Below are 72089 nucleotides of genomic sequence, written 5' to 3'. Positions count from 1 at the left end.
ACATTTCAAGGAGGTCATCCTACGTTCGAGAAATACACTACTAACGACCCTCGAAGTACGGAGAAAATCTAGGAGAGAAGAATCAAGGGAATAAACAGATATGTACCCGCAAATATTCATCAATAAAATCGTTGTTTCTTCATACTTTGTTTGTGGTTGCAGTTTATTTCCGTGTTCAAAATTTGTTGCAAACAACATCTTTCAATATTTAGTAATAATTCAACTCTAAATTTACCTTTTTATCTTTAATGAAATAATTTTTAGCCATACAAATTTCTATAGTTTGTTTAGACCACGAATTTCAAAAAATTTCTTTATTTCTTAAACTTCGTACCCAATCAAATACCCCCGTATAACATGGGACGGAAGGAGCAACTCGACAAAAGAAAAAGTGAGTAGACCTGACTTGTTTATCTAAAAAGAAGAAAATCTGAGTCTTTATCTAAAGAAATGCAAATAATGAATAGTCATTCGCTATAAAAATATTTATTTGAACATCTTATTTCCTATCAGACTAAATATAGAAATTCAACTACTGGGATTATTAACTAATAAGGATTGTGAGTATGAAGGCGTTTCTTTATATGTTATTTTCATAAATAATACTCCTTTCGTCCTAATTTATGTAGCACCTTTTGTTAGGCGTGTACAAAGAAAATCAACAAATCGCATGAAACCGATAATCCGAAACAAATCGAGAAAAAAATTCGACTAGTGGTTTGGTTTGGTTTGGTTTTAACTAAAAAAGGTCAAACCGAACCAAACCAACCCGACATTACATGTGCACAAATTTTTAATATATTTTTATACATAAAAGATTTACTTATATTGTAATTTATACATCTTTCTTAAGTTTTTCATAGTTTTTGACTTTTAACATATTATTTCAAACTTGGAACTAGAATTTTGAATGTTCCAATAAGTTTTAGAGCTCATAGATGTTAGTAACTCAAATAAAGTCGAAATCAAAACCAGATCAATACTAATGCTTACAACAAAAGTAATTCAATCTTAACACTAGGAATGACAATAATGTTGGACATCTATTCTTTAGTTTTGCATTGTTAATTTAGACAATAAAAATATATAACTTAATTTTTTGTTTTTTTCTATGTAATTAATACTTACTAGTCGTACTTATTTTAGCATGACTTAGTATTTATAGATGATGATCATTTGTGCTATGCTTTATTAATTAGCAATATTTATTTTATGCTATTTTATTATTTTTTTGTTGAAACTTTTATTACAATGTAATCAGTCATTTTCATGTTTTTGTTATTTTCTTAAGAAACGCCCTAATTGTATAGATGTATCATACTAGGACTACATAATTATTTGAAGTAAAAGTTATATTTTGTATGAAGATTTTTCCGGGAAAAGAAACCCGAAAACCCGTGAAAACACAAAAACCCCAAAAACCCGAAGTAAAAAATCCTGACTTTTGTTGGTTTGGTTTGGTTTATCGATTTAAAAGCCCGACATTTATTGATTTGATTTGGTATTTGAAAAACCCGAACCAACCAGATTCATGCACACCCCTACCTTTGATATTTAGAGATTCAAAACAATTTTATTTTTACTGTAATTTTTTCATATATGATTTAATTATTTTGAATTATCAATTATTGTGACTTATAATAATTTTTATGTAGTTTCCAAATATATAAATTTTATTCAAAAAAAAAATGTAAAGGTTCCATGCCCCAGTTCACATTTAAAATTAAATAATTTAACTCTCGAAATGCGAGTTATGCCACATAAATTGAGACAGAGGAAGTAAATAAAACTAATTTATAAAAGATTACACAATTACTTGACCCTCAAGTATCCAAGTGCTTTGTTTTATAGAGCTAGGAGTTAAATAAGTACAATTTTTACCCTATAAGTTATAAATGATTAAACAAATACATGTAATCAAATGGTTGTAATCTTAAAAATAAATGAAAGTACTACATGGACGCGTTCACTTATTCAATTAATTCATAATCCATTTGATATGCATAGCATTGTCTTCTTAAAACTTCTCTATGAAGAAGATCATGGGGAAAAACAATCCTAATGAAGTAAATATGCAATGGACCTTGATAAAAAGTAAAAACCTTATTAGGAAAAACTCGTAAAAGTCTAAAATAGATTGACAAAGGAAAAAAATACATTACATATATCCTTTTTTACGACAGTATGGTGTTCTGTCCTAGTTACACGTCTAAGCATCTTCTTGATGCTTTTCTTAAAGGGAAAATAACCCTCTATAAACCTATAGTAATTTAACTAAAGCCTATAGTAATTTAACTAAAGCCTGATAAAAATATAAACCTATAGTAATTTAACTACTTTTCAAATACCAAAACAACTGTTAAAAATATATGATAAGGAAGAATAAACTAATTTCAGAGTGTATGAATGTACGTTTGTACGCACTAATATTCAACTTCTCTCAAATAGATTTAATTTGCATCAATTTGCTGTATTTTTCTCGGCAGGCTTTCCGGCTAACTGAGCTACAGTCCCATTGCATGCACTGCGTTGACACAAACATTAATTCACTTGATAGATAAATAACTAAATAAATAAAGGCAAATAAATAGCATACAAATCCAAAGTCGCTAAAAATAAGTGAATTTTTTTTATGTTTATTAAACAATTAACAGAAAATTGTGTCCCAAGAGCATTCATATATAATGTGCATGGTGAGGGCGAGTTGGGGGTTGGGTGGTGAGCGGTCGGGTTGGATGGGGTGGTGATAGGGAGGGGTCGAGGTGGAGGTGTGAGGCATAGGGAATTCGGCAGTGTGGAAGGTGGAGTTTAGGGAAGGGAAGGAGACATCAGTGTGGAATATTCCTCAATAAAGGAATGCACACATTAATAAAGGAAAAGGTTACGAAACACACTCCAACTTCGTCGTAAAATTACTATAACACACTTGTCTTCATGTTTCCGGGGTCTATGACCCCCCAGTATCATTTTTTTTGTGTATTATTGAGGGTATTACGGGTGATATGGACAAAAAAGTGAGCACATAAAGAAGGATTATTTGGAATTCAACATGGCAAATAGAGACGGGTCTGTTCAGTTTTAAGTCCACCCTTCCGCGCTCAACTAACATGTGCTCACTTGCTTGTCCACGTCACCCGATAATACCCTCAATAATACACAAAAAAATAGTCCTGGGGGGTTATAGGACCCCCGCAAAGTTGGAGTGTGTTATATCAATTTCGACCAAAGTTAGAGTGTGTTTTGAACCCTTTTCCCCATTAATAATCTATGATGATCTCCGTAAGAAATGGTAGCATATCGACCATGTCATTATTGTTTGGCCGATCATCAAGTGGTGAGGCTTTCCTAGGAGATGTCTTATTCTACTTACATTCCCGTTTTCCAGAATGTGAGGCTAAACGATAGGAACAGATATGTGCACGAAGAGGTGGAACTTTGTATAAGGTTCAGAGAGGTACGTAGGAATTTCGTAATAGAATCGAAATGAATTGTTTCTCATTAATGTTGTAAGATTATATTTTGTTTATTTGTCACCTGTAGAACTTGTTTTTTCTACTCCATTTGGGAAGTCATTTTTCTAATTTTTAAGAACCTTATTTTCCTAAAAAAGAATATTTTTCAAAACATTTTTATCAATCAAACATGAAAAAATAAAAATTATTTTCCTCAAACAGATAATAGTTGAAAAACTTACGCCATAGAAGGAATCAAGCAAAAGACGTGAGCCAATATCTGCTGTGGAAACGGCAGCACCTGCATCAATTATGCGGTATTCGAAGTTTACTGACGAAAAATTTCTTCATTCCCATTATTCAAATACAAATCGCTAATTAAGAGCGGAGGAATCTCGTTCATTACCATACTTTCTAGGCCCATGGGAAGCAATTGTAAAACAAAGTGTTTTAATTTAACTAATGCACCAATTGTGTTGGGTAACATAAAGTGACATGCTGTGCTATTAAGGTCAGAATCTTGACTCTTATCTATCCCTTTTTAAATTTTGCAGTTTTTGTATTATTAACCATGTGTAGTTTGTAAATTCAATGTTAGCCCTAAATGATACTCTTTTTACTTTTTTCTTTTGTATGTGGTATTCTAAGTTACACGGACTCGGGTGCGGGTATCCGATACGGGTACGGATTCGAGTGTCGGATTCGGCAAAATCTAAATTTAAGATTCGGGGGTGCGTATCCGGTTATGGATATGGGTGCGGGGATTTGGCTAAGATAATTTAAAATTATATAAAAAATAGAGCTATAAAGATATTACAAATTTTGAGAGATATTCTTATGAAAAACTTACATGTATATGAAATAAAAGTACTTCTTGGTTTATCTGTAACATGCAGCAACATATATGAAATAAAAGTACTATATTATTGAAGGTATGTCATTTTCCTTATCTTAAATCTGTTTTATTTTTAATTTTGAGAAATCAAAATCTCAAATTTTTCCCCCAAATTTGTCGACGGACTCCGATCAAAGTATCCGTATGTGATTGACCATATCCGAAACGTTTGCCGTTATTGACCATATCCGGAACGTTTGCCGTTTCGGCACCCACACCCGTCCGTATCCGGGACGGGACGACACCCAAAATGGTGAGTCCGTGTAACTTAGGTGGTATTCGATACTCGCATTGAGACCCGATTATATTAGAAAAGTCTCACATTAAAAGTAAAGAAGTTAACAATCAAAGTATTTACAATTGCAAATATTTATACATTAGATGTGTGATTTCTACTTCTATGCTTACCCAGTGTATATCAATTACTTGTACAGATATCGATAAAATTATCGAATTGAACGCAAGCTAATTTAGCTACCATTGTTATTGGTAAGAAAACATAGACAGAGAAAAATCATACTTGACAATATAACAGAGCTTACATGACTTTTTCCCACGAAAGAGTTCAAAATAATAATTAAAATAAAACCATAAATAGGGGCATGAAATGAAAAATACCTGATCCAGAGCAAAATTGCTTATATATCTTAGAATAGGAGTCACATTGATTGCTGTGGTGTCCTTTGCACTGCAAATATGATTAGTGAGAAATTAAGAATAGGGTGATTCAAGGAAAAATATTTGATACATTAATCAATGAGCATAAAAGAGTTTCATTAATCCTTTGTTTTTGTTTTCATTTGTTGTTTTTTTTTTTTTTTTTTTTTTTTTTTTTTTTGTAGTTTTAGCTTCTACGAACTATCAAAGTACCAAAAAATGAACACACTGGAACATATATTCACTAAATTAAAACAAAACGATTTCTCTTATTTATTGAATCATATTATTCAGTATATTTTTTACACGAAATATACATGAGTATGTGAGAAAAACCATTAAAATGTCAACAAATAATATTAATTACTAAATCCGTAATTTTGAAAGTATATAATGAGTTCAAATGTTCAATACTAAAAACTTTAAAGATTGTTGAAGCTCAATCTCTACCCCGGATGAACTATATAGCCAAGAGAAACCACGAACAAGAATATAATAGAAGAGCTTGCCCTACCCTCACTATTAGATAGTGTCCATAAATCTCATAGTAAGTAGGTACCAAACGATTGCCGCTTTTATTATTTAATAAATATCTCTTTCCGAACAGATTTTCCATCAATAAAAAAGGGGATATAAAATCAATCTATCTCCGCAATCATATCCAAAATTAGCCTGGCCATTCATCTTATAGTTAGGAGTTCCGTACTCTGTATCAAATTCACTAGCATCAAAATTGTAACTATCATCAATATTGTCACTATTATCAATATAGATCTCATCATAAAAGCTATAATTGTCAACCACGACTGAATCTGTGGAAGCATTGGTTTATACGTTCCTCTTAGGCTCTTTAAAGTTCCAAATAAAAGGTGAAAATCGAAATCTAAAAATTTTAAATCCTGAATTCGGCACGTTCTAACCAAGAATTCCGAAGAACACTATAATACAATCAATTTCACAAACAAACAAAAAAAAAAAAAAAAGAAGGAAAATACTCACATCATTTAATAAACCGCCTATCAATTGCTCACATGACACAGGATGACCTACAGCCTTAGGCTTGGGTTGAGAAGTAATTTGATTTGCCGAGGCATTGTGATGGAGTGTCACTTGATCGGTTAAATTGAGCGGCGTATTAATAGTGACAGAAGGATTTGCAGACACATTATGCTGGAGTTTCACTTGATTGCTTAAATTTTGAGGTATATTAATAGTAATAGCAGGTATAATAACTTGAGTAACTTTCTCTGTATTATCTTCAGTAGTTCGTTGAGGAAATAAAGCACTAATGGTTTTCAAAGCTATTGCTGAAGCTGCTCCAAAAGACAAACCTAATTTAAGAAAAAAAATATATATGTACCATTAGCAAGAAACCATGAATAACTACCAAACATATTGGAATTTCCGACATACGTCCGATCGAAAATCTGCCAAAATTTATTTTTCGTCTTAACGTTTCAACGGTTTTTGATCGACTATGTCGGAAACGTTTTGTGGCTGACAATTTATTAAGAGAAGCACTATGAACAAATTGAACAACGATAAGTGAAGTGGACTTTCAATAAACTCAACATACCCCATAAAATACCATTACGTTGATCTCCAGAATGCTGATTATCATCTGCATATAAATAAATAAATAAATCAATAATTAGATTATTGTCAGCATAAAATTAATTAGTGAATAATGTTAGATCAAACAATATTAAACGTATGTAAAGGAGCCATTGCCCGATCATGTTGCATGCGTCCAATCCAGATGCACAGTTTATTTTTTATTTTTTTCTGGATTCCCCATTGAGTTTAATTTGTAAGTTACACTTCTATTAATTACTCAGCTCTTTAATACTAGATTTGTAAAAAAAAAAAAAAAAAAATCCTATATATTTGTTGATTGGGTCTTTTAATAGCTAAATTTTAATCATGAAGCATGATCACATAATAAATATTTAACAATAAAAAGAAAATTTAACGAGAAGATATCAGTAGAATATAAAGAGGGCAAAATCCAATAGCAGAAATAAGTATAGTTTAAAAAATGCTAACCAGACATTTACATGGAAGAAGATAAAAGAATAAAGAAGAAAATTTGAGTAGTAACGAGAAAAGATAAATAAATACTAACCAGCCATGATTTTTCGTTAGAACTTAGAAGTTGTATCAATGTGTCATCAAAAGATATTTGAACCTCCTTTCATAGGTATGTGTTGGAGTATACTCCAAGAAATTCTCTCAAGAGTTTTGGTTTAAAAAAACATCTTGATGCAAAATAATAAATAAAAAATGATAAAAATTAAAGAATGAAAAATGCAAAAGAAGAAAACGTCCACCATCTGAAAGGCAAGTAGAAAACAAAAAAGGTACAGTGTTTATTTTAGGTACAATTCTTGTTTAATAAGACAATGAACAAAAGATTCAGAAAAATATAAATTGAAATAAACAAAATAAGTATCATAGAAGGAGGGAAATTTTTCCGTATGTCGTCCTCTTTTGGAACAGTTATTTAGTAAATAATCTTCTTTTTATTTTTCTTACTATTTATGGACCTTTCAAATTACGTCTAAATCCGAGAAGCAAATCCAAAATTTAAATGTTGAATGAAATTTTATGAATTCAACATTTAAATTTTTTAGCATTGAATTCATTATATCGTTAAAAACGTCGGTTTATATCTAAAAATTTATTGCAAATTAGTAGAGCAAAACATTTTTATGGCCAATTGATCGAAAACTACTTGCCTAGGTTGGGAGGATTCTTCCGTTCTTGAATACAATTAGTTTCACAAAGGGTAGAAGATATTGCTCTATCAATAATAGCATCATAGTATATATCATACAACATAATATAAGCGTTGAATGACCCAAACAACCATTTAACTTACATAGAGTGTGGGTTTCCCATAATGATTTATTTTGTAGGTTTTGCCTAGCATATTTGGGTGCTTTTGGTACGAAAGAATATATTTCCTCAAAAAGAAATGATCTCTTATATATTCCGGTGTTTAGAAGTAGTTAAGCATAAGATATTGGTCCAAAAACACTAATGTATAATTTAGATAAACACAATGGGATTAGGGTGATTGGGGGTGGTTGTTGGTGGAGGTGGTTTGGATAAATCTATAACGGTGGTGGGTGGTGGTTTTGGGGGCATGTGATGGGGGTTGGGGTACGTGGGGAAGAAACAATCACTACCAAAAAAGACAGAAATTTTGATGGAATTAGTTGAAAATTCATCAGACACGTTAGCGACGAGCTAAATTCTGACGGATTTAATTTCTGATCGAATGTCTGTTGAAAATTTCCATTTTTTTTATTAGTTAATCAACATAAAATATCACTTATAAAATTTGTGTTCCCTACTTTTAATAAGAAAATTATTTTCTTGATTTTTAAACAACTTGTTCGCCATATACAGCACACCCTTAAGGTAGATCTTTTCACAAATTTTTCCCTTTTTGAGTTGAATTCTACCACTACATCCAACTAAAAAAAAGTCCTCTCTTTTACATTTTCGCTTCTCTCTTTGTCACGAACCAAATTTGAACACTGTGCCGTGACAGAACACCTGACGAGCTTCTACCCATAAGGCGAACCCTCTGAGCTAATTATGCAAAAATTAACAAATAAAATGAATAATACTACTTGTCTCACAATATAAAGAAAAGTGCGGAAGCGAAATACAAATACTGAGTCTGCCCATAAACCCCATAAAATGGCTAAGTCATGAAACTACTAGTCTGAATACAAAAGTATGAGACGTAGCTCGGAATACTACTAAGTCAACTAAAGAAGAAGAGACAGTCATGATCTAATGGTGGCTCACCTCGACTGAACTGGACTGACGTAAGCTGGAATGATCAAGTATCTGCTACCTGGTCGCCATTAACCACACCTACACACATACAAATATCAACTAGCATGAGTCTAAAAAACCCAGCAAGATCATCGACACACTCTCAGCTTACCCCTGGGGCAAGTCTTAGAAATCCCTAATAGTGCATAATAGCAATTAAACAGTACAAGTATATTTTTTATATACAAACACTGAAGCTGAAGCTGAAATTATGAAGCATAAACAAGCAAGACATGAAATACACTGAATCTGAATCTATGCTCACGGGACACGGTACGTATTTGTCCATGTCTTACCCTGTCTTTCGGAGTGGACATTATTTACCCACATCTTACCCGGGTCACTTATAATTCTGGCATCTACCTCGAAATACATTGAATCTAAATCTATCCTCACGGGACATGGTTTGTACTTGTCCATGTCTTACCCCGTCTTCCGAAGTGGGCATTATTTACCCACATCTTACCCGGGTCACTTATAATTTTGGCATCTACCTCCAACAGAACCCAATAGGGCCTGTCGGAGTATGCCCCTATGAAGATATGATAAGGTGGAACAAACATCCAATCAATATCAATTCTAAACTTTACATCTATAGCAAGCATCTACTTAAGCGAAATTACGCTAAAGGACTCATACGGTCATTATTTTAGACACTTAAAAATTTCTCAATTTAGATCATGATTGCCCACCCATACGAACTAAATGGTTTAAATGCATACATGCAACACAAACCATATGCTTTTTATGAAAACAAGTAAACTAGGAGTTTAAGTCTCACTTGCCTTATAACCGGAACACAACCTCTCTTGAAGTGCCAAATTCTCTTCCAACAATCTCCAAGAGCCTCAATCTATTCAATGACATAAATAAATGATCCAAATTAGCCTAGGGAAACTAATCCTATAATTTTAGGTTTAGAACTAAATCTCAACATTCTATACCCAAATACTGAATTTATAAATTTGATACAAAATACCAATGTCACAATCTAACTTAATATCGATAGAATATAATTCATATGTACTACTACTATTTTATCTCTATAAAGGTGACAGTAAAGGAACTAATATACATAAAGTCTCAGTACCTTAAACGGGCCTGTTTGGAAAGCCACCTAGTAATTGGAGTTGGTGTAATTACTAGGATAGTAATTATACAGCCTAGTAATTACACAGTAGTGTAATTACAACGACCTGTTTCATAACGTAATTATAAGCGTATCATTTAGTTGCACAAGTGTAATTATAAAGTTAGTTTAATTTTAAAATAAAATTTAATTATAAAAAAATTAAAATTAATATTTAAAAAATACTTGCCTTTATAAATGATATTAAATTAGTTATTTAATAACACATTGTTTCTTGAAAATATATTAATTAATAATCATATATTTGTAACTAATATTGTAAAAAATAATTGATATATATTTTTCAAATTAATTATATTTAATTTTAATTAATTATAAAACTTAAAAGAGGACTTTTTTTTTGAGGACATCATGGATTGGGTGTTTGTCAAAAAAATAATATTTATAAATATAATGCCATAACATTATTCAAATGTTTGACATAAAAAATCATCAAATGTAAGTGAAAAAATAAACAACATGCAATGTGAAAGCAAATAACTTAAAATTGAAAATATAACCTAAATTCAAAAGAAAAAGAAAAAGTTTAACATAATAATGTCATGTCAAATTCCAACATTTTCCAACGTAACTTAAGTAAATAATTCAAAAGAAACGGAAAATATAAGTTTATAACCTCATTCACAATGAACTTCTATTTTAATAACGTCACTCGTTTTATGCCAAATTTGTTAATGACTCATTCTTTCCAATATTAAGAGGTGTAGTTTCTTAAATTAGAATAATAACACGGTTATGCTAAATGAATAAAATAAAAAAAATACGAGCAATTACATGGAACCACAATGTTACACCCCGTATCTTAGAACTAAGGTTAGACTCATGTCATTAGAGTTTTAGTGGAAAAAAACTGAAGGCTTGAACGTTTTGCGAAAATGGTTGATAGGCCTATTTCGGGCAGCCATAACTCCTTGATTAATTGGGAATTTGGGAAGTACCCTTAATGAAAGTTGTAGCACGTAGAAATACCTTTCTAACAATATAAGGACCAGACCAATCACAGATCGGAGCAAGGAGATATGATCGTCTCAATATGGCTAATAGTAAGGCACTTAAAATTCTATAGAATCGGCTAAGTTTTCGATACGTCTGCCTTCCAGTCAAATTTCGTGAAAATCCGTTGGGAATTTGAGGAAACTTAAAACATGAAAGTTGTAGCCCTTTGAAATAGATTTCCAACGGTATATTGTGGAGCCCAAACAGAGCTCTGTACAAGAAGTTATGTCCATTTTACCAAATACTGTGCAGAACCGACACAGGTCCCTTGTGAGGGAGCGTGCGGGCGCGTGTACGGGCTCCGCGTCGCGCACCAATCGCACAAAAAATCCCTCTTTGAATATTGACCTGCAGGGGGTCATATGCTGCATGTGCGTCGCGGTCCCATCGCATAACAGGTCAGGTTTCGGGTCAAAAGTCGGGATTTCGCGTTTTAAGTTATATTTAAGCTTGAGGTTTATTTTCGTAACACCCTTAGTCACGAAATATCACTCTAAAGTCAGAGGGAACAAGTCCCAAGCCTCAAGAACCCTCCAAGGTAAGTTTTATCATGATTCTAGGTTGAATTCAAGTCCCTAATCTCTTTCTAACGTGAGTATACCCTTCTAATCAATAGAGTTGTGAGTGGAACATTATTGTTGGGCGTGGAAACCCTAGAACTCGAATTCAAGAGGATTGAACGTCAAAAAGGTAATGCTTCTACACTCTAATCATTCATAATAGTGAATTGATGAGTTCTTGGGAGAATAGTAAATGGGTTTCGTAAAGAGAATTACACGAACTATAGTAGGGTTTTGGATTATTGACTTGAGATTGTTATAATCATATGGGTGATGGAGAATGATGTTAATTACACCTAATTGAGATTGTAGAATCACTTAGAAGTAATAGAATGGAAATTGGGTGAAGAAACACCATTAATGGAGACTGTGGAGCATTATGCCCACTAAGTGTTTGATAAAATGCTTAGATGACCAAAAGCATGGATATTATTGCTAATATAGAATCCCTTTGACTTGTATTGATATAGATCAAAGTTGAAAGGGTTGACGAACATTGTATTATGCTCAAAGGCTGGAATTAAGGTATGTGAGGCTAACTATCTACGTTAGGGAATGTTTATGATTCTCCCTATGCCTCATTCTTCATACTTGTCAGTAATTTGACTCAGAATACAGTTTAGCCCTAGTTTCATGATATGTTGTAGAACTGTTATCTTCTAGGGTTGCAGTTACAAAATTCGTTCATGGTTGTCACTTTGAATATCATGAACTCAGTACGTAATCTTTAGACTTATGTATTGTTACCACATGAGTCTCAGTCTAGAAATTCAGTATGCTCAGAGACAGTCAATGTTTTCGATTCACCAAAGATGTCTATTTCATTCGGTATTGTTCATTGTTGTTATGGTCTCGTCTTTATTAATTAACCATAATTAAACATATGTGATTTTGCCCAAGGGCACAAGATCTTGTGTATACGTATACATGGTCGAGGCCATTGACTGACGCACTACTAGGCCGAGGCCGTAGAGTGCAATTATTATTGGGCCGAGGCCCCACATATATAAACACAAATAATACAGATGATTCAGATACAAAGCAGGGAGTATTCATATCTCTACTTTCTTGCTATTACAATTACAGTTATCAATTTCAGTTTCAGTACTTTATTGCTTCAGTTGCTTTACATACAAGTACAATTCAAATGTGTTGATGTCCCTTTTTGTTTCTTGGGGGCCTGCATCTCGCGATGCAGGCAACGACATATAGGTTGACGATCCAGCTACTTAGGAGTGTTCGTATCAGCTACTTTGGTGAGCCCCAACTTCCTTCGGGGCGATATCAGTCATGCAGTTCTTACAGCTTTCTAGACGATTACCTTTTTGTATTCATTGAGGCCTACAGACACGATCCGGACGATCAGATATTTGTTATGTTAGCCTCGTAGACAGTTATACTCAGTCGTTCAGTTGTTTTGGTTTAGCCATGTTGGCTACTTTCAGATTTGTTCAGATTGTCTAAGTATTTCCGCATTATGATATTTCAGTCAGACTTTTAGTTAATCAGCATGTGTTAGTTTTATTTTATAAATCAGTTATGTTTTGGTATCATATGTTGATTCAACCGACGCTTGGTTCGCTCGGTCACACGTACGCAATCGGGACGGGGTGCCGTGTTACGACTGTGCCTGTGTTCGGGCGTGACACACAAGAAGAAAAGGTTGAGAATGAGAAGAAGGGAAATGAAAAATAAACAATATAAAAAGAAAAATACATTTTAAAAAATAAAAATAATTTAAAAGTAAAAATAAAAAAGAAATTAAAATAATAGAAATAAAAATAAAATAAAAAATAAAATAATAGAACTAAAAAATAAATTAAAAAAAAAACAAAAAAGAAACAAACTAAAGAGTAAACCTACAATTACAGGTTGTAATTACACTCAATTCTCAATCCCCCCCCCCACCCCTTGAGAATTAGAGAGTGTAATTACACCCTCTCAATTACACCAAATTCTCACTTAACTGTGTAATTACACTCAATTCTAATTACCTGGGTGGCTTTCCAAACAGGCCCTAAACTTTGAGTGCGTTTGACACCGATAAGCCAACGCTTCAATCAAGTTCTTCTTCCCCATTCTTGTAAGTAGGATTTCACATTTTAGAATCCCTATTCTTAATTATGTCACTAAACTAGTAAGTAATTGCCAATGAGGGAAACTGAAATAGTTTTTCCCTTTGAAAACTGCTGCTGCCGGTTATATGCCTTCCCAAAGCCCCACTTTGACCTTCTTTTGCCCTCTTTCCGTGTAAATCAAAAACCTTGCACTTAATTCCTCTTTTTAAGTCACTTACACCTGGCAACATAATAAAAAGTGGCTTGCCCACTTCATTTATTTCTAATTGACTACATCTGATTGTCCAATCTCTCTTTGGGTCAAATGTTGGATTGGCCCACTTTCTTTACATTTCAAATGTCTTCCTAAGACATTAATTACCCTTTCACCAAAAGTAATGGAGTATATAATTAGTCCTCTAATTACTTCACTCTATTCATCATCTCATATAAATTATGCAAATATATTGTAAAAGTTTACCCGCTTCACCATGTAAACTATAAAAATTTAGACAAACTATAAATAAGGAAGTAATTATAAATACTTGAAAAATATCGGGTTGTTACATTCTCCCTCCCTTAAAATAATGTTCGTCCTCGAACGTACGACAAGCTTTGCCTGTGGTCAGAGAGGGACGCATTGGCCAATCTTAACCGGCTTAACAAGTCTCTTAGGCTTATCGAAATTTCGGTAGAATTTCCCTCATAATTAGGACTAATGTCATTTATATACCTGTCTTAAAACAACAAACAACAACACCCAACAATCATAATTTATAAACCAACATTTAATAGGGAGTTCCGGGCGACTCCATACCATCAATCACATGCAAATGGGGTACTGGGCGACCCCGTACCAACATGCAAAAATTACAAATAAAGAGAATAAAAATGCAACTCGAACGAGTCAACATACAAATATGAATACGTAAATCTATGATCTACTAGTTCAAAATCCTTGTGAGATCGCAATAAGAGTATACCTGTAACTAATGCACATATGGATATAAGCTTTTTGCACCAAGGTCATTAAACTATTTTGGCAACAAACAAGTCTCTCAACTTTATATAAGTATCATGTATATCATATCACATATGCAATATACATTACAATACCTCATTATAGCAGTCATGAAATTTTCGGACAAATGCTGCCATTATATAGAGGTTTGACTGTATATCTTTTGACAAGTGAGGGTTGCTCAATTGGTAAAGCACTTCCACCCACGACAGGTAAGTTCAGGATTCGAGTCATGCTGGACGGGAAGTGTGCAAACACTATGGATATCTTCAAAATGGGGGTAAAGATAATAATAAGGATCTAAATAAATGTTATTGGCAAATAAGGTACGTAGTACATATGCGATGCCAAATGGAATATTTTTTTGTCCTCTCATCAAAGAGATGTAAGGATATTATTAAGGATATAATAAATTTTATTGAAAGACAAGGCAGTACATATGCGATGCCGTAGAAAGACCTGCAACATTTTTATTTAGTGTAAGATACTACTTAAAGCTTATATTGGAACAACCAGAGAACAAACACCAACGAAGTTCTGGTCCCAAGACCCAACATAAAGTCTGCCTTTATATTCTTGAACTTCAGTTATCCTATTAGGACTCTTATATAGATCTGTGTAATCACTCATTTCCACGACTTCTCTGAACTTGTGTATCCTTCATCCTATCGACAATATGGTCGAAATCAGCTTTTTTTTTTTTTTTTTTAATAGCCACCCAAAAGTCTCATGATGCATACCTCTTTATGTTATCTAGATTTCCATCAAAGATTATGAAAACATCATATGAATTTGCTTCTGCACCTTTGAGCCAAAACCTTCAAATTTTTGGACCAATAGCTTATGTGCTAATATACCTTGGGTTTTATATGTATACTAGTGGTGATTTGTATGTAAAAGACCTAAATTATCTTCAAAAAAATCTAATGAAAATATTTTAGTGTTCAAATAGTCTAGCCGGTTGGTTACTTGAAATTTTACCTTGTTGGTGAGAGTTTGATTTCTTTGAATTGACTTCAAGAAAAATACGCGAGTACCTGTCCCGAATGTCCTACTCTGCCTCCTAAGTAACCTCCTACTTGGATGTTTCCTCCAAGACACTTTGATTTCTTTGACTTGACTTCAAGAAAAATACGCGAGTATCTGTCCCGAATGTCCTACTCTGCCTCCTAAGTAACCTCCTACTTGGATGGTTCCTCCAAGAAACTTTTACAAAAGGAATACTGTCGGATCTCAGCTGGCGAATATGCCTGTCGAAAATAGCTATCGGAACCTCCTCATAGGCCAATTTCTATCGAACTGAACCGTCTCGTGGTCAATAACTTGATCAATATGGCTCAGGTTTCGGGAGTATTTCTGAAGCATGGAAACATGAAAAACCAAATGAACACTTGATCAAGCTCGTGGTAAAACCAATATGTAAGCTACCCTTCCGATTTGTTTCTCAAAGGTAACTCGTGAGATTGTAAAACCTTTTTGGCATTGCATCTGTGAAACTACATGTGCTGCACTAGAAATCTAATCCATTATAAAGTACAAGGATTCAATGAGCCTATCAAAAGTCACTCAACTGACCTAATTTCTTCTAAGTTACATGGTAATCAAACCATAAAGTCAAAACTGAAGATCCATAGAGCTTGAAACAAAAGAAATCATTCCACTATCTTACTTAACATCCTCAACTTCTAGAGACCAAATAGGACCTTATGAAGTACCTCTCTCTCTTAAGATATTACACAAATTCCCGATTATCCTTGGTACACAATTTTTGGAGACACCATCTCATCTATATGAAGGTGTATCATCCTGCATTTTACATGAATTAATTGTCTCGTTTGATGTCCTGACTATTACTGGCTGTAAGTAAACCTCTGTTATTACTGAAAAACTGCTAATTCTGAAACTGTTACTCCTATCACCAATCATAAGTTTCTTACGGGACATGAAATATCTGATTCACATGTCTTACCCCATTTTCATAGCGTTATCTCATGGCTACCCACCTGTCGTGGTCCATAGACTGTTCGACTTACCTAATAGTACTGCAAAATATAATCTTACGGGACATGGGATATCTGATCCACATGTCTTACTCGGGATATCTGATCCACATGTCTTACCCCATCTGTGGTGAATTGACCCTTGCATGACCCGTCTTGTGCGGTGCATCAGAAACATGTCTTACCCAAATAATAACAAAATGCTTCCAATGAGCATACTAAGTCATCGACTGCTGAATATAAATCTCATGTATCGCACTTTTGCTGAAAATATCGTAAGGATAGTGGTAAGAACATTGTATATCAACTCGAATCTTTGTTGTTATATCTGAGATGGCCCTGTTATCTTGAGGACCTGCTGAAAACTTTAGGAATCAATGTAGAACCCGCATGACTTCTTGGTACAAATAGGTATTTCATGACTTTAGATACCAAATTGTCGTGGTTAATTCCCAAGTCTAGGTGCATTAGTTCTCCTCATCTATTTAGAAGTTTATACCACATTTTACTTTTATGTACCCGAAGGCAAGTCATATATAAGACTATTTTCATTAGTCTTAAACATCTAAAGTCCAACTCTCACTCATCTCATCATAAAAAATGAACTGTCTTCTGAGTCAATTAAGTCAGTAGTGTTGTGATAGTCAATTATGCTACATGAAAACCGTTATATTCTTGCTACATACATAAAATGATATACTTTCACTGCTTGACTTTTCTCAATCTCTTCAGAATTCTTCTAGATCTCATATTTAGCTCGACTCACACCCACCTGATATGGTATCCTGATAGATTTTTGTTCTCTCAGTAATCGACACATATAGTACCCTCGGTATCTACAGAAACCGTTATCATATTCTCCCCGCTAAAGTAGTAACACCAATACTGATTTGAACCCTCGATTCCTTAAGCCCATATGATACAAGTCATCTACATCAAAGATTTTCCCAAAACACTCGTAGTCGACCTCATTATGTCTTTAAAAAAAAAAATGCTTCGGTATATCAAGTTATAATTCTGCTACCTTCTTAGGTAAAATCTCATACATCTCAAAGATTCTTTTGAAACTTGCAAATCGCAGGATTGTCTCAAGAGTACATTTAATTGTCCAATCTCTCTTTGGGTTACGTGAAATGACCAAATGGCGGGCTGACCCACGTTCTTTACATTTCTAATGTCTTCTTCAGACATTAATTAATTACCCTTTCACCAAAAGTAATATATAATTAGTCCTCTAATTACTTCACTCTATTCATCATCTCTTATATATTATGCAAATATATTCTAAAAGTTTACCCGCGTCACCATGTAAATTATAAAAATTTAGACAAACTATAAATAACGAAGTAATTATAAACACTTGAAAAATATCGGATTGTTACACTCTTTGCTGTTTTTCATTTTTCAAGTATCATTATAAATATATATTTTTTTAAAAACAAAAAGATTTTCTGCAAGAAATTAGACAAAAATCATCACACCCCAAAAAACGAAGTTTAAGATCATTGTGAAATCATATCTGATGTGTTTAGGAAAAGTAGTGTATGAACATTTTTCCATAAAATATTTCAACGCCCTTAAAGGTATTTATAAAAATTATAAATATGAAATTAAAAAAGATTCAAGATATAAAATAGTGAAAACCCAAATCAAATAAGAAACGCTTATAAGTTGAAAATAGGGGTGACCAAATCTGAATTTAACCGATAAATCGAAATGAAAAAGTGTTGATTTATTGGTATCGAGTTATCAGTTTAACAGTTTAAAAATAATTTTGTATTTTATGCTATTGATTTATCGATCGCTTTCTGAATTTCCTTAACGGTTTAACCGATAACCTAAATAAAGTTTGTTAAATTTATCCTTTTTCCCAAAAAGTAGCTAATTCTTTATCACCTTCTTCACACTAGCAGTTTCAAGATGTTTTGCGAGTTTCGAATAGACTATCTAATAATGTGTTAGGTTCTTCTTTTGGTTCCAGTTTTCCACTATTATCCACAACTAGTACATTCTTTCTTCCCTATGTTGTCAATTACTTCAGACCTGGAGGACTCAAACTTTACACCTACATTCTATTGTACGCGTTTGAAAAATATAAGGTGTCAGCCATACTGATTAAACCGATAAATGAATTTTTGACGACCCTAACTGATATCTTAATGGTGCTTCAATTATCGATTTATCATATTTACAGACCGAAAATCGATAACATTCAAAAGCAAACTTCACAAACCGATAAGCAGTCTTAGCTGAAAAGACATAAGTTGGGTGGTGTATTTTGACTTATTAGCACTTTTAATGAATATCAAACACGTATAGAAGCCCAAAAAAGACGCTTACAAATTAGTTTGACTAGCTAACAAGCTTATCCAAACACCCTCAGAACGAAATATATCATAGACTAAATCCATATAAAACCAAGAAAATGAAATATTATTTGTGTCTTTCGTTCCAAACGAAATCTGAAAATAGGCAGTCGATCGTGAACAAGATTATTACAATACCCAAAACTTATAATTATGTTAAAGTAACATATATAAATCTATTCTACTTTAAAAAAATAGCCCTGTCTTCTGTTGTCGTACACCCATTAATTTGTTGTATTTTCTCTTGCAAGCTTCGCCCCCAAAATCTGAATACCTGTTGTTAAGCATTGTGCACTGCGTTGGGAGAAACATTTTCTTGGTAAGAAAGAAATGTAAGGCAAATAATTAAATAACTGTTGAAATATCATCCTGCATATTATATACTAGTAAACAAATATAAATAGATCACATGAAAGTTTCAGGAAAAAAAAAAATTGAATCCAATATAATTTTGTTTCTTTGATTTTTTAACTTCTACTAATAGTGAAAATCATTAAGTTTAAATCATCAAAATTAGCTAAAGTTGCCTACAACACGTAACTGTATTTATGTAATAAAACTAATTTTGATCATCTAGAGAATAAATGGGCAGAGATATCATTAACATGTCAAAGTGCACATATATTTAATTCCGTTATCATCATTTAAGTCAATTCATTGTACACGTCTATTCACTTCAAAACAACTTCAGTGATACGGTATGTAAAGTTAGGTTTGACAAAGCTTAACTTCAGACAAAATGTTTGAAGAAGAAGTTCAGGCACACATGACAAAAATTTAGTCATTTCTAGAGAAACTAGTAAAGAATAGCACAGGTCCAATTCCAATAGTGTATGTTAAATTTGTATATTTATTTATTCACAATGAAAACTTTTCCATTCCTTCAATAATGTATTTTATACTCTTTAATATTTACAATTATCTTAGATATTCTAATGTCTAAAAAATGAGGTATTTGCAAGAAAATCATGACATGTCATGTCAGTTTTTCATTGCAAAAAAAAAAAATGTTAATTTATGCACACCTAATTCAATATCTTTTTATCAAATTTAAAAATAGATAAAATACCCACATAATGTGTTTTTCCTATTCTAAAATTTCAAATTAAGCAAGTGTGCTATGACCAAAAAAGAAGTGTAAAAAGCTAATTAATTCCCGATGATACATAGAAAGACCACACACACGTCTACTCAATTTAGACCTGTAGTAAACAGAGGCAGTAGATATGATAGAAACTAAGCCTCACTTATTCCAAAGAGCCAACAATCTTAGAGCTTTAAAGGGCAAAATCGGCTACACAGTAAAACAAAATCAAAGCAGCTACAATAACATTTTATATGGGCCAATGAGAATAACAAATTCAGCTGGAATTACCAAAATCTCCTTATTAGCAAACATCAAAATTGCTTTTGAATAAGCACACAGCACAAGCAGGCATGTTGACGCCCAGCTGTGTGCTTATTCCCATTTCTTAGATAGTAATGTTTGAACTTCATCCATACCTAATGTCAGACATTTTTGTAACGTCCGAGCCTAACTTCAAATAGCGCATGTTTGAAGTAGTTCTGAATAGGTAGATGTGCAAATTTTTTTTAAAAAAATTGGTGCAAATTAAATAGTGGTGTCCAATAGGGTACACCGTGAAACTTTTACTCATACCACACCCAAATATGGGCGGGGTCATATATACAATTCGGAACACTAAGGTCAAACTATCTAATTTTTGGTGTGCATTCGGACATAGAATCTTTAATTTCTTGAAAATAAAATTTACATATTTGAAAATTACATAAAAAGTATTATAAGTCACAATAATTAAAATTAACATATTTAAAAGCATTTGAAAAAAACACGGTCAAAGAAAAACTCATTTGACGGAACAAAAGCAATAGTATTATCTACTAAATTAAGAGAAGAACTCACTCCTTGGTAAGACTTGAGCAGAAGCGTTGAGTCAGCATAAGCTGTGGCTGCAGTCACTAAAAGATAAAAAGTTCCAATTAAAATATAATTGCTTTTAATTTATATCTTGAGAGGTCAAAATTTGGAATATAACACGAGTACAAGTACAAATAGGAAGAACATTAAAATATTAATACCTGATCCCGAGCAAAATTGGTCCACAATCTTAGAATAGGAGTCACATTTATTACCAGGGTCGTAGTTGATCATGCACTGCATACATGCACGAGAACGTTAGAGTTAGCTTAAGAGAAACATTTATCCACTAATTAGTACGAGTAAAAAAAATAACATTTAACTTGTATATACGGACAATATAAAGAATCTTTACTTTTGACAACTCATTTTGTGTGCTACATTATATGTTGATAATGAGATCAAAAGTATAAAACACTTTTCTGAAACAAGAATTTATGAAATCATTTAATTTGCTTATAATGTTGCTGCTTATAATGTTGCTGCACTCGTGTCGAATTCTCTAAATATGTATTGAATGAGCCATCACGCACCGGACGACATTATTGAAAAATTCGAGTAACATAGCTTATACTGTAAAGGGAAAAAAAATGGAACGTAATATACTTACATCTTTATATAAGTCTAGCACTTCACCACATGGCACAGCGTGACCTGGGACCTTCGGCTTAGGTTGAGAAGGTATATTTTGAGAATTTTGTGAAATATTCTCAACTTCGTTGGGAGGCATATTAATATTAATTGCAGGTATAATAACTTGAGATGGATAAATTTTTTCTTTCTCATTTCCATTGGAAGATTTTTCTGCAGCACTTCTTTGAGGAAATATAGCTCCAACGGCTTTGAATGCTATTGCTGAGGCTACTCCAAATGATAAACCTGATAAAATTAAATTTATATCAGAGGAGATATAAAATTTCATATCGTTCATATGAGTACGAAAATTGAGTTAAATCTCTAAATAGCTGAGAAAATATACTGTGAATCGAGAAATATACCAAAGGAGATACAAAATTTTATACGTTATATGAGTACGAAAATGGAGTCAAAGCTCTAAATATCTGATAAATATATACTGTGAATCAAGAAATATACCAAAGGAAATACAAAAGTTAATATGTTCATATGAGTACGAAAATCGAGTCTCACAAATTATCGCTCAAAATTAAGCTCTTCAAATCTAAAAAGCTACTCCAACTACTGAACAATTTAATTTTGAATTTTCTAATTGGTGATTAACATATAGATAGGGTCACGGGCGAAGCTACAAGCCTGCATACGGGTTCGGGTTAACTTTGATCCGAGCTTTGTATTTGTGTTTAAGAATTCACTCGGCATGTAAATAATTTATTTTCTTTCATGTTTTATACTCCCTCACTTCAAGAGTAAGAGGAATTTTCCAACTTTGGGGAAAGTAATTTAATTTAAAGGAATTTGGGATACAAATTGTGGGATTTTTACCATTGAGGAACCAAAAACACAAAATACTTCAATTCTACAATGTTATAGCACACAAAACAATATTAGCAATATCAAAAAAAGCATAGGGTAAACTGAAAAACAATAATACTGTGACGTACCCCATAAAATAGTGTTACGTCCTGAAGAATAGTTTGATGAATTTGAATCATCTTCTGCATAAATTGGTGAATATTAATGTTAATAATAGTAGATTTCAGGTCTTGCTTCAGGATTTATGAACTTTAACAACTATAATTTATCGTAAAAAGATGAAAGAATAAAGAATATAATTTGAGTAATAGAAAGAAAGAAATTTATTGAATACTAACCAGCCATGTCTTCCGTATGTCTATTATTAGGTTGGAAGTTGTATCAATGTGTCATCAAAATATATCTGAACCTCCTTTTATAGGCATCACATTTGCGTGTGTGGGTTGGACTATACTCCAAGAAATCCTCTCTTGTGTTTTAGTTGAAACAAAAATCTTGAGGAATAATATAAAAAAGAGATAAGGTCAAAAATACACTCTAACTATCACTGTTTTTTTAATTTCATATCTAAACTATCAGAAGGTTGAAAAAACTATCTAAAATATCACTATCTAATTTGTAAAACACACTTCAAATTATTCTTGAATAGCATGTGAGCTACACTATCCATTTTATATAAAGATGTTGCCAAGTGTTGTCCACGTGGATAAATAATGTCACCATGGCACCTGCATGGAAATTTGAAAAAAAAAAACTATTTGTTTTAAAAAACAAACTGAAAAATAATAATTTTTGTAAAAAAATATCAAAAATTATAGAAAATAAAAAAATAGTTTAAAAAATGGAAAAGTTATTTTTTTTTTTAAAATAAATAAGAAAACTGATTATTTAGTTTTCACATTTTAAAAAAAATAATCAAATTTTCCATTTTTTTTTTCTGATTTTCTAATTCTTTGATATTCTTTTACAATTTTTTTTTTTCAGATTTTTTTTAAATCCAGATTTGTTTTTTTTTTTTAAAATGCTGATTTTTAAAAAAAAAATAATGCAGTTTTTTTTTTTTTTAAATATACATTATTTTATTAAAAAAATATTACTTTTTAATTTTCATATAGGTGCCACCATAGATTACTTATGCCATGTGGACATATTTTTTTGAGAAAATTTCAGCTTCACACATTTAGTTCAGGTGTGTTTTGCAAACTAGATAGTGATCGTTTAGGTAGTTTTCTCAACCTTATGATAGTTTAGGTATGAAACTAAAAAAAAAATGATAGTTAGAGTTTGTTTTTGACTCTTATCTCTATAAAAAATATAAAAATCTTTTTAAAAAAAAAAAAAAAAAGACAATCAAACAAATTAAATTTCTCTGTTTTTGGTCCTAACAAAATATAATATTAGTCACATAGGCACACGCCTAAAGCTTATTAGCTACGGGTTCAATGAAACCGGTACTTTAGGCATGAAACATGAATATGTATAAGGATGACAAAATTAACCCATAAAAATATGATCCACCCAAATTTGGGTTGGTCGTCGACCCACACATTTATTAACTCAACCTATTTCGATTCATAAAAAAATTGAGATGATATGTAGCTCAAATTGACCCATAGAAATCTTTTAAAAAAAAATAAAAAATTGATATGTTACATATAGCTATAACAAAGAAACAAACATAATTTTATTAGGTACCAAAAATTTTAAAAGAGCAAATAAAGAAATTAAAACTCAGTTAGAATTGCTTGCGTTGAGTTGTGACCCGCTTTTTAGAAATTTCAGCCAATTAACTTTTAAACGGGTAAATAACCCCTCCACTTATTAACTCAGTCCATTTTGAACTCTCTAAATCCTGACCTACCTGCCCATTTGAAACACCAAAAATTTAACAATTATTATATTCCGAATCCATAATCTCAACGGTACAATAGGTTAGTGCTAAAAACTATAAAGGTTGAAAACACAAATTCTTATTTGATAACGAATCTGCAAAGTCTCGAGAGAGCCTAGATATTCTCCTTTGCCTTTGATCATTAGCAGGATGGCCAGTCGATATCTTCATGTTATAATAATGGTTTCTTAGAGCATCTAAGTAGGGCCAACCACCAGAGACTAGCGGGAGTTGAAAGGAAGCTCCTCGACTTGCTCTAAGCGCCTTATCATTGAATGGATCGCAACAGCCAGGAGCAGAAAGGCGCCACCCTGCCAAAAGATTGAACCTCTACTAGTTTCTCAGCTTCTCAATCCAGATAAATAAAGAGAAACTCACATAAATGACCGCTCACCAAACTACTAGCCAGCAAATGTATAGTTTTTGTATATTAATATATAATATACATTTTTAATATAATAATGTATATTTGGCTAGTGAATGTAATTACATTTGGCCGGTCACAAACAATAAATTGAACCAGTATAGAGCAGTAACCACAATGAGAATGTGAATGCACCAAAGATATTCAGCATAAGATGCAGTACTAGAAAGTACAAAAGGGAATTGACTATAGAGGAAATAGCTGAGAAATAAAGGATAATATCCCCGAATATTGAAGTAATGTGCCAAGATTACCGTTGTCCTGCATTAACCAGTAGTCATGTGTTCAATAATTCTGGTATTTAACAATGGCTGCTAAAAGACAGTATCAGTAGTTATAGTAATATCAAGTACTGTAATATATCGTTCCTCAAGTGTATCTAACAGCTACAGAGAACTCTTCTTTCACACAATAGGGAAACTAAGACAGCCTTAAATATCTTTAGCACAATTTGTCAATTTCCATTTTTTATTATACTCTTGAATTTGCATTAGGTGAGACAAGGAGAGAATTTTATTTGAGTGAATAGGTTAAAGCCACCCTACACTATTACCACTTTGTGAGTTTCATACCTATACTATGGGGTGTTTCTGTTAACCCTAAACTATAACTTCCTTTAGATTAAAACCCCCCATTGAATATGTGCAAAATGTTTGGGCTAACGTGCGGAGAAGCGTGTGGGAGATTAAAATAGTCTTAAAAATGAGTCCACCTAGCACAATAAGCTCATGGTAGTTCAGGGGGTTCTGTGAACACCCAATAGTTAGATATGGAACTCGCAAAACGGTGATAGTTTGGGCGCGGGGGAGGGGGGGGGTGGTGGAGAAGATTTTAACCTATTCACTTAAAAATAATTCCACGGGTGCTGCCACTTGGAACTCTTTGGAAGAGCTTTTGGAGTGTGATATCACGTAGCATGTCATATTCCTCAATGGGTCTTTTAATATGAGTTCTTGGTAGTTCGTTCGAGGGGGGCTCTGTGAACACTCAATAGTCACATTAGTAACAGAACAAAAGTTTAAAAAGGCTTCAACTAGCATTCATTCTTGAAATTAGCAATCCTAGTTACCGTTGATTCTTCTAAGCGGGAAGAAAAAACAAAAGATTTTAAAGCTAAAAAAGATGAGGGTCTAAGTAAATTACCTGGATTCCATCAAGAACTAGAATTCGATGAGCATCCGCAAACCATGTACTGCAGTCTTTTTCTGGAAATCCATCATCAACACTGTGAAATGTTGAGGGAATTTTCATTAACGCAATCATTTCAATAGAATCAATCATCACCGTTGAGCTGATTCATACAAGGTGAACTGATTGAAGATTTAGGTCTTCAGGCATACAAGCTTCATCAAGCACGAGTAAGCAGTCTAATGTAATAGGTCTCTCTTGTACTCTTTCTTGAAAACTACATATTTCCCTGAGATAGATCAGTTAAATCAGTACCAACACAACATTGTCTAAATCTGAACTAATTCTTGCCTCTCTATGGAACTAAAGTACGATTCGCACTGTGCTCCACCAAATTGCAAGAATATTTTGTTTCTGAATATTCGAACTGGGAATGGAATACTCTTCTAAGTTCTACTCGATATTAAGGCAAATGGCTTAAAATCCAACTATAAGGCATTAAAAAGTCAGGGTCGAGCTGAAGGATTTACTGAACGACAATCAACTAGGACTACCACCATCAACTTAAGGACATGAGATGGCTAAAGTTAACATCAGCAGCACCACTCCACCCCCACCCTTACTCCCACCACAACTGCCAGTTGATAAAGATACAATGCAAAATGAGGGATAGGGTGATCATCCAATGGATATGAATATTCCTCCAAATGATGACGAAGAGCATTCTGCTGTTGTTGGGCAAGATACTGGATCACAAGTCAGCCACAACTATCTTGATAGAACTGGTTTTTTCATTGACAAACATTCAGCAACAAGCAAGATTTAATGGTTGCATTGAAGCTAGCTCCGGTTAGGAAGCCTTTCAGTTTTAAAATGAGTAAGAGTTGTACAAAATTTTATAGGGTAGATTACTTATCTCATAATTGTGACTGGATGTTGCTGGTGAGCACACTTGCGGGGTTGAACATTTCAGGAGCAGTCATCGACATGCGTCGGGGCTATCATTGCCTCATTCGTGATGAATAAGTTTGTTGAAGGCAAAGGGTCATCGATGAAAGAAATTAAGAGGACGGTTACGAAAATTTGCATTGTAATGCAAGCAATTTGAAGAGTTGGAAGAGTGGGGTAATCGCTAAGAACTTGGTTAGGGGACACCAAAGCACGGGTATGCTGCTTAGCAGCTTATGCGTACATGCTTTAGATTATAAATTCAGGTAGCAAGACTACCATTAAGTTATTGGAAAAGGGCCAAATATATCCCAAACTATTGGAAAACGGCCAAATATACCCCTCGTTATAAATTGGGTCCAAATATACTCCTATCATTATACTATTAGTTCAAATATACCTATCCTCCGTTAAAGTCGTCCAAGGTAGACATCCTATCCTATGTGGCACTAACATTTGATGAGGTGGATGCCACGTGGCATTGCCACCTCATCACTCCTAACCCATTTTACTCCTCCCCTCTTCCACTGCAAAAATTTCCTACCCTCCACCTCCATTGTCACTATTACCGCTATATTCTTTGTACTTTCCATACCGACACACACAAACTCGCAGCAAGTCATAGCCTTGCACACACTCACAGCCACACTTGATCATCTTCTCCGGTGTATTCCAGTCATAAGTCTTTGCCGATATTTTCTTTGTTTCTATGAGAGTTTAGCTTTGCTGATTGCAAATTTTTCTTCACTTTTGTAGGTCTATTTATGAAAAGAGGCATCACGGTATGAGTTAGCAAAGCAAAACAATAACAATCGATGAAGAATACAGGTATATTAATCCCAAAATTTGAGTTTCATTTTAAGTCCATTATTGCTCTCTCTCAGCGTTAGTCACCATTGAAGGATAATAGGTGTCAATGGTAGTAGAGGGGAAGGAAATTTTAGTGGTGGAAGAGGAGAGGAGTAAAATGGGTTAGGGGTGATGAGGTGACAATGTCATGCGGCATCCACCTCATCAAATGTCAGTGCCACGTAGGATAGGCTGTCCGGCTTGGACAACTTTAAAGGAAGAGGGTATATTTGAACCAATAGCATAACAACAAGAATATATTTGGACCCAAAGTACATCGAAGGGTATATTTGGCCCCTTTCCAATAGTAGAGAGGTATACTTGGCCCTTTTCCGTTAAGTTATATGAGGAGGGGAGGTTCTATTTTAAGTATATTTTAATAAACTTAAGTACTTTATTGGGGGTGGGGGGTGAATTTCATAGAAGTGGAAACCTGGAATAAAGCGGTCATATGCAAACAGCTATGGAACTTGTGTAAGAAAAAGGACAAACTCTCGGTTCTTTGGGTGCACACATATTATTGGAAAGGAGATCCTATTTGGGGAGCAAATTTTAATCAAGTTTCATGGTGTGCGAAGAAGATAGCAAAGGCAGGAAAATATCTTATTGAAGCTGGAATATCCATGGATGACTTCCTTCAATCAGACAAGTTCTCAATCAAGAAGATCTATTTAAAGCTTAGAGGAGACTTTGCCAAAGTGGCTTGGAAGAAGCTGGTGTGCAACAATTATGGGGCTCCCAAATGGATTTTTATCCTCAGGTTGGCATTACATGGAAGACTATATACAAGGGATAGGCTTGCAAAATGGGAGATAACTGCAAGTCAGACTTGCCCTCTTTGTGAGCAAGAGGATAAGAGCCTGCTGCATCTGTTCTTCCAATGCGAGGCATCGCGTGGCATTTGGTGCAGTATACTAAAATGGATGGGAATACAGAGACAATGTTTGCCTCGGAATGAAGAAGTTACCTGGGTAGTGACTCATTTCAATGGGAAGAATGGTCAGGCATAAGTGTTTCGAATGGCTATAGCAGCGTCCGTTTACCATGTGTGGCAAGAACGGAATTATAGGGTATTCAGGAAAGAGAAGCAAAGGAACAGCATTATCATCAGACAGGTGATTTAAGAAGTCCATCTCAGAGGAACCAAGCATCCACATCTAGCTAGTGTCTTAAAGTCTTTAAATTTCTACCCTGTATGTTAGGTGTGAAGTTGACAAATTTGAACTGGTGCAAACTGGGACATTCTGTCCAGTCGCACCTAGAGCAACTGTGTACATATTTCCTATTTTGGTAAATAAAATCTTTTAATTACCAAAAAAAAAATTAAAAAAATTAAGTACTCCTTTAATAAACTTGAAATCTAACCCTAAACTTCTAAAAATTGGGAAATGGATCTCAAGTAGCATTTTAATAGGCTGTTAGCATTTATTGAGCTGAAAATAAATAAAAAAGAAAGGACGGTGTAGTTTCTCATTTGAAGACTTAAAGCGTCTTTTCCGTCAATTCTTCTCTACATTATTTTCAGCTTGTTTGAGACTAGAAAGGTTTTATTTTAGTCTTCATGCAATCATTTTTATTGCTTCCATTTTCTGTTGTAGTTCTTTTAAAAAAAAAGAGGAAACTAATTTGGTCGATTCTAGCTAACAATGAAGTTAATTTCTTCACTTCTTGGCTAGCTTGAATTCCCAAATCTTCCTCTCTTTTATTCTTCTAATGACTGTCCAGTTTCTTCTTCTTCTTTTTTGTTTTTTTGTTTTTGTTTTTCAGCTTGTGTTCTTTACTAGCTAGTTAGTTTGTTTCTCTACTTTCCTTAAAAAGTTGTTTAACTTGTGTCTTTGGTGGAGGGAGATGGGATTAGTTTGAGCATCCTCTGTCTACATTAAGTTCTATATATGTTTGTCAAGGTGTTGCGATTTCCCTTCTGTCTTTCCTTTACTCAAATAATTATCTTATTTTATGTGTTAAGGGATTGCTTGATTATTGGACTTATATTGAGAAGAGTTAGTGTTTGACACTTTAAACCTCTCATTCCTTATCCTTTGATCCATGGCATTGATTCTGTTTCTTTTGAGCTTAAACCTCTATCCCCTTTTGTCCTAAGTTGAAAGTTGTTAAAATATGGTATAGAGTTTGAATGAGCTTCGAGTGATGTAACCTCAGCTTGTGCCCCTGATTTTAAGTCCTCGTATTATCCTTTGAATCATTTAGAGGCATGTAATAACTCGTCTATTTTTATTTTTTTTGAAGTGTGGAATTCATCTATTGATTATGATTTTCTAAGAGAAGTTGAAGAGATGTGTTTCTTTTCCAAAACTGTTTTGAGGACGTAAAATCTGTCTCGGGGTTTAACTAAAAAAGAAAAAGAGAAAACTGTTTAATGTGCACTGTGTTCCAATATTTTTGTATTCATCAATTTCCAGTTTTTGGTTTGTGACTTTACCTCTCTGTTTTTTCTTTTTTTAACCTCCGAAGCTCTTTGCCTCAGTTTAGTTTGATTTATTTGAGGCATTGTTTTTTTTTTATCATTAGCTTACGGTGGGATTTGAGGAATTATTTCATCTGGAAGTCAATGAACGTCCTAACTCTCTGCCCCTTGGTACGGTGGCGAAGTCAGAATTTTTTTTTAGGGGGTTCAAAAATATGAAGAAGTAAATACACGAAAAAGCCAAGCGGGTTCAACATCTACTATATATACATGAGAAAATAATTTTAATCTTATATATATAGTGTAATTTTTCACCGAGAGGGTTCGGATGAGCCTGTGGAGCCTACCTAGCTCCACGCCTGCCTTAGTAAGAATCAAAATTGAAGCATTATGTGAGAGTTTTATAAACTCAACATCATACTCAATCATGATATTGTCTCCTTATCGGAGCTGCTCAAATTGCCTACGCATAGCATTACTTTGGCTAGAAGAGAGAAACCTATCCATGAATAAAGTCACGCACTAAGCCTAAGTAGGCGTTTGGCCATAGAAATTAAAAAAAAAAAAAATTCACTTATTTTGAAATTTTGGAGTTGGAGTTGTGTTTAGCTATAGTTTTTGCACATAGTATTTTGTTGTTGAAATGTACTTTTTCAACAAGATTTTGGTTATGAAAAAAAGTTTTTATGGCCAAACACTAAATTTTGAAAAAAGTGAAAAAAAATCTAGAAAAAAGTGAAAATTTTTATGGCCAAACGGGTCCTTAAGTAAGTGGAAGCGATTTTTCCTGTCAGCCAACTTATGGTTATATCTAGGGGTGTCAACTGTCAAAGATGACCCAAAAGTTGATGGCCCGCTCAAAATTTTACGGGTTGGGCTCAAAATACTTTCATGGAAAATTTACAGCTCATAACTACCTCTAAGACTTATTTATTAGTAATAGCTACCTTTTTTTTAAAATTATTTTTGGTAGCTTAATTATTTATCAAATTACCATCTATAACTTGTTTTATAAGCTGCAGTGTATTTCCCTAAAAAAAGGTATCTCTCTCCACTTACCCACAATCTCTTCTTTTTTTTTTCAAATATTTTTCTCTCACATCTTCAATTCACAACCATATTTCACTCTCATTATTCTTCACTATAATTAGCATGATTTCTTCTTCTTCCTTATTAGTTACCCAATCTCTACAGGTAACTAATTTTCATTATGTTATTTATTGTATTTCTCTTCATTGTTCATAAATTTCATCGTCTTTACCTTCACTTTTCATTCTTTTTTTTTTTATTTTTTATTTTCAGCCATTGTTTGAGTATCTTCAACAAGCTCTAACTCTCTATTTTAATGGCGAATATTGATACTCCAAGCAAAAATACACCAGTGGCAACAAGAAAAGCAGTGGAGGATCTCCAGCCAATGGCCGAAGCTCAGCCATAACAATTCGTTTGCTAAATCTACATGGATTGGCCGAAATAAAGAGGAAAATCCTTCTTATGTTTGCTAATCATGTGGTGTTGTTTATCTTATGAGTGATGAAGAATAGTATCGATTCTGACAATATGATATTGTAGCATCATCTAGGAGCAAGAGAATAGGTTGTTGTTGTAAAAACACCATTGATGAGAGTTGTGAAGCTTCATGCCCATCAAGTGTTTGATAAAATATTTCAGTATATTTCAGTGTATTTCTGTGTATCAACAAACAATATATCTAATTTTTTAGTGTATTATTTCGCTGTATTTAAATGTATTTATCTTTTTATTTTTATTTTTATGTAGAGCCTATTTTTACTCCACTTTATTTTCACGATTTTTGTATTTCAATGTATTTCTGCATTTTGTATTTCTAATTTATGAAATAGTTTCTGATATATCTCATTGTATTCCATTGTATATACGCATACTATAACTTTATATTTCTCAAACAATCAACCATATTTCATTGTATTACAGCGTATATTTTTCTATATTTGGAAGTTTTCAGATCTTTAGTGGTTTTTGAATTCAAAAAATTTTGATTGTGATAAAAGTTGAGAGAGATTCATGAAGTTATGGAATGCATGAAATACGGTTGATTTAATTTAAACTTACCATTTAAAAAGAAAAGGAAGAATTTGTTCCAAAAATATAGCCTATTTTTACTCAACTCGATTTTGTATTTCCGTGTATTTCACTATATTTCAAAAAAATTGTTCCATAAATAGCTCCTGATTTCACTGGAGCGTGTTTATTGTTCACCGTATTTCTCTATATTTCAAAAAAACAGAAATACACGCATTTTTAAAGAAAAATAGCTAGGCTTGGTAATTTTGCATTTTATAGTTATAACTAGTCAGAAGCCAATAAAAGGTAGCTATTTATGTAAGTTTCACTAATTTCATATTGAACTGATTTTAGCCCAACCCAACATAACCTATTTTAAAGTGATATCCAACTTATAGCCTGTTTGGCCAAGCTTCTAAAAATTAGCTTATTTTGAAAAGTGCTTTTCAAAAAAGTATTTTTGACGAAAAGCAGTTTGTGTTTGGACAATTAATTTTAAAAGCACTTTTCAGCAGCAATTAGTGTTTGACCAAGCTTTTAAAAAGTGCTTCTAAGTGTATTTTTCTCGAAAGTGCTTTTGTGCAAAAGCTATTTTTTTGTAGCTTCTGAAAAACTGCTTCTGCTACTCCCCAGAAACATTTATTTTCTCCCAAAAGCTTGGTCAAACACCTCATTTTTTTTTTTAAAATAAGCACTTATTGGAAAAAATAAGCACTTTTGGGGAAAAATAAACTTGGCCAAAATGCTATTAATCCAATACTAGCCCAATTCTAGCCCATTTTTTAGATTTACTTTAATTTGAGTTTATTGCTTGAGATTTACTTTATTTTTTTCTATGTATTCACTTTTCTTGTATCATGTATCTCATAAGTTTGGGGTGTGTTTGATATTTGTGGAAAATATTTTCCATGAAAAATATTTTTTTCGAAAATATTCCACGAAAAATGTTTTCCTAGAAAATAGACCCTTCAAAAATACTAGGTCAAGTTGGCCGGATCATAACCCAAACCATTTAAGCCCAAATAATTTTTGGGCCGATCTTAGCTCAGCTCATTTTGACTTGCTCAATTTCAGCCAACTCGCCCATTTAACACCTTTAGTTATATCTATTAAATGTTGCTGTGTTAAAAGTGTTTATAGTTTTAGTTGATTTAGATGGATGAATTGATTCTCTGGTTGTTATTCTTTGATACCTAATCAATTCGAACTGATGAATGAATTGAATGCTGGCTCCGGTTTTGTTAAATTTCTTTTATTGAACTGTGGATTTATGCTTATGTGATTTTCGGAATCTCAACGATCATATATCACAAAAAATTTAGATAAAAAGTTTTGGTGTCACTTTGGACAAAAAAATTAGGCAAAAAATGATACTTCAAATAAAAAATTCAAGCAAAAATGTCTAAAGATCGGACATAAATGGTTGATGTTCTGCTTGCTAAAATCAAACTTGAGCAGCGTATGTCCAAACTTCAAATAAAAATATGTGAAGTTTGCTTGTAAAGGCAATATGCCAAACTTCACGTAAAATTTATATTTTCAAACGCAAACTTTTGCAAATGCGGCTGCATTTGTTGAAATTTGAAAATATCAGCTAAACTTACGAAACAATTATATGCACGGCTCTGATTTGAATGCCGTCTCTGATTTTGTTAAACTTATTATGATGAACCATGGATTTATGCTTATGTTATCATCAAAGTATTAGATATCATATATCACATAAGCCAGCTTTAGAGTGGAAATTCAAACAAAAGTTCAAGCAAAAAGGGAAAAGTCAAATAAAAAGTTTAGGCGAAAATGTATGAAGTTCATGTATAAATGTCTGAAGCTATCACATAAATTGTTGAAGTTTATCTTGTCAAAATTAAATTTCAGTCACGTATGTCTGAACTATAATCTAAAATATTCAAAGTTTGCTACACAAGTAATATGAAAAATTTCTAGAATTTTTTTATTTTCGGACGTGAATTTTAAAAATTTCGATTCACGTATGTCAAAAGTTGAAAAGATGAATCAAACTTAAATAATTTTGTTCACTATGATTATGATTTAAATTGGGTCCCAAGACTACATGTGCACTTTCCCTTCCTAAGTAACCGGGAAGCCCAGGAGCAAAAGCAAGTATCGCATGGCAGTTCCATAATTGTTACCACTAGGGTGTTCATGGTCGGTTTGGATCGATCAAAGTCAAATCAAGACTTCACTTGTGGAATTACACTGGGTATGTTATTGTTTATCACATGATACCCCTTAAGAAAGTGCTTATTCCTAGAAAACTAGGAGTGTTTTTACTAAAATTATCCCTAATTAACAACAACATACCTAGTGCATTCCCACAACTTCATCATTTTAAGAAAATATGTATATACGTTTCTTGGCCGTTTATATTTCGCCTTTTGATGTTATTCCTCATTATTTGTGTGAGACGTATGTGTCTAAACTTATACCTGTCTAAAGTTATACCCAAAGGTATAAGGTATAAGTTTTAAATCTTTTTGTTTTATGACTTCTTTAGCGGTTTAGGTGTTCAATTTAAATCGTTATTTCTTTTTTCCTAAATTTCTCTTCTTTAAATTTTCTCTAAGCGTACCTTTACCATTTTCTGAAATTATTATCATTATTTAAATGTCCTTTTTTTTTTTTGTTGCAATTTTTTCCTACTTCTTCACCCGGACCCCAACTTATTTTTTTTTAAAAAAAATTTGGCAATTGTCTTCTACATCTTCACGTGGACCCCACCTTAATTTTTTTATCTCTACTACTATAGAAGAGTGGGCCCACCTTAAATTTGGTTTTTTAATTTCTACTATCATGGAAGAGTGGACCCCACCTTTTTAAAAAAAAAATTCTACTATTAGAGAAGAGTGAGCCCCACCTTAATTTTTTATTTTTATTTTATAATTTACTATTATAGAAGACCGTTTATATTTCGTCTTCTTGATGTTATTCCTCATTATTTATGTGAAACGTATGTGTCTAAACTTATACCCAAAGGTATAAGTTTTAAATGTTTTGGTTTTATAACTTCTTTAGCGATTTTTGTGTTCAATTTAAATCGTTATTTCTTTTTTTCTGAATTTCTCTTCTTTAAATTTTCTCTAAGCGTACTTTTACCATTTTCTGAATATCATTATTTAAATGTCTTTTTTTTTTGTTGCAATTGTCTCGTACTTCTTCACGTGGACCCTACTTTAATTTTTTTTTGTAATTGTCTCCTAATTCTTCACGTGGCCCCTATCTTAAATTTGTTTTTTTTTTAAATTTCTACTATTATAAAAGAGGGCCCCTTAATTTTTATTTTTTTAAATTATAATAAATTATAGAAGAGTGGGCCCTAGTGGTGGACGACGCATCCATATAGAAACGGACGTTTCTATAGTGTATTCTTACCCGGCCCAACACTTAGCATTATAGTGCATCTATGTGTATGTAGTTGTGTTTGGATAATGATTATATATATATATATATATATATTATGTTCAAAATACGATTAATATAACATTGTAGTTTGTGCTTCGTATCTAAAACTTTATTATATTAATGTTTGCTACGAATACAAAATCGGCAAATTTATTAATATTTTTTAAAAGAGAAGACTTATTTAAAAAGAAACTATTTTCCTCTCTTTGAGATAAAACAATAGCAATATTTAAGCATCACTGATACTTTCAATTTTAATTCGATTAATTTAAAGGTGTAAAATACTTATTATTTTTTATCAAATTTTGATTTGATAATTCTAATTCAAATTATTAAATTAATTTTGCATGTTTAAAATGAAACAAAGTAGAAATTGATTTTCTATTTAAATGAAGAAATACTATTTTTTAATTTTTGGTAAATATTCTCGGTTTAGCTCATTACTTGTCATGTTGTCTTTTGCATGGTTTTTTAAGAAAACGTCGATTAGAATTATAATTTGACATTTACCTTATTCATTATTTGATCTCCATTTGATTTTTTTTTTTTACGACATTAATCTCTTTTCACATTTATTGGGAAGAATAAATAAAAAAGTAATTAAATTCTATCTTATTTTAAAATATAAATATTTTAAGTATATTTATTTTAGTAAATATAACAAATAAATGACATGGCGGAATAGCAAAAAAAAAAAAATTGTATGGTTTGACTACTTAACCTTTTGAAGAAAAAGCAATTTCATTTCCTCCACTAATGGATTGATACGCTCGTGGCAATGAATCCATCATTATTGACTTAGTGAGATACTTTGAAAATTATATGAATATTGTTTGATTTTTTAATATGGGGTAGGATATGGTGCCACAAATTGTAGTCTACTCGGCATGCGTCGATTCTTTTTGAAGAAGCCTAGATCACTAGTTTTGGACTATCGAGAAACCCCCCTCCGCCCGCATCCCTGGAACTTGCTTTGCTTTTTTTCTTTAAAGACCCCGCCTGCTTCACACCTTCTATGATAGGGGAAATACTTCCGCACGAGTACTAATTTGATTAGCGTGCACTTTTTTTTTTGGACATTATTAATTTGCACTATTTTTATGCATATATTTATATATATATATATATATATTATGTTCAAAACACGATTAATATAGCATTGTAGTTTGTGCTCCGTATCTAAAACTTTATTATATTAGTGTTTGCTACGAATACAAAGACTGCACTTTTTTTTAACATTATATTACTACTAATATAGGGTTCACTTTTTTTTTTTATATTGCTTGATTTTGTTAATATGGGGTCCACTTTTTTTTTTCCCATGAGTTCGGAGATGGTGAGTTCCACTTTTTTTCTTCCTTTTTTTGTTTTTTTTTGTATTGCTCGGTGTTATTTAGTATGGGGCCCGCACCTTTTTTTTTTTAAGGGACAACGGACGACGATGCATGGGTCTAAACTCATGCTTTATATGGTTTCTTCTTTTTTTATTTTTTTTTTATTTTTTATATTGCTTGGTGTTGTTTAGTATGGGGCCCACCCTTTTGGACATTATTAGTTTGCACTATTTTTATGCATATATATATATATATATATATATATATATATATTCAAAACACGATTAATATAGCATTGTAATTTGTGTTTCGTATCTAAAACTTTATTATATTAGTGTTTGCTACGAATACAAAGTTTACACTTTTTTTTTTACATTGTTTGTTTTTTTAATATGGGATTCACTTTTTTATATTGGCTTGATTTTGTTAATACGGGATCCACTTTTTTTTTTAAAGTGAGTTTGGAGATGGTGAGTTCCCTTTTTTACTTCTTCTCTCTTTTTTTTTTTTTTTTTAATATTGGTTGGTGTTAATATGGGACCACACTTTTTATTTTTACTTTTTTTATAATGCTTAACAGACAAGCTTACGCGTTTTAACCTACGCTTCTATATAGTAGTAATTTTTTATTAATTGTCTCGTACTTCTTCACGTGGACCCTACTTTATTTTTATTTTTTTGTAATTGTCTCCTAATTCTTCACGTGGCTCCTATCTTAAATTTTTTTTTTTTTTAATTTCTACTATTATAAAAGAGGGCCCCTTAATTTTTATTTTTTTAAATTATAATAAATTATAGAAGAGTGGGCCCTAGTGGTGGACGACGATCCATATAGAAACGGGTCCGTTTCTATATAGTAAAAAATTCAAGCAAAAATGTCTAAAGATCGGACATAAATGGTTGATGTTCTGCTTGCTAAAATCAAACTTGAGCAGCGTATGTCCAAACTTCAAATAAAAATATGTGAAGTTTGCTTGTAAAGGCAATATGCCAAGCTTCACGTAAAGTTTATATTTTCGAACGCAAACTTTTGCAAATTCGGCCGCGTTTGTCGAAATTTAAAAATATCAGCTAAACTTATGAAAAAATTATACGCCATGGCTCTGATTTGAATGTAGACTCTGATTTTGTTAAATTTATTATAATGAACCGTGGATTTATGCTTATGTTATCATCTTTGTCTTAGACATCATGTATCACATATAAGCTAGGTTTAGAGTGGAAATTCAAACAAAAGTTCAAGCACAAAGGGAAAAGTCAAATAAAAAGTTTAGGCGAAAATGTATGAATTCAGGTATAAATGTCTGAAGCTTTCACATAAATTGGTGAAGTTTATCTTGTCAAAATTAAATTTCAGTCACGTATATCTAAACTATAATCTAAAATAGTCAAAGTTTGCTACACAAGTAATATGAAAATTTTCTAGAATTTTTTTATTTTTCCGACATGAATCTTAAAAATTTCGATTCACGTATGTCAAAAGTTGAAAAGATGGATTAAACTTAAATAATTTTGTTCACTATGATTATGATTTAAATTGGGTCCCAAGACTACATGTGCACTTTCCCTTCCTAAGTAACCGGGAAGCCCAAGAGCAAAAGCAAGTATCGCATGGCTGTTCCATAATTGTTACCACTAGGGTGTTCACGGTCGGTTTGGATCGATCAAAGTCAAATCAACCTAGGTGATTTTTAAAATATTAAAAATTAAATCAAATCAAATATAATATAAATCTATTAGTTTGATTGTTATCGGTTTTACAATATATAAATATATGCTCTTTCCTTATTTTTTTCTACTATTATTTCTTCACATTAAACAAACAAATAAAGTGACAAAATTTTTATTAGGTAAATGTAATATCATTTCGAATGTAATAAAATATACTTAGAATAAGTCAAGTATATTAAATTAAACTATACAATGTCTTATGATATATTCTATGTAACTTAGGATATTCAAAAACTAAAGATTCTTAAAACTTTATCTTTCTATGACAGAAGAAAAGATTAGATAATCCTTATGAAAGAAAAAAAATGTGATTAAACTTCTTGAATTTCATAGTAATTTCGATCTAATTTAATATATTTTATATATATATATATAAATTATGTATATAATTTATCTGTTCGGTTCGGTTCGATTTTTTTCTCGATTTTATTTTAATAAAATCAAAACTAAATCAAATATTATCGACTTTTTTAAATTTAAAATCAAACCCAAAAAAGTATCTGTTTATGTAATCGATTTAATTCGAATTTAGGATTGTATCAGCTCTATTTATTTAATCGATTTGGTTCGAATTTCGGATTGGATTAATTTTTAACGAAACCATCTAACAGTTCTCTAACACCCCTAGGACTTACCACTTAATATTATATTGGAAAGGTGTGGGGTTTGGTATTAAAATATTGGTAATTGGAATTTGCCATTATTGTCTTAGGGAAGTGCACAATTCCTCTTGAAGCCCATACTTAGATTAGATTTGAAGAGAAAAGAAAAGATGTTGTGTCGAATGAAGAGGAAGAGGAAGAGTGGGGTTGTTCCTGTATACCTGAATGTATATGATCTGACACCCATCAATGGATATGCTTACTGGTTTGGCCTTGGTGTTTATCATTCTGGGGTTCAAGGTTTGATTCCTTTCAATTTATGCAAAATTCTTTCATTTTGGGTATTGGTCTGCTTTCATCTTTGACATGTTTCATTTGGATCTTTAACCCTAATAATATATATGTTTCATTTTACCATGACAACATGTCTTATGTGTGTATTGCTGTGTGTTAGCTCCATTTGTTTGGTATCTTGATGTTTTGCTGTCTTATTTCTCTTACGTTTCTTTTGAGCCAAGAGTCTATCGGAAACAGCCTCTTTACCCCCTGAGGTAAGTTTTGCGTACATCCTACCCTCCCCAGACGGCTAGACCCCAATTGTGGGATTACACTGGGTATGTTGTTGTTGTTGTGGGATTTCGTCTGTTTGGTTTCTTTCACCTTTGACATGCTTCATTTGGATCTTAAAACCTAATAATATAAATGTTTCATTTTACCATGACAACATGTCTTATTTGTGTATTGCTCTGTGTTTGCTCCATTTGTTTGGTATCTTGATATTTTGCTGTCTAATTTCTCTTGCAATTCTGTATTGACTATGTTTCTTTTGAGCTGAGGTTGTATCGGAAACATCCTCTTTACCCCATAAAAGTAGAGGTAAGGTCTGCGTACATCCTACCCTCCCCAGACTCCACTTGTGGGATTACACTGGGTATGTTGTTGTTTATGCATACCCCTTAAGAAAGTGCTTATTCCTAGAAAACTAGGAGTGTTTTTACTAAAATTAGCCCTAATTAACAACAACAACATACCCAGTGTATTCCCACAAGTGGGATCCGGGAAGGGTAAAGTATACGTTAGTATCTACCTCTACCTTGCGAGGTAGAGAGGCTGTTTCCGAAAGGCCCTAATTAAATGCCTAAAAAAAGAAAAGCTACTTAATGATTCTTCTTGAAATCCTTAGGCACAACTTATTTTTTTTTAAAATGAAAAGTCAAAAAGCACCATTTATTTAGAAACAGGGGGAGTATGTTTCATTTTACCATGAAAATGAATCGTTTCGCTATAGCTTTCTGTGTAATGAATGTGAATGCCTGAGTCAGTTTTTGGTAGAAAATTTGACCATTTGTCGGCTTTTATATTCTCAAATATTTAACTGGAGATTGCTTATATTTTCGTTTCAGCTTTTTTTCATTTCAAGAATCTACCCTTAGGGAAGGCGTTTGGTTTGGGCTATGGAGATTTGCTTGGAACTTGTTGGTTCTTAGAGAAAATAGGGAAACTGTTGAAACTTGTTGGCCTTCCTTTTCATGCTAGTCTTTGAAATAGTTGACTAGAAAAATGTGGAATATTTTTGTGAATGAAGAGTTGTTCCTCATTTTGCAGTTCATGGAGTTGAATATGCATTTGGTGCTCATGAGCATCCGACTACTGGGATATTTGAAGTGGAACCGAAGCAATGCCCTGGTTTCACGTTTAGAAAATCGATTCTTATAGGGAGAACAGACTTGGGTCCAAAAGAGGTACGTGCATTTATGGAGAAACTGGCAGAGGAGTATGTTGGCAACTCCTACAATCTAATCACAAAGAACTGCAACCATTTCTGCACTGATGTCTGCGTTCGTTTAACAGGGAAGCCAATCCCTCGATGGGTGAATCGGCTCGCCCGACTTGGTAATTACTTCTATCTTCCATGTTTTTACCCTCTTCCATTTCTTTGGGTCTCATTTTTTCACTGCCCATATTATTTGAAGCACACGATCACCGCCTTTGAAATTATGCTCTGATTGTTTGGATTGCTTCAAGGCGGTTGAGCTCCTCTTTTAATGACATATTGCATAAGAAAAGAAAAGTAAACAGTAAGGGGTCGTTTGGTTGGAAACAAGTTATCCCAGGATAACTTATCCTGGGATAAGTTATCCCGGGATTATTTACTCCACCCTCCGACACGGATAAAATAACACTACAATCCCGGCATATCTAATCCCGGGATTAGTTGTACCACCATTTTATCCCAACCAAACGTGGGATAAATTTGTCTCAAATATAATCCTGGGATTGTTTATCCTTATCCCTTGTACCAACCCAGCCCTAAGTTTTTTTGAATTGAGCATCTATCAGCTTGTCCGGTTTAATGTGCTGATATTCAATTCAGCAGGTTGTTGAGAAGCCATTATTATTATTTTGTTAAAATGTTCCCATTTTGTTTTCTTTAATCTATTTTTTAATTAAGGTTGAAAAAAGGTTAGACTAACTTAAGCTTCATTGAGTACTTTGAACATCTTATGTCCTTCCTGTATCCAACTACTGATAGGGAATGGGACAACCTGGACACTTTTCTCTATATTGACCTTGCTTGCAATACTTAGTATTTTTACATGGTGGCCTTTGGAGTCTTAAATAATTAGTGGTCCCTTGTGGATCAAGTTAATTATTGAAGTCTTATGATTTGTGGAAACATAAATGATGGATCTAGTTTGATAAATCACATGTTTTTCTAGCCAGCCTGTGACCAGCATGTAAAAGTTTCAGTACCTCAAATGTGCCAAGGACCAAACTTCTTGTTGTTGTTTTTTTTTTTTATTTTTATTTTTAAGTTGCATTTTGGACATAAGCCCATTTGCAATATTCCCTAATCTCACACTTGAAACAACTTTGCTTTCCATTACAGAATAAATTATCAGTATCTATCTACAGTCATGTTTTTTAAGTACCAGGACTAATTTGTTGTTTATTACTCGATTCAAGGCTTTCTGTGCAATTGTGTTCTCCCAGCCAGTTTGAATGAGACAAAAGTCCGGCATATTAGGGCAGAAGATACGACCATCGAGAAGAAAAAACTACGAAGCCATTCAAGTAGGTTTATAGCCTCGTCTAATGCACCTAGTTTGCCCACTCGTCCTTCAGGATCCGCATCAAGTAGTAGACAACGAAGTCGTCATCCTCCAGCTGTTCCCTTGATTCGTTCAACCTCACCATCAGTATTGAAGCTTTAGCGATGGCTTTCTTTCATCACTCAATAGGCTTTCATAGAACTAAACAGGGGAGGTGAAAAAGAAAAGTCTGATTGTTTTTCTTGATATCGCTGTTTAAATTAAAAAGGAAGCTGCTTGAAAAAATATGTGCAGCATTTGTGTATCTGTAAATTAGACGAAACATATGATCGATTTTCTGATAATTGTAAAGCGTTCCTTTTTTTTTTTTTTTGGTAGTACTGGTAGTCAGCTCATTGTAAACCTAAGCCACGGGTCCTGGGTGGGTTTCTAGTTGAATGAGCACATCACAAAAGCTGTTATATTGACTTTAAAACAAAGCTACTGATGATTTAGGATTTTGCCTTACTAAACTAGCCTTATTAGTTTATTAAGTTGGAAAGGCACTTGCATCTAGAATAGGTCTCAGTTCAATTCATGTATCATTCAGTAACGTGTGAACTTTTAAAATGCACTTTCTTTTTTTTAAATAGTGATATTATAGTGTAGTAGTTCTAGAGAATAGAGAGGCTGGCTTGTTGAAGAGGGATTGGTTTGGAGTGCCTGATGTGTTTGTAATAAATTATTTGTCCGGACTCCTCAAAAATATTGCCGCACTTGTGACGCAGTTCTACTAGAAAGAAAAAAAGGGAAAAACTGTGAAGAGATCTCCCTTAAGGGTGTGTTTGGTGTGGAGAACAAGTTCCTTATAAATCAAGAAAATGATTTCCTTGTTAAAAGTAGAAAACACAAACTTCGCAAGTGGAGAGAAAAGGTTGAAGTTAAAAGAAACTATCGGTTTATTCATCTACACCAAAAAAGAGCTAAGCCCGAAAGTTATGGAGCTCACTTCTTTTTCAATGGCAGTAACTAGTTTAAGTTCAATGACAGCCAGCTTTAGTCAATTATTTAAGGGAAAAGGGTCAAAAATACCCCTCTACTTTGGAAAAAGGGCTAAAAATATCCTCCGAACTTATTTTGGATCAAAAATACCCTCGTCATTAAAGTTTTCAAATATACCCCTGTCTTATGAATTATCTCCCAAAATAACCGAAATCAGTTTTTAAACCACTCCATCATTTAAACGATCCAACTAAATAATAACCCATAAGATCTTATTCCCCCAAACTTCAAACCTACATAGTGGGGGAAGGGGGGATCTTATGCTATTATTTAGTTGGGTCGGGAGTTTGAAATGATGGGCGGTTTAAAAACTGATTTCGGATTATTTTGGGAGATAATTTCACAAGACAGGTGTATATTTGAAAACTTTAAGGATGTGAGTGTGTATTTTTTGATCCAAAATAAGTTCGGAGGATATTTTTAACCCTTTTTCCAAAATAGAGGGGTATTTTTGACCCTTTTCCCATTATTTAAATTGCTTTAGATATGATTCTCTTAACTTCTTTGACAGTACTATTTGTTGTATTACCGTTGTTCCACCTAATCTTCGTTACAAGAGTACGTAATGAAGAATACCTGAATTAATGCAGAAGTAGGGTGCTGAAAGGTAAAGTGTGACACGTAATTTTTATACTGATTGGAATTTAATGTGGATCTTAGTCCAGTTCTTTTGAGCTGTAAGGATGTTCTCTGTAAGCTCTTGTAATTTGTTCTCGTACAGTGGTCTCTAAGTGAGAAGATTTTGAAATCTGAAACACCAAAAAATTATAAGCAGAGAACACAGGAAACTCAAGGGACAAGAAAAACCAAAAAATTAACAATTATTATATTCGGAATCCATAATCTCAACGATACGATAGGTTAGTGCTAAAAACTAAAAAGGTTGAAGCCGTCAAGCTTAAATTTTGGATCCGCCTTTGCCCGCACAGACAATGCAGACCACAGTTTGAATCCATATGTGAAGTGTCCACAGCTTTAGGTCATTTGGTGATTATATTTGAATTCACTTTCTTAAAAATCCTTGCTGGTTGAAATAAGATGAGAAAAAGCTTCAAGCAGAGCTTAAAGATTTATGGTTTTCAGGTTGTAACATGTACAAGAATATTCCACCAGCTACTGAGACGTTGAGAGACTCAAATTCTCCCGCCATCGGAATACTCACAAGCTCACTTGCATCCTTAGATTTCTCGGAAAGGCCGCCTCCTTCGCTGCCCAAAACCAAACACAAATCTTTATCTGCTAACGAATCTGCAAAGTCTCGGGTGAGCCCCGAAATTCTGCTCGGGCTTTCATCGTTTGCAGGGTGACCCGCCACCATCTTCATGTTAAAATGGTTTCTTAGAGTATCCAAGTGGGGCCAACCACCGGAGACTAACGGGAGTTGAAAGGAAGCTCCTCGACTAGCTCTAAGCGCCTTATCATTGAATGGATCGCAACAGCCAGGAAGCAGAAAGGCGCCACCCTGCAAAAGGATTGAACCTTTACTAGTTTCTTTCAGCTTTTCTCAATTCAAATAAATAAAGAGAAATTTACATAATTAGCCACCCACCAAAATAATAGTCAGCAAATGTACATTTTTTGTACATTAATGTGTGATATACATAAAATAAGCATTTTTGGTACATAATAGTGTATATTTGGCTAGAGAACGTAATGAATTAAAGTTTTGTCGTCTGCAGACAAAAATGTTTGATAAAGCCGTAACCATAATGAGAATGTGAAAGCACCAACTTCCTTCAACATAAGATGCAGTATAGAAACTAGAAAGTACAACGAAAATTTGACCGTCGAGGGAATGGCTGAGAAATAAATCATAATATCCCCGAGTATCAAAATTAAAACTATCTTCTTACCCATCCAAATGCCATCGCTGATCTAAGTAATGTGCCAAGATTACCAGGGTCCTGCATCAACCAGCAGTCATTAGTCCAATGATTCTGATATTTTACAATGCCTGCCTAAAAGAGACAGTATCACTAGTTATAGTATTTGATACAGTGATGTATTGTTCCTTCACTGTATCTAACAGCTACAAAGAATTCCTTCTCTCACACAGTAAGGGATCGTTTGGTTGCTGGTTAGACCTATGCAGGTATTAATAATGCAGAAATTAGTTATTCCATCTTTTACCTTGTATAAAATAATACATAAATTGGCTCATACCTAATGAGTACATGTTTTAGTTATGTGGGATTGTAAAATGGTGACCGAACACCGTACTTGGCATGATAAATTCTATACAAAGCAACTAGAAAGCTACCAAATATGGTATTAACTATGCTAGTTTTAATACATGAATAACTCTTCCAAACCAGCAACCAAACAACCCCTAAGGAAATTAAGACACCCTTAAGGAAAGCATAATTACTGTCATTTATTGGGTTGTAAAAAAATCTGGTTCTTTAGCACAATTTGTCAATATCTATATTTTTTTTTTTTTTTAATACTCTTGAATTTGAACTAGGCGAAGACAAGGAGAAAAGTTTTCACATTAGTACAGAACAAAAGTTTAAAAAAGAATCAAGTAGCATTGATTCTTGAAATTACAGTCCTAGTTACAGTTGATTCTTCTGAGTAGGAAGAAAAACAAAAGATTTTAAGCTAACAAAGATCAGGGTCTAAATAAATTACCTGGATTCCATCAAGAACTAGAACTCGATGAGCATTTTGGAACCACCTACTGCAGTCTTCTTCTAGAAACTCATCATCAACACTGTGAAATGTTGAGGGAATTTTCATTAACGCAATCATTTCAATAGAATCAATCGACTGTAAACCAGAGAGTTTTTTCATCACCGCTGAACTGATGCGGACAAGGCGAACTGATTGAAGATTTAGGTCTTCGGGTATATGAGCTTCATCAAGCACGAGTAAGCAGTCTAATGTAATAGGTCTCTCTTGTACTCTTTCTTGAAAACTATATATTTCCCTGAGAAAAGTCGCATAGACCGGTTAAATCAGTACCAAGACAACATTGTCTAATCCGAACTAAATCATGAGATTTTCATTCTACTTTGTCAACGGTAAAGTTGTCTCCATATGACCTATAGGTCATGCGTTCGAGCCACAGAATCAGCCACTGATGCCTGCATCAGGGTAGACTGCCTACATCGCACCCCCTTGGGGTGCGGCCCTTCCCTGGACACTGCGTTAAGGGGGATACTTTGTGCATTGGGCTGCCATTTTTTTTTTTGGGGGAAAGTTACACATTTGGCTGGTCAGCCGAAAATAATTACATTCGCTAGCCAAATGCACAAAAAATATACATCATTATATACAAAAAATGTATACTTATGTATATTATACATTAATATACAAAAAATATACATTTGCTGGCTATTATTTTGGTGGGCGGCAATTTGTGGCAATCTCTCTACTCTTTTTCCTTTTCATTTTTTTTTTTGGGGGGGGGGGGGTCAAACTTTTACAGGAAAACGTTTACCTCGTCAAAGATCAAAACTGTCAAATGACAAACCAAATGGAATAGCTAGAGCCATGTTGCTCCAAATTTTAAATCAGCAGATTGAAGAATGCAAATAAAATAGTATAAAATAAACAAAAGGAAGAATGAGTAAAATATATGAACAAGTGCAAAAGATAAAAAACCAACAGTTCATAAGGGAGCACATACAAAAGCACACAGCTCAGAAGAAAATACTCAGCAGGAAGTTACCCGATCCATATATCATAACTATAGAAGATGAAAATGAGCTTCTTTAACTAAAAGAACACATATGAAGCTGTACCTTCAAGACTCAATGCTGTCGGCATCCTCTCGTTTTTCCAGTTGATATAAGCACAGACAACTAATAGCGGGAATGATAGTCCATTACAAGCATTCAATTGGAAACATGAAAAGCACAAGGAAAATCATGATTGCTCTCAAGAGGCAAGTGTTTTGAGATCAGTAACACTCTCATTTCTCGCTATTTCACTACTTATTTTAATCACAGCGCTATTACTAGCTCAAGTATTTCGATATTCTGCTATGTCAAAAGAAAGTGTTCCCCTATAGTGTTTTGCTAGATTACATATAATTGCTCTTGGGATAATATTTCTTTGCTTACTTACCAAACACTAGAAAATAAAGTAAGAGAACCACTTGCCATCCAAGAAAATATTTTCTAGGAAAATTTTTCCTTCATACCAAACACACCCTAAATCAGATGAAATAATCCAAACCAAAGACAATGAGCCCCTCAATTTTTTCCAAAATTGAAAAATCAAATTCAAAGCTTAAAGAACATAAAATATAATGACTGTTCCTCTGGGATATCTAAATGATAAAAAGAGATATTAGTCATCAAAATTTTCAAGCAAAAAAAAATATATATATATTTCTCCCTCCGTTCATTTTAAGTGTCTTACTTTCCTTTTTGGTCTGTTCTAAAACGACTTCCTTTTTCTATATTTAGTAAGTTGACAATTCAACACTCTAAGGGGTCGTTTGGTTGGAAACAAGTTATCCCCGAATAACTAATCCCGTGACTTATCCCGGGATTAGTTATTCCACCCTCTCACAGGGATAAAATAACACTACAATTCCGGGATAACTAATCCCGGGATTAATTGTACCACCATTTTATCCCAACCAAACGTGTGATAAATTCATCTCAAATATAATCTCGGAATTATTTATCCCTGTACCAAACGAGCCCTAAGTGCCAAGTTAACAACCAAAAGATTCAAAGGACATTTTAGTACATTATACCTATTTTAATTTAGGACCACAAGATTGAAGAGTTTCTCTTTATTGTTTTAACGCCGTATCTAGTTAAACCAAGACACTTAAATTAGGACGGAGGAGGGAATAGTAAAAAATGAAAGTTACCTAATAGGGGTAGAACCGACAACAAGAACAGAAGCATGAGAGTGGCGATAAGAAGAGCTTTGACGAAGTTTAAGGCAGTGTTTGACAAAAGGGTTTGAAGTACTAGTTATGGAATTCACATGAAAGGGTAAAGATTCAAATTTTTGAGAGATATGAGTTGGAGAATTTGGTTTAGAGCTAAATGGTTGAATTTTGGTTGTGGGTTCTAAAGTTGATGAAGTTTTAATTTGTGGGAAATATATATAGGAAGGAGATATCCAATGAGTGTTCATGGTAATGGAAATTTGCATTCTTGATTTACTACTTCATTTGCTTTTAAGTGAGTACTCTCACAATATCTCTAAAGAATGTTCCTTTTTTCGTTTTTTTTTTTTTTTTCCGAAAATTACGTAAAACTCTTTAGGTGTTTGGCAATGTCTAAATATTTTTCACTTTATTTGGAATTTTTCGAAGTTGGAGTTGAAGATGGAGTTGTGTTTGGTTATAGTTTTTGTAAAGAATATTTGGTTGTTTGAATGTAGTTAAAGTGAAAACGAGGTTTTTGGTTTTTAATTTACAACTTTAAGCTTGATTGATTTTATTTTCCAAATAAAGTGAAAATGTTTTCTGGAAAAAGGTGAAAAATTCTTATGGACAAATGGATCCTTATATTAGGGCTTTTTAAAAAAAAAAAAAAATAGGGTAGGGAATTACAAGGAATCGAACCCTCACCGACTAAGTAAAAGTTCATATAGCCTACAACTGAGCTACCAAGATTCCCTTATATTATGGTTTAATATTGTTGTTGATCCTTTTTTGTTGAGGATAATAAAAAAAAAAAGATTATTTTATTTGCAACTTATGGATAGTTTAGATTAAGATCTAAGAATTTCTTTTGAGTAATTTGATAATTTTTTGAGAATATGTTAGATCAGTTTAAAATTTTATAAATTATTATCAACGCTAAACGATAATTTGATGTTTTTAATAATAAGATTGAGAGATATATAAGAAAACATCAACTTGAATCTAACTTTATCCGAAATAGTAATTTTTAAAGGATTATATTTTTATCAACTTCTAGGGATAAAATTTAAATAGGAACCTAAAAAGGATATTGGCATAAATCACCACATAAATATACCATTTTAAGTGAGTAAACACTCGGTGCGGATACATTTTTATCATTCCAAATCTTATAAATTACGTAAGCCAAAAGTTATCAACATCAATTTTGGTAAAAATGTGGAAAATTATGTGATTTGAGTTTTGCTAATGTGTTATACATTTTTAGCTGGACAAGTTAAGAAATTTCCCCTTTTCATTTTTTTTTTCCTTCCAATTACTAGCTGATGTTCCAATATTAACAACTGGCACAAGTGAAGAGTGAAATTGCACAATGTAGGGGGGTTGATGAAACCTTGTTTGCAAGGATGATTTATGAAAGAGATGACTACACTTTAACAAAATATAATTTATCTTTGTTCTCAATTCCTTATAATAGTAATTTATGTGCAGTTTGCAATCAAAAGTTAGCTAAGGTATTCCTAACTTGGACTAACTTGCTCTTACAAATGTTAAAAAGGATATTCAAAATCTTACAATGATATCATAATATTGAAAATATTATCTACTCCATTTTACAGAAGCTACTTCGACACCACAATATGAACGATCATTCATACCCCACTGAAAAATATTCGTCTAGCAGATTATTATGCTCTTTATGAGAGAAATATATCGATTATAGAGAGTGAAAGTTATCAATAAATAAGTACCTTTTCATATCGATCTATGAACCATAACAATCACGACCCCTACAAGGCTAAAAGCACACATAAAAGTTATGTCCAAGAGATAGTTTTAGTCCCCTTCCCTTCTGGATGATCAATAATATATTTTTCCAGCAACTCCATCTGCTCAACTGGGAACCATGCCTCGTGCAAAAACTTCGTCCTTTTCGCAAAACTTTATACACTGACCCTGTTAGATCTTCTATCCTTTCTGGAAATCCTCCACTACGATTGAGACAAGCAAATACAGTAGCAGTGTTTATATTGCCCATCATGACCTACAAAGCACTGTTTGTCTAGAGGTACATCGTTGTCTAAAGTACTAATTTAGGGGAGATTAACAACTATACAACATCATGTTCTAGGAGGATAAAGTTCCCAAAGAGCAACTGTCGTGTCTTCAGATGCAGAGGCCAATAATTTGTTGTCAGCAGAGAATGAAACCGCATTGCACTGCAAAAACATATCGTGCAGGAGTGTCTTAGAGAAATTAAGTGGATATATCCAGGATTCATGAAAGTACGGACAAAAGAATCGAATGAATTCAGTTCGATAATTGTTTAAGGGAAAAGAACAGTCAACAGAAAGAAAAGGGAACTGCATACCGTAGCGTGATGATATTTCAAAATAGCCAAAGGTTTTCCCTTGCGATAATTGTAAATCCTCACCCTGACAATAGAAGATAAGTGAATTAGCTAATGTTAGAGTGACATTCAAATACATGAGCAACATGCTTAAACACAATGCTAAAAGAACACAAATAAAGCAACATCTTTGTAGAATATCTCACAAGCAGCTATCTTAAAGGAATGTGCCAACTGCCAACTGTATTAGTTAAAAAACATCTATACTTCCGTACAAGATCAAAAAGGTGAATTTTCTACTTTGACAAAAAAGGTGTGATGCTTCCAGGAGAGTACATTAAACATTTAACACTGTCTGACCTTAATAAACATAAACACTAGATTCATGTTTCCTTCGGCTTTAAAGGAAGATATAACTTTTAATACAAAGATCACATCATGTTTTCTTTCATTGACAGAATACGATACACATGCTTATAAAGGAATGTTCTTTCATTGGCAGAAGGGCGTGGAAGGACACCCTAACCAGCCACAATATACATGAAAGTCTCTGAGATCCCTACCGCTGATCCCAACCAGCAGTTGCAGCGATTTTCCCGTCTGGGCGGATTGAGGTTCCAGCTATGCCAGGTCTCTCCAAAACAATTTCTTTTCTGATCAAACAAGAACCCTAGTTTACAGAAAAAGTAAAAAAATTACATTCACTGGATTATAGACCTGCAAATAAATAAATAAAATATATAAAGGTCCACAACTAATAACTATTAATAGCTGCAAACTGCAGAAATATATTTATTAAGTATGGACAATTTTTTCCTTGGCTTGATGTATGCTACAGATTTAACACAATATCACTAAGGATGATCAGCTTCAAAAGAATGACCAACTTGTCAATGCATGTGGATAATGAAGTTCAAACATCAGAATCAAATTTTCCTCAGGGCATTAAGGCATGCACATTTCAAAATCAGTTTCAAATCAGTCATCAACCAAGACGTCTAGTAATAGTATCTTGCTATAAGAGGAGTTTATGTGAAAAATACATGCACATCAATAGTATATCTTGCAATTAGAGATTAAGTTGGAGTTACCCTAGAATGGTCCAATGCAAACATCAAAATTTTCTCATCAGCAGCTCCAGAAAGACCACCTTTGCATGATCCATCTATGCATAAACTTAAAACTGTAGGAGAAGACAAGATGACTTTTATGCCTGTTGTAAGAATGAAAATAGAACTAGGAAAGGTGCATTATGAAGCGTTTTATGTATGGTAGAATAATGTACCTGGTTCTGAATGAAACTTGACTGAAGTCAATGGGACTCCGGGATTACGTAAGTCCCACCAAGCAATGGATCCATCCTCGTACCTGTAGGCATATATATGTATTTGAATCTTGTTTGGTAAGTCAAGCACCAACTGATGAAATACACGTATATCATTTTTTAACAGTTATAATTCCCTATCGAAAAGAAGATGATCACACTTTTAATGTGATGAATAATCACTTTTCAAATGTTGCATAGTAATCTCACTCTGAAAATTTAAATTATCTTGCTATTAAGAACTGAAGATTTTTGTATCATTTTTCATTCCAGTTCACAATTCTTTGGCAACAGGGACAACTCTCTGTACATGATTTATTATAATGATTTCATTGACTATAAGACATTCAATGTGAAAATAAATTTAGAGATAGCAGTTTGCTTTCTGGCTATTTTACATTTTTACTAGTGTTAAGGGCTATTTGGTTCCAATGCACATGATATCCAACAGCTAGTATGGAATACATTCTCTCGGTAATGTTCTAGAGTGCAGTTGTGAATTCTAATAAAAGAGGAAGTGAGACTGATGGCTTAGGAATCTGAGTCAGACAGCAATATTGTTTTTGGCTGAGAGCGGAAAGAGGCTCTATGAGGGTTTAGATACAAAACCCCAGAAAAAATGAAGTCCAGTGAGTCAGCTCGAAGTGGAAAGAGAATTCCTTAGATTGCAGGACATGTTAAATTGTTAATTGTTAAAGTTATATCAACATGTGTGCCCCAGAATCACTTCACATCTGAATGATCAAAGAAGCATGATTATAGCTTTTACCATACAAGCATTTTAAATGCTCCACTGTAATTTAGAAAAAATTTCTGCATTCATCTCGAGAGGAAGTAAGCATTCAGGGAATTTTGAGTATTGAGAATGTTGAAAAATCTACTCCTTCTTTGTACAAAAAAGCAAATACAAGTATACAAGGAAGCACAGTTGAATACGAATGTAAAGACACGTAGATAAGAAATGTAAATTGGTTATTATTAGAGATATGAGAACAAACCCTGCCATAACACTTAGAAGCCCCTGAGATTCAGAAGGTAAAAACGCTTGAATCGCCATGCACATTCCTGCAAGTACTTACTTTATGATGCAAACAGATATTTTAAATCAAATTAAAAGGCGAAACAACAGTGAGTATCCTGACGGAGAGATAGAAAAACCCAAGCAGATATCATAGTTTTACAAGCTGATACCAAAGTATGTGCTACAAGCTAGAGGAAGAGAAATTGAAATTACATAAATAAGCAAAATACAGTAAACTCTCAATGAGGTAATATATCATTGCATCTTAAAAATTGTTTCTACCTCCAACCCTCTCCCTGCTTATCCCAGGTCTTGGAACCCGTAGTTTGGAAGCTCCTATTTGTGGAAAGGACTAGAACTTTTTTTTGGAGATGGGAAAGCACTAGTACATTTTGTTGTACCAACACATTCTTTCTGTAGAAAATCACATGTGGTTGTGCATTTTGTATGTTTAACCTGTACAAGCCCAAAATTAGCTTTCAGAAGTTTCGATTTCCCTTTGGAAAATTGTGCCATTCTAAAGTACCCATAGAAGGTGTTCCAAAAGCTACTGAAAGAAAATTGTAGAAGCTTTAGGTGCACCTTAATTTATCTTATTGTTTAAGCACTATTATATGGCTATTTTCATTAATCATGCAAATTGGAATTTGTTAGTAATAGATGTATGCTTCCAAGAAGTACCACCCAAATTTCTATTATTATTGCCAAGCCTAGGAAGTCTCCTAATGAAATTAGTAATATTGGCACTGCTATCTCTACAAACTCCTACATTGACTATGATCACAAATATCTAATGTCATATATAAGATATGAGTCTTGACACTTAGGTGTCACACCCAAGTGACCTAATAATTTCTAGTACCTTCTCACCACTACTTTAGATCCACCAGCATCCAGAGATATCACAAGATGGAAATGAAGTAAATAATTCTCATAAAAATCCTAAAGTTCAACATACCTTCTAAGAAGTAAACTATCATTCAAAGCTAGCCAGAACACAATAAGATCTCACAGAAGTACAAAACTAGTTTTCAAAAATAGCCTACAAAAGGAAAAAAAACAGACCACTTTGGCTCGGAGTCTGATTTGAGAGGCTACCAGAGCTATGAGGCAGCTGTGCAATTCTTTCTGCAGTATTGACATCCCAAATCTCAACCTTTGCACATTGATTGGTTATAGTTCAGTAAATTCCATTAGAGAAACTCAAAAGAAAAGATTACGTATGAGAAATAACAGAAATAACCATCAACCAACCACAGAAGACTGTTCCCCTGCTATAGCAACATATTTTGGTCCTTCACTGAGCTCCTTACCTGAAAATTTCAATATGTTGACAATCTTATTATATCACTCAAACATTATTAAAGCAATGCAGAAATCAATCAAATCCAGGTGAAAAAAGGAGCAATATTTTAGTTGACAAGCACATCAATATAAAGGAAAGGAGTAGATCAAAGATTTCTACAACATATAAGCGCATGTAAGAAACACTGATCACCGAGTCTTTATATACAACAAAAACCACAACAAACTGTTTTTCTTGAGTATATTGATTCCATTCCTTGATATTAAGTCTTGATCTTATATACAACACATGAGACCTACCAGTTTGGTACTGTATTATGACTGCAAAGGTACTAACTACCAAAAGGCCTTTGCCAAAGCTCCACGTGAAAGACCTTTGACTAAAAGCATTCTTGATGGAAGTTCTGTCATTACAGGGAAATTTGGATGATTTAAGTGTTTGGGAAGCTTTCTTCAGACCTAGTCACACCATGTTGCCTATGGATGTTACCAAATTTGACACTTCAAATTGGAGAACTTATAATAAACATTTGAGGATTTGATTTCTCCAGAGAAATGACAGTAATGAGTAGCATGTTTTACAGAACAGAAGTATTGGTCTATTTCTTAAGCAAAGGAGGCATGACTTTCGAAACTGACTTGGAACTTTCACTAATAAGTATGTAAATCATATCCCGAAATCTGAAGGACAAGTCTGCCAGGTAAAAATGATCTAATCTGCAACTTTCACTAAGGTTGTATTCAGTTTGTTCTCATTATTCAAACTCCGACAATTTTGGATTAGATGTGGACGCTTTAAAATAACTATAACACCCAAAACACTTGACATGGATCTGATATTTTTCCTTTAACGCCTATATTGAGAGCATATTGAAGTCAATTCAAATAGACCTTTAATATATCATTTAGTTGACCAAAATTTGAAAATCTGTAGTAATCTAGGTGAGTGCACGTTTTAACTCAAATCATGCAAATTCCAGAAGTTACAGACAGAGCTAAATTAAAAATGAGGAACTGAAAAGTGAAGAAAAGGCAAGCAAGAGATAAAAACCTTTGGATTTGGTGGAATCAGTGGGTTGATCTCCTTGTTCTTCCCTTTGCATGTCATCAACAATTTCGTTTATTTCCAGATCATCAATCTTCAATGCCTCACTTGGTGACTTTGCAATTGAGAGTTTGCAGAAGTGATAAGCGTTTGTCTTTATTGTAAGTAATGGTGTCCTGTTGAAAACACAAACCACGTTCCTAATCATAAGGTAAACGGAGATTGAACACCACCAAAGGGTAAAGAAAGTCAAACTAACATGCCAGCAAATCTAGTAAAAGAAAGTAAAGGAATGAGTATTGAAAAGATAATGTTGCAAATATTTGTCCAGCAAAGTTGATATGCAAGATCTGCAGCACCTAGAATCCATTCCTCATAACAGAATTGTAATATGATTTAACAGTCGTCATGAATAAAATTAGGAATTTTTCATAAAATTAGGAATTTTTCTTTTTCCTTTGTTGATATAGATTTCGCCAAAAAAAATTTCAAGCCACAAAATGTGATGCGTGACTTGTGCAATATGAAGGCCTAGGAAACTTTGAAACCTGCAGCACTAGTCACATTTAAGTATAACTTCGTAAATACAAAATATTGGACTAAAAATAATGAAAAAAGAAGGAAGTCCCCTCACCACCCCCCACGCACCCACCCACTCCGCGGCCCACCCAAAAAGACAAAAACAAAGAAGAGGAAGAAGTTGAACATGTTTGCCATGCACAATATATAGAACTCTAAATCTCGTATTCCTCAATTAGACTTTTCATAATAAGCATAGTGATCTAGTTGTCAAAAGTATTGGAATTTCTGCATTTGTCCTTGCATTTCATGCTAATTGATTTTGATTAAAACTGATGCATTGGTTGAGAATACCTTTTCTGCTGATACACTGAGATATTACAAGTCTATTTATTAGTATAAAACCATCAGGTTGCAAAGACTTTTAGATGGTTTTGTAAATAAAGTTTAAAAAAGAAATTGGTAGGAGTGGTACCGCAAAAGCTTCCCCATGCTCAGCCCCAAGCGAGAGAACAAGTCTTAAGTCTAAACTCTCTAAAAAACAAAGGTGACTTCCACTACCAATGACATCTTGCTGTATCATGAAAATGTTTTAGATCATAAGACTTTCCAGTTTTTACATCAACACTGCTATGATCAGAGATAGAAGGTCTGACTTTTGGAAGGTTTAGTTTCTTGATACGACTAATATACCAATCTCTGCATAGTCTTGAAATTCAATACGATCATAGTGCGGATGATGTGGGATCTGAAACCACGTCTGGGGTTCCAAATATTTTCTCCTAGCACCCAGAAGGAACACATAATGATTTAACTTACAGAAAAAAGGGGAAAAATAATGCGTTCAGTTTCTTAGAAGTGATGATAGTAAAGAGGCTGTGATTGAATTTGAACCAAGAATCCAGGGAACAAAATAAGCTATCTTGCATAATCACACCAAATAACTGTTTCATGTGAACATTCCACAGAACCCCACCACATGCTATGCAAGAAATAAATGAATCAAGATGCAAACTAATGCGCTCTATGTAAAGTATCCGGTAGTAACTAATGACGAGAATATAATAACATTTATGTACTCCCTCTGTTTCAATTTGTTTGAACCTATTTCCTTTTTAGTCCGTGCCAAAATGAATGACCTCTTTCCTAATTTGGAAACAAATTCACTTTATGAATGACCTGGCCACACAAATTTTCAAGGCTTATTTTGAACCCAAGTTTCAAAAGTCTTCCCTCTTTCTTAAATGTCATGCCCAGTCAAATGGGTTCATATAAATTGAAACGGAGGGAGTATAATTTAAAATATGTAAACCTGAATACCTGGACAAACCTCCTCCTCCAAAATCCCAACATTTGACAGTACCATCTCTACCCTGGCTGTGGAAATAGAAAGGTCAAACGTTCAATCAAATTAACCCACCTACCCAGAAGAGGAGAGGGACTAAAACATCCTCCATTCAAACTCAAAGGCATTGTGACAATATCACTGACTGAAATATCAAATAAATTAACAACGATTAGAAAGAGAGAGAGACACCTGATAACTTTGTTATCCCCGAGAACAGGACTTGCAGCAACACAAATAACCCCATGTGCTGCACTATGCACCCTGCAGGTAACAATAATCAACTATTAAATTCCAACTATGTTATGATTCCAAGCATAAATTCAGAGTACTTATGAGTACGCCTCAATCCCAAACTAGTTGGTTAAAAAGAAGCTCCAAGTACAACCATAGCTAAGCCTCAATCCCCAACTAATTGGGTTCCGCTAAGAATAAGTTCTCAATACAACAACAACTAGGCCACAGTCTAAATCTAGTTGGGTTGCATAAAGTTCATACTATAACATTTACTACACCTCAATCCGAATTAATCAGAGTGGGCAAAGAATAAATCCAGAAAACATAATGAAAATCGGGAGCCAGCCAAAACATTACACTGTCCCAATTTATGTGGCAGTGTTTGACTGGGCATGAAGTTTAGGAAAGAAAGACTAAAACAATCCGTAGATTCTTGCGTGAAAAGGAAAGTGTGTCAGATTAAATGGAATAGAGGAATTATAAACTATACCAAGCAGAAGAAACTGTACGATGTTGGACTGTATTCCAAATCCGCAATTCTCCATCAGTTGACCTGAAATGTAACTGCGTATGTAACTAATCAGTTTGACTTATGATCAATGTAAAAGGCCTTAAATAACTCGAAAATTTCATACCCAGAAAATAATATGCTGTTAGAAGGATGAAAACAAATGTCAGCTACAGAAGCGCGGTGACCTCGTAGCACTGACACCGGGTCTGGCGCTGGTCTTCCACTCATGCCTTGTCCTGCCATTGAAGCATTTTGTCAAAAAATAGTTTGGCATAATGCTTAAAACTATTTTAAGTATCATTTTAGAAGTTCGAATTAAAGTCCGTGGGACTGATATCGTGTTCTGGAGCTTAAGCCTTGCTTCATGAAAAGAGAAAACGCCCATCTCTATGCCTATACGTTTAAAATCACTTGGTGTAACTATTATGAAGTTTGATGAGCTAAGCATATTTGAATGTTGTGCTAGTGTATGCACATATAAGTCTAATCTTTTAATCATCATTTCACATCATACCTTCTGATTTCTAATACATTGAAGTAAAAGAGAGCATAACACCGTATGTATTTATTATAAACGTGTCATCATGATCTGCTTAAGTTGTATTAAAGTCATAAAAATAAATATTGTGCACATGTTTACTAATAAATCACAAACATAAAATAACAAATGTATTATATGATCGTCAGAAATGACCAGGACATATGAAATCAACTCAAATTAGAAATAAAAATAGATCAAGGCAATCAAGTGTATATGCTAGAGCTGGTACAATATGCCACGAGACAAGACATGACAAGCATTGTTGCACAACAAACAAGGGAGTGCACCAACACAGCATTTAAAACTACAGCAACTAGAAAGCAGCAAAGCTGGAGCAAAACCGCCGCAAGTAACAGCTAAAAGAAGAAAAAGAAAAAAAGGATTTTTACACAAATAGCCGGCCGGATTCACTGTTTACTTATCGTAGCCGATACACTCCCTCCGTTTCAATTCGTTTGTCCAGTTTTGACTTGGTACGGAATTTAAGAAAATAAAGAAACCTTTTGAATTGTGTGGTATTAAATTAAAAATATGTAAGAATGTATCAAAATATTATTTAATTAAACATTTCTGGTGAAAAGTAAAAATTAAAGAGTTTCCAGAAAAGGAAAAAGACATAATAAAAAGAAAAATAAGACAAATAAATTGGAACAGTGCATGTACATATATTATACAGTCACTATATACCGTTGTACACATATTGGAACACTACAAATCATAATTAACAGAAACTTATTCAGATTTTGAAAGAAAAAAAAATGGATACTTTTCAACTCTAATTGAGCAAAATCCTTATTTTATTTTTTTTAAAAAAAAGAAGGGAAACCTTACTATATCTATATATATATATGGAATTACTCAAAAAAAACACATATGTCAATATTTTCCTTTATAGAATTACCTGAAGTATGAAGAGTGAGTTTGCAGAGGAATTAGGGAATGGCGATTTCACTATATGGTCTAAAGAATTATTGTAGTCCTTTATATAGTAGGTTTAAAATGGCCCCTTAAGTATTATTTGAACAGTTTTAGTCCTTTAACTTTGCCAAAAGTAGATCCGATTGGTCCATATCAGATACTCTCTCTATTTCAATTTATGTGAACCTATTTCTTTTTTAATCTGTGCCAAAATGAATGACCTCTTTCCTAATTTGAAAATAAATTCACTTTGTAAATGATTTACAGCCACACAAATATTCAAGACTTATTTTGAACCACAAGTTTCAAAAGTTTTTACTATTTCTTAAATGTCTTGCCCAATCAAATGAGTTCACATAAATTGAAATGGAGGGAGTATTAATCATACATACTTTGATTATTAAGTTTAACCGGAGCTGTGAAAAAAGAAAATTTAACCAAAACCACCATAAATTTTCGTCAAAAATAACAATATAAAAAACTACAACTGATAATATAATATAAATTGCACCTCAAAAAACTGCATCAGACTCTTGAATTATACCAAGAATTTCTGCAACAATTATATTTTCAAATTCTAGTTCACATTAAATATTTTCTATTTTTATAATTTCGGTTAAATTTACTAATTAAAATTGATAAATATTTAATGGACACTGAAAGTGCTCATTTTTCACAAATTTAAAGAATCAAAACTGCTCATGTGATACTTAAAGGACTATTTTGAACCTACCATCAAATATAAAAGTCCATTTTTGTCAAATTCTCAACATAAAAGCAATGATTATGTGCCGATTACTTTTTAATTGGAGTAGTAAAAAGAGAAATGGTTTTTTTTTTTTTTTTTTTTTGCGGATTGCCCTTTTTTTGGGTGGTTTTTAAATTTTTCCCCTCATATTTGTGGTGTTTATGTATTTGAGAATACTTTTGCCGCTTTATGTAATTGAGAACAATTTTTTTTCTTTGACATACATACTTTTGGATTTTTAATTTTAGATAATATTTATGCGTCGAACGATATATGTAGAGTAACTTCTTGCTCAATAATTCATGTACTTATTAATAATTTTTATACGAATATATGCATATAAACTTCGGGCTCAGCACTAGTTAATTAATTGATTTTACACAAGAAATAGAGTATTACTAAAGTTTCCATGGTCAACTTTTTCGTATATCATTTATATATTATTTTAGTGTTATTTAATTTTTTTTTAAAAGTGTTATTTATATTTATGTATCGTGCAAATTTATTGAATATCTCCTAAGAGATAATTTATCTGATATTGCTATTGATGTTGGATTGTCTCTACTTCACGCATACTCCCTTTGTCAATAATTTTTTAAGATTTCTTAAAAATATTAAATCATTTATGTCTCGTGTTTATAAAAATTGGAGTATAATTTTTCCTAATTAACATTGCTTGGAATCTTAAATAACACTCAATCTTGGTCAAACAAAATCATCCAATACAATCTAGGTGTGATTTGGTTTAGATTACATCCAACTAAATTATAACACTGAATCAACCCTAATATTTTCATTTAAAGTTCCCAAGCATAAGAGGTTTGAAATAGGAAATATGACTATGGCTCAATAAAATTGACAACTTGATCCAATTTACTAGTGGCACTGATATCATATCCCTACTTATAACATTAACAAAAGAAAAAACCTTAGAAAGAATTACAAAAATCATTCTTTGGGATTGAAGTATTTAATCCACCACCAAAGGCTGAGGTGGATGAATAGAATTCCTAAATCCTTCACCAAATTCTGGTTCGAGCGATGATTTATACATATGACCTTGGAGGAGACTGATCTTGAACTTTTGACCTCACTTGCCCTGTGGGCAAAACTTCAAGCTCATCAAGTTTTGGCTTTTGACCTTTAAGATTTGCCTATAGAGGGAGTGATTTATAAAAATGACCTCGGAGGAGACTGATATTGACTTTTGACCTCACTTGCCCCGTGGGTAAAACTTCAAGCTCAACAAGTTTTGACTTTTGACCTTTAAAATTTGACAAAGATCAAAAGTTTAAGACTATCCATTTTCAAGGTCATTAGATGTAATTACTCAGGGTCGAGCCTCGAAATGAGAAAAAATCTTATAGGAAACATATTTTTCTTATTGGGTCTTACGTAGAGCGAATCCCAATGGGTTATTCGCACAAATGCCTCTATTTCGGGGTAGTCTTTAATATTTTTCTCCTTATTGTGGTCTTTAATTTTTGACCTTCAACACTTTTGGCGCGGGATAAACTGAATTTCGTCCAGCATAATTAGCGTTTAGCTTTGGCATATGGATTATAATATCCCACAAGTTATGCCGGAAAAAGCAAAAATTTCAACATTTAACATAATCTGGAAAAAGAAAAAAAAAAGGATAAGTTTAGATTTCGCTCGGCATAGTTAGCCTTTAGATTCAGCATATGTATCATCACAACCACACAAGTTATGTCACAAAAGGCAAAACTTTCAACACTCAACACAATATGAAAAATACTACACAACTTATATCGCATAACTTAAGTCCTACAAAACTGGTGCCGACCGAAGCATAACTGAATATTTTCATTAAATAAGCAGCAGAGGAAAAAAATTAAAGGCCACAGATATAAAGGCAATTAAATACCAGTCTGTATGAAGGTCAATCCTTGCAAAAATTTGAATCCGAATCAGTCAAAGCCCTAATGCGGATACCCAATATGTAAAGCCAAAAATAAGCATTTTTTTGTGCGGAATACCCTTCAAAGGCACTGGTCTTTAATTTTTGCCTCTCAAATTGTGGTGTTTAATTTTTGCCCTTCGCTAAAACCCCTTTGATTCTGGATTCGAACCCCGCTTAGTCAAAAATTCGCAAGGCAGAGTTTTACCTCAAACTCTACTTGGTCAGAGTTTTGCTACCTTCTTGAGGCAAGGGTATTTTAGCGAAGGGCTTTCCCGGACCAAATTTAGCGAAGGACTTTCCTGGCCCAATTTAAGCCTGCAGCAAGGATACATTCAAGCCCAAAACTCAAATCACATTGGACTTTCCCGGCCCAATTTAGCTAAACCCAAAAGTTGACCCAGACTTCAAAAGTAACGGTAATCATCATTTTCCTTTCCTTTTTTGAACGGTCACAAAGATTGAAATTTGAATAACACTTTTCCGCCAGAATCACCCAAAACAACACTGTTTAAGTTTTTTTCAAGATTCTTGGATTTTCAGACACCCATTTACAACATATTTCCATGGATAGCATTCAATCAAACACTTTTCAAGATTCACCCATTAATTTTGAATGGGAAAAACCCTTAAATCAAGAAATTACAGTATCTGTCATGGATCAAGATGATGAAAATTTTCAATTTTTAGCCGATTCGATGGTCTGTGACTCGGGTTCAAGATTAATCCCAAGTGGGTTTACTAGATCTAGCTGTACAGGTTTGTCAAAATGAGATCTTACTAAAATGCAAAATTACCTGTATCATGGGAAAAGTGGGGATTTTCAGTTTAATTTTTGTTAAATAGACTTGTAATTTAATATCTATGTTCAATATATTTGATTTTTTTTTTCTTTTAGCTTTATAGACAGTGGCGGAGCAAGATTTTCACCAGGGGTTCAAATTATAAAAAAGTAAACACACCAAGAAGCCAAATGGGATTCAACATCTACTATATATACATAAAAATAATTTTTACCATGTATAAACAATGTAATTTTCCGCCGAAGGGCATTTTGATGAACCCCTGAGCTCTACCTGGCTCCGCCCCTGCTTATAGATGCAAAGATTTTCTTATAGTATTTTTATTTGATAGAATATATTGAGTAGAGTATTATTTTCTAATGATACAATATCTTCTGGAACTTTTCATTCTAAATTGAGTTTAAAACATCAATGTGGAGCTAATTAGTTCAAAGATAGTATAAAATCCGTTGTAAAGTGAAAATCAATTCAATTTGAAAAGTGAATATGAGTAATGAAACATGAAATAGTTTCAAGGGTAAAACTTCCCTGGTGTTTATACCAAACTATAGTAATTTACCGTAGTTAAGTCATCAAGTAAAGTCAAATTTGATTTTAATAAATTATAGAATGTAAAGACATGTTCACGTGTTCATTAATTTGGTGTAAAAATTGAATGTGAGTAAGCTTTTGCAATGCCAATGACAAAGTTGGTAATAAATAGTTGACCTGAAATGAGTACTTGTAGCTAATAATACGTATAATAGTCAGTTAAATTTATATTGAATATTTATATTAAATATACTTTGATTAAGAATATTTAAGATAGAATCTCAAATGTATACTCCCTCCGACCCAAAATAAGTGTCACCTTAGCAAAAATCATGCCAATTAAGAAATCAATAAATATAATGTGGAGTTTACTAAATTACCCTATTTATTAGATGTTTTTTGAGAACTGAGCAATATTAAAGAGGACTGCTTCTTTAATGCTAAGGGCATAGTTCGAGACACTTGCCAAATTTTGTCTTGAATTTCTAAGGTGACACTTATTTTGGGACGAATTCTTATTGCTAAGGTGATACTTATTTTGTGACAGAGGGAGTATAGTAGTATACTATATGGGGCCTCATATATTTTGGGGCCTAAGGCAATGGCCTTAGTGGCCCAGGGGTTGAGCCGCCCCTGCGGATACGTCCTTTTACAACTTACAATTAACTAATTTATTGATAAAGGAGTTTAGTCAGTCATAGTTGTATGATTTGGGCTTGCAGCTTTGAGATTTCTTGGGGAAAGTCTATAATTTGTAAACAAAGGAACTTGATCTGTAATTATTCGGGACAGTTTGTATGAAAAAAGAGAGTTTTTGCTCTTTTGTTTGCTCTTTTGCTGGACGGAACCTATCTTTAAGAAGGAAGCTGAATTTTCTAGTCCCTCCGTCCCAGTTTATGTGACATTCTCTCCTTTTTAGTCAGTTCCAAAACGAGTGACACCATTCTATATTTCTTAACAGTTAACTTGAAACTTCTCATTTTACCCTTAATCAGATGAGTTATAGCTATGGCTTATTTTAGACTACAAGTTTCAAAGTGTTCCTTTCTTTCTTAAACTCCGTTCCTAGTCGAACACCTTCACATAAATTGGGACGGAGGGAGTATATTCTTTTGGGAATACAACTCGATATAGGTTGATCATCCTCCGTATGTCTTTTTTTCCTTCCTGGCCCTTCAGAACTTAGCTTAACTACTAAAAATTGTTCTTCTGGTCTTCAAAAAAACAACCATAGGAGATATTATAAATTGTAATGAAATAATTCAATGTGTCATTCACATTTTCTTTTTCCTTTGAGGCAACTATCATTAACCTATTCACTCACATTTGTACATTGTTTGTTGAAATTAGAGGACCTTGTGCTTTTTGTTAATGCTGGATCGGAGGCTTCAGTAGAGTTGGATTCCAGTCTGAGCTTTCTGGCTGATAACTTTTACCAAGGTGGAGAACCATTTCAAACGGAGGAGTTCATAAAGGAAGGCGGTGAACATGCTTTCGTTTACCAGACAGCAAGATTAGGAAACTTCTGTTATCGGATCGACAATCTTACGCCAGGAAATTACTTTGTTGATCTTCATTTTGTCGAGATAATAAATGTAAATGGGCCTAAAGGAATGAGAGTGTTCAATGTCTTTCTACAAGATGAAAAGGCAAGTTGATTATGTATATTATATGCATATTTATGTGTACAAAACGTATACATTTGCTGGCTATTTTGTTAATTAGATCGTCGAAAGGCATTGGACTGTAATTATCTCTTAAATTTTGAGTTGTAAAGTTGTAACAATATGCAGGTTCTGTCTGATTTCGACATCTTCTCTGTTGTTGGAGCCAATAAACCACTACAATTAGTTGACTCAAGAGTTTCCATCAAAGAGAATGGGATACTTGCGATAAAATTTGAAGGAATTATTGGTAGTCCCGTGGTTAGTGGGATCTGCATAAGAAAAGCTCCGAAAGCATCAGGTATTTCGCTATTTGCCTCTAACTATTTGAGTAATTTGTTGAATGGAATTAAAAGCGTTTAGGAAGAGCTAATTTCTGTAACTATCTTTGATTGAACTTCAGCTTCTCAAGCAGAACATGACTGTCTTACATGCAAAAACTGTGCAGCCGAGATAGATATTCCATCAGCGCAGGTATGACATAATAGGTGCAGAAATCCTTTACCACTAAGGGTGTGTTTTGTATGAAGGAAAATGTTTTCTTGGAAAACAAGTGGTTTTCTTACTTATTTCTAGTGTTTGGTATGTAAGCAAAAAATTATTATCCCAAAAGTATTTATATATAATCTAGCAAAACATTGTTAGGATGGAATGGGGTCAGAGGCAGAGGCGGATCTAGGATTTAAACTTTTGGGGTTCAACCTTTTCAATTTTTTAGCATTGAACCATTATATTTCTAAAGTTATGGGTTCATATCTACTATTTATTGTAAATTTTTACATATAAATTTGTACACAGCATCGAAAGTTTGGGGTTCAATTGAACCCCAAATCATAATGCTCCATCCGCCCCTGAATGGGGTGGGGAGTGGGGACTGGGGACTGGGGGGTGTGGCGGGGGGTGGGATGTTTGGGTGGGTAGGGAGGAGCCAATGAACTTGGAATGTCAGTTGTTGAGCTTGTTTTCCCTACTTCCATTGTGGAAGTCATTTTCCCCATTCTTAAGGAATTTGCTTTCCTAGAAAAAATATTTTCCAAAATATTTTGACTAACCAAACATGGGCAAACTGAAAAGCATTTTCCAGAAATATTTTCCTCCTTACCTAACACACCCCAAGACTATTGAAAATTTAATGTCTTTTTCTTGATCACTTGGATGAATGCAGAAAAAGGTGGCACGATTGCAATCAATAGCCAAGTATGAGAAAAAGATACAGGAGCTTGGTGAATTGTTGGAACGCAAGACAGATGAATGTTATCAATCTTGGATGTCTTACACTGCAGCTAACCAGCAACTAGAGAAGGTTAGGATGGAGCTGGACAATAAGACATTTCATACCTATTCACTTGGTAAGGGATGTAACTGTGAAACAGCAATACTAACTTCTATTTTGTTCAGATATTTTTAGTGGGAAATAGGATCGTATATGATTCCGAGAACTAATTCAGGGATTCTGTTGTAGATCTTGAAAATATTACCAGAAATATGTATGCTGGCGTTTGAAGTGGTTGTACAAAAACATTTCTTTAAGGGCGTGTTTGGTATGGAGGAAAACAGAAAATGTTTTCCAATTTTCCTTATTTGGTTGGTCAAAATGTTTTGAAAGACATTTTCTCTAGGAAAATAACAATAACAACATCATACCCAGTGTAATCCCACAAGCGGGGTCTGGTGAGGGTTGTGTGTTCGCAGCCTTACCCCTACCTTGTGAAGGTAGAGAGGCTGTTTTCGATAGACCCTCTGCTCAAGTAAAGCATATAAAAAAAATCTCCTCAAAAATAAGGAAAATGACTTTCCTAATGGGAGTAGGTAAAACAAGTTCCATAAGTCTAAGTTACTCGGACTCTTCGAAAGTGTTGCCGCACCCGTGTCGGATCCTCCAAAAATACACTACTTTTGCCGACACGCACCCGATGACATTTTAGGAGAGTCCGAGTAACTTAGCCATAAGTAGCATTCCAAGTTCATTATCTCCTCCTCACCCCTAACATCCCCACACCCCACCCCACCCCACCACCATATGTTTTCCTAGATTACATATAAATGCTCCTGGATAATATTTTTTTGCTTACTTACCAACCACTAGAAAATAAGTAAGAAAACAACTTATTTTCCAAGAAAACATTTTCCTTCATACCAAACACACCCTAAATGTCAATTTTACTAGTAGGATCTTAATTTCTTGAGTTGAACATCTATTATAGCCTTCCAGAAAGGGTGGTTTTTTCAAGCGACTTTTAGTTCCTACATTATGATTCTTTTTCACTTTTACATAGATCTGCTCTTTAATACATCTTAGTTAGATTTCCTATGTGGTGTGTTATAGAATCATTCCTACCTTCTCTTTGTACCAACATGAACTAGTGATGATAGAAAATGAAAGAAAATGAAAGCCATTTGCATGCCAATTTCCATAGATGGAATATTGGAGAAACTACTGATTTGAGTTTGCTATCTCTATGAAATTATCATTTAGTTTCTGAAGAACAATTTGAAGCAACGTTAACCTTTAACAGATCAGAAATTTGAGAAGCAAGCTAAGACTATTACAGAGATCTCAACCAAGTACGAGTGCGACAAGAATAAATGGCACATGGCGATCAATGATCTCGAGATGAAAGTAAAGGTACTTCCAATATTTCTCATGAAAATACAGTAACAGCTTTGTAATTTCTTTGAGGTTATCGATGTATTCTCAAAGTATAAATGCATGTCTGATATTCTGGAAAAATGTCATACAGATTATGAAGCAGGAGCACGCCCAGCTCTCTCATGAGGCGCATGAGTGTGCAGACTCAATCCCTGATCTGAATAAAATGGTCTTTGCAGTTCAGTCATTAGGTTAGTTTGGATTATTCTCGAATTAAATAACCTGACATTGAATGTGGACTGAACAAATCTTATTTGTAATATGCAGTTGAGCAATATGAAGATCTTAAGATGAAGTACAACGAAGAGCAAGCAAAGAGAAGAAAGCTCTTCAATGAAGTTCAGGAGGCGAAAGGTGCAATGTTGTTCCATTGACCATTTCATTAAATCAAATAATATTTCCTTTTTGTTTACTTATTCACGGTAAGCCATCTTTTTCAGGGAATATCAGAGTATTTTGCCGCTGCCGTCCATTAAGCAAATCTGAAGTGTCAGATGGATGCTCAACAGTTGTAGATTTCGATGTCGCCAAGGATGGAGAACTTGGAATCTTAAATGGAGGCTCCATGAAAAAGACGTTCAAATTTGACCGTGTCTACACACCAAAAGATGATCAAGGTGTTCCCTTATACAAGCTTAAAAAAAACAAATAATAGAAAAGGTGTTCTCATTCTAATACTTTTCATCGTCTTTCAACAGGTGTTGTCTATGCCGATGCTTCACCGATGGTTATTTCAGTTTTAGATGGTTACAATGTGTGTATTTTTGCTTATGGACAAACGGGAACAGGCAAAACATTCACCATGGAGGGTACAAAAGGGAACAGGGGAGTCAACTATCGGACTCTCAAAGAATTATTCAAAATTGCAAAGGAGAGGAGTGAAACATTCACCTACGACATATCAGTCAGTGTGCTTGAAGTCTACAATGAACAGATCAGGGACCTATTGGCTCCACCGACGACATCAAAAAAGTAAAGTTTTGTCTTATATTGGAGCCTGTGGCTTCTGTTCTACGAGTGACATTTTGTTAATTAATTGAACTGTTAATTTTGTGGAATCATTTTAGGTTGGAGATAAAACAAGCTCCGGAAGGGCTTCATCACATTCCAGGACTTGTGGAAGCTAAAGTAGAGAACATAGAAGAAGTCTGGAATGTGCTACAGACTGGAAGTAGTGCAAGGGCTGTTGGATCCAACAATGTGAATGAGCACAGTAGCCGTTCTCACTGGTAAATTAGATTGAGTTTCTAATAGGTCAGTTATTGCAAAATTCTCACTGATTTAGTCAGCCAAAAATGACTATTTTTTCGGTCAATCTTTTTCAAAATTTTCCAGCATGCTTTGTATTATGGTAACAGCCAAGAACTTGCTCGACGGTGAATGCACAAAGAGCAAGCTTTGGCTTGTGGATTTAGCTGGTAGTGAGAGGCTTGCAAAGACTGATGTCCAAGGTGATAGGCTGAAGGAAGCTCAAAATATCAATAGGTCACTTTCAGCTCTAGGAGATGTGATATCAGCTTTGGCAAATAGAAGCAGCCATATTCCATACAGGTAAGACGCGATCTTTGCTGTCTGTAGTTTACATATTTTTTCTTCATTTGTCTGTAGGTTACAGTTGGGTCATTGAATATGCATCTTGACATTTTATCTTTTGTCACCAGGAACTCCAAGCTGACACATCTACTCCAAGATTCATTAGGTAATCAAATAGTTCAAATTTGGCGGCCAAATATCCATAGTGTTCTAAGCCGTAAGATATCTGATTTTCAAAGTTCATGTTTAAGTTTGAACTTTGAGCTGGGTCTGTCCTGCAGGTGGAGATTCAAAAGCCTTGATGTTTGTACAGATCAGTCCTTCTGATAAGGACTTGAGTGAAACTATAAGTTCATTGAACTTTGCTACAAGAGTTAGAGGAATTGAGTTGGGTCCTGTAAGAAAACAAGTTGATACCGGCGAGCTCCAAAAGTTGAAAACAATGGTTTGTAGAATGTTTTCCTAGTATTGTCCATTTATATGCCTACTCAACCACTTATTATAATCCTCTCTCCTTTTTGGTTTTTGTTCTTTTTCGGTGGCAGCTTGACAAAGCAAGGCAGGAAGCTAAATCCAAAGATGAATCCTTGAAGAAACTCGAGGAAAGCCTACAGAACTTAGACAGCAAGGCTAAAGGGAAGGAACATGTTAACAAAACTCAACAGGACAAGATTAAGGAACTGGAAAGCCAGCTCAATTTGAAGATATCATTACATGGACAATCAGAGAAACAACTTTCACAGCTTTCAGAGAGATTGAAGGGACGGGAGGAAACTTGTGCTACTCTGCAACAAAAGGTTTTCTTTAATCGAATCATATTCAACTTACTTACACATGATGATTGAGCTTTGTCCTATGATCTATGGTTAATACCGTACATGCTTGCATATCGTTCTGATTTTACTTTTGTATCTTCTGATAAAGGTCTCGGAGCTAGAGAACAAGATGAGGCAGCACCAGCAATTTGAGTCTGAAAGCCTCAACAATAAGGTTCTTCCGATTGACTGATATAAGTTTTGTTTGCAGAAGTTTTATAGAAGATATTTGAACATTTTGAATATTACAAGTTATTTGTTATATGCACATAAAAACAGGTCAAGGATCTCGAGAACAAGCTGAAAGAGCGGGAGCAGGAGTTTGTGTCTCAGTCTGATATCCTTCAGCATAAGGTTCTTATTCTCAAGCAACTTGCAGTTTCGCGTAGAATTTAGCAAGAACCTAAAAGTGACTATTTCCTGACTTTTCAGGTTGATGAGCTTGAGGAAAAGCTGAAAGCAAAAGAACAGAATGCACAGGAGTGTATTCTACTCCGTCAGAAGGTTTGTTGCTTTTATCTTCTGTCATACTGACATTTCAAGAGTGAAACATAACATTTTTTAAGTGCATTTATGGATTTGATTTTTTCCTAATAAATACCAAAACCGTGAGAAAATGACAATGTCATGTACTCTTTATACTTCCAGATTAAGGAACTTGAAGACAAGATCAAGGAGCACGAACAACAGTTGGCATGCATGGTTACAGATTCTGATGCAAAGTCTTTTAGATCGAGCCCACATGAAAGCAAAAGTTCTAGCAGAGAAGATTTAACAAGCGACATTGAGCAACGTATTTTGAAGACCTCAAATACTTTCAATCGACAGGCAAGTCAGGTGGGGTCTAATTTGCCGAAGGGAAAGGACTCCGTCCAACAAGTCAGACGAAAGCGGTTGTCAACAAATAGTGAGACAGAGAACAATGGTGTTTTACCCAACAGGACTGAACAGGATTACCTTCAAGAGGCGAGAAGGAAGCGATTGTCTAAAAACGGTGAAGCAGAGAAAAACGCTTCTGCCATATCGGTTAATGATAGAAGGACCAGGCAATCTGATCCCCCTAGACCAGTTGCAAGAGGAACGAAGCCTACTACAAGTACCGTCAATGCTCAGAGGCCATTGATTCGTAACAAGACGAGCAGAGAGCCCGTTCAAGGAGTTAAAGAGAGGGACACAAAGAAAAGGATGTGGACAAGATAGTGTTTGAACAGAAACTAAAGAAGCCAACTTGCATTCTGTTGTCTTCACAGCTAATTCAACTTAATTTTAGTGTATGTTTGATTGGTTTGTGGTGCATTATGTATATGCTATTTTAGTGCAGCTTGGTAGATTACTGTATCTGTATGTTCTAATCTACCTACATATTGCATCTCATTTTAAGATTGAAAAAAGAAGTTGATGATGATGGATCAAAATGAATGTTGTTTCTTCTAATTCTTGCTAATAATCTCCTTCCTAAAGAAAAAGTTAGAGGAAATAATCGAATTATAACGCAACTCCTTCAAAATATAAGTCAAAATAAATTGCGTTGAAATTTAGAGTCGGAGGAAGTAAAGGGATAGAATTCAACTCATTCAGAATTTTCTTTGATCAAAGTGTATTGAGAGATGAATGAAATCTCAAAAGTTCTATCTCAAAAGTTTGATGGTATTATTATACTTTTTATTTATGGGTCCAAATGGACACCCTAACGTGTCAGTGAGACTGATTAGGTTTGAACGAATTTAAACAAATTGAGTTTAGACGAATTATAACTTAATTCGACTTGACTAAGTTTGAAAAAGTTGATACATCGTGAGTTGATAATATTAAATTGACAATCTTACAAAATCTAAACAACTATGAAATGTGATGTAAGAGCACTTAGTGTACCTTTAAGGGTCGCCTAATGGCTCTGTTTATGAGGTAATCGAACTAAGTAACAATCGATTTTAAATAAGATATCGTCTCATAGAATATATTGTTTTTTCTCTCTCCTTCTACTTGATAAATAGAGCCGACAATAAAAATTAGAATCAATCAGTATAATATCTTTTCTCACTTAGTTCGCCTTTTAAAATCAAAATTTTACGATCGCCAACCTCCGTAATTCTTTTTTCTGATCTCCAGCTCTTTTTAACTACTGATCCCGTTCTTTACTAGGTACCTAGGCGAGCCCTTCCTACTACATATTCAATTGCAG

General features: G+C 33.7%; 4 protein-coding genes, 2 long non-coding RNA genes and 1 pseudogene across 8 annotated transcripts; 3 read left to right on the top strand and 4 right to left on the bottom strand.

The window, feature by feature from the left end:
* Positions 1 to 4954: 4954 nt before the first annotated feature.
* Positions 4955 to 6629, bottom strand: LOC132060559 (uncharacterized). The gene is made up of 3 exons (XR_009415948.1): positions 6581 to 6629; positions 6004 to 6335; positions 4955 to 5035 (listed from the first exon to the last, which is right to left on the bottom strand). It is a non-coding gene; the product is annotated as an uncharacterized LOC132060559 (long non-coding RNA).
* A 4330-nt stretch (positions 6630 to 10959) lies between these two features.
* On the top strand, positions 10960 to 12892 carry LOC132060557 (uncharacterized). The gene is made up of 3 exons (XR_009415947.1): positions 10960 to 11692; positions 12033 to 12087; positions 12761 to 12892. It is a non-coding gene; the product is annotated as an uncharacterized LOC132060557 (long non-coding RNA).
* An 11450-nt stretch (positions 12893 to 24342) lies between these two features.
* Positions 24343 to 27345, bottom strand: LOC132060498 (uncharacterized; annotated as a pseudogene).
* An 11917-nt stretch (positions 27346 to 39262) lies between these two features.
* On the top strand, positions 39263 to 42712 carry LOC132058963 (deSI-like protein At4g17486). Its single transcript, XM_059451400.1, has 3 exons — positions 39263 to 39495; positions 40801 to 41088; positions 42163 to 42712. Exons 1-3 carry the CDS (start codon positions 39366 to 39368, stop codon positions 42408 to 42410), a joined length of 666 nt encoding a protein of 221 aa, XP_059307383.1. The 5' UTR covers positions 39263 to 39365; the 3' UTR covers positions 42411 to 42712.
* Positions 42713 to 44084: 1372 nt separating this feature from the next.
* LOC132058964 (uncharacterized) lies at positions 44085 to 48423 on the bottom strand. Its single transcript, XM_059451401.1, has 4 exons — positions 48121 to 48423; positions 45921 to 46218; positions 45143 to 45193; positions 44085 to 44751 (listed from the first exon to the last, which is right to left on the bottom strand). The coding sequence occupies exons 1-4, from the start codon at positions 48408 to 48410 to the stop codon at positions 44341 to 44343; spliced, it is 1050 nt and encodes a 349-aa protein (XP_059307384.1). The 5' UTR covers positions 48411 to 48423; the 3' UTR covers positions 44085 to 44340.
* A 1388-nt stretch (positions 48424 to 49811) lies between these two features.
* LOC132058962 (protein DECREASED SIZE EXCLUSION LIMIT 1) lies at positions 49812 to 59340 on the bottom strand. Of its 3 annotated transcripts, none has more exons than XM_059451398.1 (14): positions 59226 to 59340; positions 57908 to 58019; positions 57763 to 57825; positions 57228 to 57299; positions 57011 to 57067; positions 55178 to 55347; positions 54076 to 54134; positions 53887 to 53977; positions 52799 to 52865; positions 51762 to 51844; positions 51568 to 51659; positions 51040 to 51146; positions 50498 to 50561; positions 49812 to 50345 (listed from the first exon to the last, which is right to left on the bottom strand). In XM_059451398.1, the coding sequence occupies exons 2-14, from the start codon at positions 58009 to 58011 to the stop codon at positions 50247 to 50249; spliced, it is 1128 nt and encodes a 375-aa protein (XP_059307381.1). In that variant the 5' UTR covers positions 58012 to 58019; positions 59226 to 59340; the 3' UTR covers positions 49812 to 50246. The 3 variants fall into 3 exon arrangements, with proteins under 3 accessions (XP_059307381.1, XP_059307382.1, XP_059307380.1); XM_059451399.1 differs by lacking the exon at positions 59226 to 59340 and adding an exon at positions 58714 to 58751; XM_059451397.1 differs by lacking the exon at positions 59226 to 59340 and having other exon boundaries at positions 57908 to 58026.
* Positions 59341 to 62351: 3011 nt separating this feature from the next.
* On the top strand, positions 62352 to 71341 carry LOC132058961 (kinesin-like protein KIN-14R). The gene is made up of 19 exons (XM_059451396.1): positions 62352 to 62670; positions 64596 to 64894; positions 65039 to 65210; positions 65313 to 65383; positions 66075 to 66258; positions 67426 to 67535; positions 67651 to 67750; positions 67827 to 67913; positions 68000 to 68176; positions 68258 to 68531; positions 68627 to 68788; positions 68895 to 69110; positions 69221 to 69258; positions 69374 to 69537; positions 69638 to 69889; positions 70017 to 70082; positions 70187 to 70261; positions 70340 to 70411; positions 70556 to 71341. The coding sequence occupies exons 1-19, from the start codon at positions 62478 to 62480 to the stop codon at positions 71105 to 71107; spliced, it is 3264 nt and encodes a 1087-aa protein (XP_059307379.1). The 5' UTR covers positions 62352 to 62477; the 3' UTR covers positions 71108 to 71341.
* Positions 71342 to 72089: the final 748 nt, after the last annotated feature.

This window comes from Lycium ferocissimum, chromosome 6 (assembly GCF_029784015.1).
Source record: "Lycium ferocissimum isolate CSIRO_LF1 chromosome 6, AGI_CSIRO_Lferr_CH_V1, whole genome shotgun sequence".
NCBI classification, from domain to species: Eukaryota; Viridiplantae; Streptophyta; class Magnoliopsida; order Solanales; family Solanaceae; genus Lycium; species Lycium ferocissimum.
This window is presented reverse-complemented; position numbering and strand designations above follow the sequence as displayed.

Excerpts from the sequence above, each read along its gene's own strand:
- LOC132058963 (XM_059451400.1), top strand. The coding sequence starts at position 39,366 with ATGTTGTGTCGAATGAAGAGGAAGAGGAAGAGTGGGGTTGTTCCTGTA. Across the intron at positions 39,496-40,800 it reads TTATCATTCTGGGGTTCAAG|TTCATGGAGTTGAATATGCA; the intron begins GTTTGATTCCTT and ends CTCATTTTGCAG. Across the intron at positions 41,089-42,162 it reads GAATCGGCTCGCCCGACTTG|GCTTTCTGTGCAATTGTGTT; the intron begins GTAATTACTTCT and ends ACTCGATTCAAG.
- LOC132058964 (XM_059451401.1), bottom strand. The coding sequence starts at position 48,410 with ATGCAAATTTCCATTACCATGAACACTCATTGGATATCTCCTTCCTAT. Across the intron at positions 46,219-48,120 it reads GTCGGTTCTACCCCTATTAG|GGAAATATATAGTTTTCAAG; the intron begins GTAACTTTCATT and ends GACTTTTCTCAG. Across the intron at positions 44,752-45,142 it reads CAGCGATGGCATTTGGATGG|GGTGGCGCCTTTCTGCTTCC; the intron begins GTAAGAAGATAG and ends ATCCTTTTGCAG.
- LOC132058962 (XM_059451397.1), bottom strand. The coding sequence starts at position 58,026 with ATGGCAGGACAAGGCATGAGTGGAAGACCAGCGCCAGACCCGGTGTCA. Across the intron at positions 55,348-57,010 it reads GGAGGAGGAGGTTTGTCCAG|GACACCATTACTTACAATAA; the intron begins GTATTCAGGTTT and ends TGTTTTCAACAG. Across the intron at positions 51,845-52,798 it reads CTTCTAAGTGTTATGGCAGG|GTACGAGGATGGATCCATTG; the intron begins GTTTGTTCTCAT and ends ATATGCCTACAG.
- LOC132058961 (XM_059451396.1), top strand. The coding sequence starts at position 62,478 with ATGGATAGCATTCAATCAAACACTTTTCAAGATTCACCCATTAATTTT. Across the intron at positions 62,671-64,595 it reads TACTAGATCTAGCTGTACAG|AGGACCTTGTGCTTTTTGTT; the intron begins GTTTGTCAAAAT and ends TGTTGAAATTAG. Across the intron at positions 67,751-67,826 it reads CTTTGCAGTTCAGTCATTAG|TTGAGCAATATGAAGATCTT; the intron begins GTTAGTTTGGAT and ends TGTAATATGCAG.